Source organism: Salmo salar, chromosome 23 (genome assembly GCF_965601325.2).
Source record: "Salmo salar chromosome 23, fSalSal1, whole genome shotgun sequence".
Classification (NCBI taxonomy): domain Eukaryota; kingdom Metazoa; phylum Chordata; class Actinopteri; order Salmoniformes; family Salmonidae; genus Salmo; species Salmo salar.
Genome location: NC_138313.1, coordinates 27,397,546 through 27,469,135, shown reverse-complemented (window position 1 = coordinate 27,469,135; position 71,590 = coordinate 27,397,546). Strand labels below are relative to the sequence as shown.

General features: G+C 43.3%; 3 protein-coding genes across 4 annotated transcripts; all 3 read right to left on the bottom strand.

Moving 5' to 3' along the window:
* Positions 1-22,068: 22,068 nt before the first annotated feature.
* On the bottom strand, positions 22,069-38,978 carry LOC106584318 (voltage-dependent R-type calcium channel subunit alpha-1E). The gene is made up of 22 exons (XM_045706312.2): positions 38,887-38,978; positions 37,770-37,930; positions 37,472-37,609; positions 37,132-37,333; positions 36,353-36,517; positions 35,438-35,548; positions 34,996-35,076; positions 34,763-34,882; positions 34,553-34,618; positions 32,738-32,829; positions 32,490-32,652; positions 32,185-32,312; positions 31,785-31,881; positions 29,998-30,103; positions 29,744-29,851; positions 29,528-29,628; positions 29,334-29,440; positions 28,927-29,065; positions 24,923-25,051; positions 24,236-24,380; positions 23,838-24,019; positions 22,069-23,718 (listed from the first exon to the last, which is right to left on the bottom strand). The coding sequence occupies exons 2-22, from the start codon at positions 37,859-37,861 to the stop codon at positions 23,143-23,145; spliced, it is 3,048 nt and encodes a 1,015-aa protein (XP_045562268.2). The 5' UTR covers positions 37,862-37,930; positions 38,887-38,978; the 3' UTR covers positions 22,069-23,142.
* Positions 38,979-41,228: 2,250 nt separating this feature from the next.
* On the bottom strand, positions 41,229-46,847 carry LOC145862993 (putative voltage-dependent N-type calcium channel subunit alpha-1B). 2 transcript variants are annotated; one of them, XR_014382304.1, is made up of 5 exons: positions 45,800-46,847; positions 45,343-45,581; positions 45,056-45,167; positions 41,782-43,361; positions 41,229-41,489 (listed from the first exon to the last, which is right to left on the bottom strand). XR_014382304.1 is itself a non-coding variant. In XM_082968010.1 (4 exons), exons 1-4 carry the CDS (start codon positions 46,585-46,587, stop codon positions 43,169-43,171), a joined length of 1,332 nt encoding a protein of 443 aa, XP_082824136.1. In that variant the 5' UTR covers positions 46,588-46,847; the 3' UTR covers positions 41,229-43,168. The 2 variants fall into 2 exon arrangements, 1 of the variants encoding a protein (XP_082824136.1); XM_082968010.1 differs by having other exon boundaries at positions 41,229-43,361.
* A 21,223-nt stretch (positions 46,848-68,070) lies between these two features.
* LOC145863048 (voltage-dependent R-type calcium channel subunit alpha-1E-like) lies at positions 68,071-71,364 on the bottom strand. Its single transcript, XM_082968242.1, has 8 exons — positions 71,162-71,364; positions 70,848-70,960; positions 70,185-70,297; positions 69,515-69,646; positions 68,854-68,923; positions 68,572-68,689; positions 68,392-68,459; positions 68,071-68,281 (listed from the first exon to the last, which is right to left on the bottom strand). Exons 1-8 carry the CDS (start codon positions 71,361-71,363, stop codon positions 68,186-68,188), a joined length of 912 nt encoding a protein of 303 aa, XP_082824368.1. The 5' UTR covers position 71,364; the 3' UTR covers positions 68,071-68,185.
* Between the last annotated feature and the right edge of the window lie 226 nt (positions 71,365-71,590).

The following is a 71,590-nucleotide window of genomic DNA, read 5'->3' as shown; positions in this document are numbered from 1 at the left end:
CTCACAAACTCAATTTCACATGAAGGTCTTCAGACACTATTGGCTTGCAGTATTGGTTCAACATCCTATGAAGCCTGACTGTAGACTAGAGGACTGAAAATACATATCCCTTCATAACACCATAGTCTCATTGCTTGGATGATGCTTTTGAACAATATGCAATTAATGGTGTTTGTCCATTCAAGGATATGTGTGCATGTTAAATGTTTCTCTGCTCATTCAAACATATTTGGGGAGGAATACAGGAAAATATGCTGAAATGCGCTCCAAAGGAATGCTCAAATGTGTGCCAATACCCCTTAAAACAAGCTATAAAACGATCACAAATCTTTGCTTTAGTCAGCTAAAATATTCAAGGCGCTTTGCTTTAGTATGCTGTACATCTCTGTGAGTATGAGAAGCATTTTTTACCCGTTGCCCTCGAAGCCCTGGTCTATAGGCTGTCCCTCGCTCTCTGAGTGTGTGTCTTGGTTGGGGATTAGCTGAAATGACAGGAATGGACAGGATGTTTATCCTGGACGCATACAGCATCCTCTGAGCTTTCAGAGACGGACCCTGTGTCAGAGGTTGAGGCCACGCCCCTGCTGCCATTGCGATGACCCTTTGACCTCTCTGCTCAGTGATTTCTCTGAAAAAAAACTCGGGCCAGAGAGAGCCACATGTTGCACTCCCTCTGCATGCAGTGAGGGTACAGTGTCAAAGGGCACATGTTGTGTACTTTACCTGGCACACTGGCAGGAGGTAGAGGGGTAGGCGGCAGTTCCCGCTCTGATCCTCTGGGCTCCGGGGACATGAGCTCAGTTAGAACATCAGTTTTTACGGCCCCCCCCATTCTTTTTGAACTGCCTTGTATTGACTTGAGTGATGTAATGTGACAACTTTCTGTCGCCTACACCCGTATCCTCTGTCTCTGATTCCTTATCATTGTCCTCATCAACTTCTTTCATTTCTGTTTCTGTGTCCATCTCTTCTGACTCTGTTTCAGTGTCTGTGTCTAGATCCTCTGTGGGTGGCTCCAGTGGCAATGTCGCTACCTCAGGTAAAACGTTATCCCCCTTCTCCATGACCTGTCCAGCATCTGTCCAAGTCTTTGTCACATTCTTTCTGCCCTTTTGCTTCTTGTTTGAATCTTTGCCACCTGTTGATGTGGAAGTGATATCGGTGTGATTTTGAGGTGTTGCTCCCTGAGGTTTCTCCAAGGGCACCTCTGCTCCTGTAGCCACACTGTCAGGCAGAGGAGCCTCTAGGACAGTCTTTCTCCATGTGGTAGTTCTATTCTCTGGAGGCAGCGGAGTCACAACCTGCCTCAGTATATACGCCTCCTCTATTCTATTCAATTCTAAAAGGTTGGGGTGAATTGTGGGTTCTAAAGACCCTGTTGGTCTTGTAGGCCCAAAGGCCTGTTTGGGTTCAGGTGGAATCTGTAAATCATCTAACCTCACTGATGCTTTTGTCCCCAAGCCTTTTAATTCTCCATCACTGTCTGACTCCTGGGTCAGCAGGACTGGTGCAGTGGGGTTTTCTGACCATGCAGTGGGACTGAGAATGGCTGTCTCCACTGTCTGAGATGGTACTACTACACCTTTTGTCCCAGAGACATCTCTGGCTGTATTGGTTTGGTGTGTCTGATGAACAGGTCCAGAGGTTTGTGAAGATACAGTTTTGTTTGGGATGCTTCCTGGACCCTGTGGCTGCTTTATTTTCCCAGAGAAATAGGGTTCAGAGGAAGGAGCCAGTTCACTGGATCTGTCACTCTCAGATGGCCTATCAGGAGTGGAGAGTAGGGAATCTGTTACTATGCCACTATCAAACCCTACATCTTTTCCCATAGTACTATTTCTAGTGATCTTTGCTACTTTATCATTCTGCAGTGTGGAGGTTTCATTCAGCCCTCCTATCTTATGAAGGATCTTTAACTTGTCTGTTTCAGGTGTTATCCCTGTCTTTGTCTGTGTCTCCGGCTCTGAATGACTTCTTACTGGTGGCAATGACTGTAGCGATAGGTTAGTGCTGCTCTTGGCTGTGTCCTGCTCTGTAGTCTGATCTCTCAGCCTGGGTCCATGAGACTCCCACCCTGAGGAATCCCCTTCTCTGAATGATGCCCTGGTCTCAACTCGATCAATCACCTTCTCAGCGCTGCAACCACTTTCTCCTGGAAAAGAAATTGAAATAAAAACCAATGTAAGATGGCAATTCTCCTTTTATTTTTAAAACAGGGGTGTCAAACTCATTCCATGGAGGGCCTACTTTCTGCTGGGTTTAGTTTTTTCCTTTCAATTAAGACCTAGACAACCAGGTGAGGGGAGTTCCTTACTAATCAGCAACCTTAATTCATCAATCAAGTACAAGGGAGGAGCAAAAACCCGCAGACACTCGGCCCTCCGCGGAATGAGTTTGACACGTGTCTTAAAAAGAAGAATCTAATCAGGATTGTTATGTGCCTATAAAGAAAGGAGTGTGCTTGGACTACACGTCAATTTGAAGGGGACTTAAAAGAAGTCCGACCTTAAATAAAAAACGCCAGCGAGATCATACAAGCTGTGGAGGAACAGTTTGGGTCCAAAACAAATCAGGTTTTATTCTCTCATAAACCTTGCACTCTCATGCAGACTCTTTTCATGACCCGATGAAGCCACCGAACAGACAGACAGGGAATTGTGGTGCAGTTAAAATTCCAAGCATTAGTATCACCCAAAAAATAAATTCCTCTTATCAGGCACATATAGCTTTATTGGATGTTAATTTAAGTCCTACACCTGCTATAGACCTATGTGGACCATACCTGTTTGTCTGAGTGAGCGATGCAGCTGGATTTGTAGTCTTGACAGTGCTGTTTGGCTGCTGTAGGATCCCCCATTATGAAGGTCATCTGCTGTATGGTGCCCTGGACATGGATCAATCAAGCAAGAAAACATGCTCTGCCTCTTTCAAATCATCAGCATTAGAGCAATACTTTATATCTCAGATTTGCCTGTGTTACATTTTTTCCATATAATATGAAAGCTGCCATTCATGTTTTGGCAAAACAATTGTTGAATGCCCTTTTTTCAAACTGTATGTATTCATATTGTCAATTGATCCCAATGTAGAGATCTATTGGTGTCCCTTGTGACACAAACAATGATTAGGATGGGAAATGCTTGGCTATAAACAACTCAGATGGGAAATCATCTTTACAGAGGGAGTGCATGAGAAGTTTGGGACAACATCTATGGCCCATGAGGCTATTGCAGATGTTTTGCTACTCAATAAAAAGTACATTTCAAAATGTATCTGCTCAATAAGGGAAATCAACTGGTATGACTAATATCACTCAAAGTACTAAAATAACAGGCAAGAACGGCAATCCCAGCAGCTCCATTCCGGAACCAAGATAATTGGGAATTATAATATTTGCATCATTAAACATAATTACACTGAGCAAAATTATAAATGCAACATGCCAAAATGTTTTACTGAGTTACAGTTCATATAAGGAAATCAGACAATTTAAATAAATGAATGAGGCCCTAATCTAGGAATTTCACATAACTGGGAATACAGATATGCATCTGTTGGTCACAGATACCTTTAAAAAAAGAAAATAGGGATCAGAAAACCATTCAGTATCTGGTGTGACCACCATTTGCCTCATGCAGCGCGGCACATCTCCTTCACATAGAGTTGATCAGAGGCTGTTGATTGTGGCCTGTGGAATGTTGTCCCACTCCTCTTCAATGGCTGTGCGAAGTTGCTGGATATTGTCGGGAACTGAAACATGCTGTCATACACATCGATCCAGGGCATCCTAAACATGCTCAATGGGTGCCATGTCAGGTAAGTATGCAGGCCATGGAAGAACCGGGACATTTTCAGCTTCCAGGAATCGTGTGCAGATCCTTGTGAGATGGGGCCGTGCATTATCATTCTGAAATGTTAGGTGATGGCGGTGGATGAATGGCATGACAATGGGCCTCAGGATCTCGTCACGGTTGCTCTGTGCATTCAAATTGCCATCGATAAAATGCAAATGTGTTTGATGTCCGAAGCTTATGCCTGCCCATACTATAACTCCACCTCCACCATGGGGCACTCAGTTCACAATGTTAACATCAGCTCGCCCACACAGCGTCATAAACGCTGTCTGCCATCTGCCCGGTACAGTGGAAACCCCAATTCATCCTCCAGCATGCCAGTGGCCGTCAAAGGTGAGCATTTTCCCACTGAAGTTGGTTACAACGCCAAACTGCAGTCAGGTCAAGACCCTGGTGAGGACAAGGAGCATGCAGATGAGCTTCCCTGAGACAGAAATTCTTTGGTTGTGCAAACCCACAGTTTCACCAGCTGTCCAGGTGGCTAGTCTCAGACGATCCCGCAGGTGAAGAAGCTGGATGTGGAGGTCCTGTGCTTGCGTGGTTACACGTGGTCTGTGGTTGTGAGGCTGGTTGGACATATTGCCACATTCTCTAAAACGATGTTGGAGGCGGCTTATGGTAGAGAAATTAACATTAGGTTCTCTGGCAACAGCTCTGGTGGACATTCCTGCAGTCAGCATGCAAATTACACGCTCCCTCAAAACTTGAGACATCTGTGGCATTGTGTTGTGTGACAAAACTGCACATTTTCTAGTGGCCTTTTATTGTCCCAAGCACAAGGTGCACCTGTGTAATGATTAGCTTTTTGATATGCCACACCCGTCAGGTGGATGGATTATCTTGGCAAAGGAGAAATGCTCATGAACAGGGATGTAAACAAATGTGTGCACAACATTTGAGATAAATACGCTTTTTGTGCATATGGGACATTTCTGGGATCTTTTATTTTAGCTCATGAAACATGGGACTTTACATGTAATAACCACCTAAAACATTTGATATGATCAATACATTAATTCTACCTTATTCAATTATGTGTTCTTATGAATAAAGTACTGTTATCTGTCCCTTTTGATCAGAGCAGATAACAGACAACCTTACTCCCTCATCAATCACTGTGTACTCCACAACGTGGCATGTATTCAAATGAAGCTGTGAGAACTTTTTGGTCAACGACCTAACCAGGAACAGGACAGGTCTCAGACAGTGTTGACAGACTGGCGGTCTTTGTTTGATAATGTGATTCAATGACAGTGTTATTCTATGGGTCCACCTAGGGTCAAGTAGCATTGACCCCAATGACTGGGCCCTGTGATCCTGTGTAAGAGGCCGACTGTCAGACAGCTGTGAAGTGGAGCCTCGCCATGTGACTGTGGCATCTTTCACCAGTCACACGTTTGTCTTGCTCAGACAGGCTCCATCCCACACGCTAGGAAAAAAAGGAACAACATTTTACTTTATTAATGGGATCACTGTAGTGGTACCCTGAAAGGTACGTCCATTGAACCATTAGTTATTGGTACATAGCTGTACCCTTGCAGATTGTACCATAAATCTGTTCACAGGTACAAAAACTTACCTTCAGAAAAGGTACACATTTGCCTTTTTAGAGTACCACCACAGTAACAAAGCCGTTTGTTCCTTTTAAGAGGCGAATTTGAGGGGTAGCTTCAACCGGTACTCAAACCTTGTTCCAGCACCTTAACCATTACACCAAGAGATCCATACCTCCAAACAAAGCAGCCCAGTTTTGTGTTAAGGTCGCCACAATATTAATTAAAGCTATTTATTCCCTTTGAACAGTCCCGAGGACATTCAACGATATTCCCATTAGGTCACTTAAAGGTTTTTGTTATCCCACTGACGTGCTGAGAACGTTCTAAGAATGTCACCTGATGGTCCCAAGGGATCGTTTTCTGGGGGACCTTGGTATAGTTCTTAACTTACAGGGAACTAGACAAAGGTCCCCCAGAGAACGTTCCCTTGGGACAATCACACAACGTCCTAAGGATTAGTCGAATGAAAGTCCTGAGAAGGTCCAGACATGGTCCTTAGTGATGTCCTTGGAACGTACAGGGAACTAGACAAACGTTCTTGGGTTGTTGTGTCATGGTCCGTTGGAGGCTTTGTCTAGTTCTCGGTTGGTCTCGGGGACGTCCTCGAGGACCTTTTTTAGGATGCTCTTGGGACGTTGTGTCATCGCCCCCTGGAGGTTTTTGTCTAGATCCCGGTTTGAGGCCAACATTTAGTTTACCGGGGACGTCCTAACGACTCATTACTGTTTGCAGGGATGTAAAATCATGTGTACCTCTAAAGGTACCTTATGTGTATATTGTTATTTTTGTACCCCAGGGAACAATACCGCACCCTAACTGTACCCTTTTTTCTGAGAGTGCAGGCCTTTCTCATGTATGTCAGCCTCTGATGAAACATAGTCAAATTAAGGACCACGTCTTTAAAAAGGTGAGTTAACAGAACTGTCATCCCTCCCAAACCATAAACCATCTATAATTAGACCAGGGCCTTGATTTAGGTAAACAGGGTTTCCAATGGGAACGTCTGAAAACAAAACAAGTTCCATTGATTTGGAGGAGAGTCCTTGTCAGAGACACACTGATGAACCGCTCTCTGAGTCTTAACATAGCAGTGATTGGAACTCTAAATCATATAGCATTTAAGTAGTGGGGGGAATACATTAAAAAACCCTCCAGTGGGTTTCCACTGCAGAGGCCAGTTTTTACCTAACGATTTATGAGCGTTGTCTTGTTAAAGTCTTCTCTATCCATCCGCTCGCATGCACATGTAAAAAGGCATATTTCAGCCACTGGCTGTGCAGTGTGTACCCACCACATGAAGAAGCAGGGACAGGAAAGTGGTTACTGTACCAACAGTTACATTTATTTACATTTTAGTCATTTAGCAGACACTCTTATCCAGAGTGACTTACAGTAGTGAATGTATACATTTCATTTCATGCATTTTTTTTTTTGTACTGGCCCCCCGTGGGAATCGAACCCACAACCCTGGCGTTGCACAAACCATGCTGGCGTTGCAAACACCATGCTCTACCAACTGAGCCACAGGGCAACCTCATAGAAAACCATGAAAGAACCAAGCAATTCTGAACTGTGGAAGTGAGAAGGCTGATAAAAATGAAATACTGTAGCTCAGTCAAAAGGGTTTTAACGCTTCGATCACACCGACAGCGTCATTGCATTTTGGTAAAACGAGAATCACATTCATTTCCAATGAAATGCTACGTTTTCCTTGCAGCATTGTGTTGCAGAGGCAGTTGCAGTGTGTTCGGTGTGGTGCATGCATGGGATTTATTGAACGTATGTGTCAAACTGTATGCATAGACTGCTTGACAGAAATGGTAGCAGAAGGTGAATGTTGAACTTTTGTTGCATACATATCCAGATTATGCTGCGTACTATTTTGTGCGAGGATGCTGTCGGTGTGATCAAAGCATTAGGAAGTCATTAGTACTGGCAACAATCACAATCCTAATTGGCATCAATCACAATCTTGGGCCTTCATCCTATGTTACATGTGACCAGGAAAAATCTTCCTAACACAACAACACAACAAAACAAATCAAAACACAACAATCTTATCCAATCATCCTTCTAAAGTCTTGCATTGTAATTCTAAAGCACTCATCACTTATCGTACGCCATAGAGCTGATAGTACAGGAGATGGACTTACATAGCTGAGTAACAGCAGAGCTACGGCATGGCCCTGCATCGCTGCAGACCAGAGCTGACCCTGAAGCCTGATCCCTCTGACTGTCTCACACACACACACACTTCACCCAGCACCCAGGGCAGCGCTAGAACAGACCCTTCCCTAAAGAAGGGCCAGTGCTGGACAGGCTCCCATAGACACAGTTCATATCAGTGACTGGAATGCCCTAAACCACAACAGACAAATCACTAGCCCCCACACACAAATCCACAAAGGTGACAGTTCCACAGTTGCAGCCCCAGACGGTGAGGTCAATATCCACCAGGTAGCTTCTTACGAGTAAACATCAGTATATTCCACATGCATAGGTCCCTTCTTTTCAGACGGGAGTGCTAGTTGTTGGTGTGTGTGGTATGTGTTAGTCCTGCTTTGTTCATGTGCTGGGAAGGACAGAGTGAGGGGAGACGTGAGGTTTTATACAGGCAGGGCATCACTGAGGAAGCAGTGTCATCCATAGAAGCCTTGTCACTGACGTGGGCCAGGATGAAGGATGACCACTGAGATGGCTGGACTGTGTCCACACACCTTGGCTGGTTAAAATCCAATAACGCTTTGAATGCATCGTAAAACCGTTAAATTATCAAGAGCAATAACAGTTCAAATAAAACAAGTTAATTCATTTGAAAGATAATATAACTATTACTCCACCAGAAGATATGACCAAGCATACAGTACATCACCAAGTCATTTTCTCTGATTAGTCCAATCAAGCCAAACTTATTTTTGTGCCATTGAACTTCACATTGAGCCACCCTACAGTAAATACTGCACAATTTAAGCACTTTCCCCCTAATCCTCTCTTCCCCAAAACAAGTGTAAATATTGGACTATAAATTTTGTCTTCCTGTATTATACTTATGCTCAAATGTTTATTCTGTTCTACTAAGACAATTACTTTATTTTCTTATCTTTTCTTATTTCTTATTGTTGTTGCATTGTTGAGAAAGAACCTGCAAGTAAGTGTTTCATTGGACGGTGTAGTCACGACTAATACAAACATGAAACTTGACCTTCCTCCCTGGTGAATCCCTCTTTTCCCCGGGGTAGGAGGAAGACTGGGGCCGATGTGAGGAACGTAGCACAGGGGTCAGAAAAGCAGTGGGCTTACGGTAAAGGGTTTGTGGTAGGGCTGGATGACCCCACCCAGCAGAATGAGACCCTGGGTGGAGACCTCCAGGGTCTACAGTCTGGCAGGCAGCAGTCAGCATACACCTCCAGTCTGGACAGAGAGACAGACAGGGCCAGCCAGTGCCACTCTCCATCCCACTGCTTGAAACCTGCCCAGAGGAAGAGGACACACAGAGAGAGATGTGGTGGATCAGTAGGCAACTGGTATAGAGCCACTCCACTGTAGAGGACATCGTGCCTATGAACCACAGTGTCTACGTGTGGAAATAGTCATTGAGCTTTTTCTTAAGGGCAAAATAAATGATACGCTCTATGGATTTTCATAACATTGTAAGGAGACATATTTGTCACGTCAACCATTCTAATGACATGTCTTTCAACATCATCAGCCGTAGCTCCTGGCGGTGAGGATGAGGACGTGACTGTGTGTGTACATGTGCACGTGTATCTGTTGGTAGTGAGTAGCGTCGGCTCCAGGTACTGATGAAGGTGAGTAGTCCAGATCCCAGTCTCAGCTGTAGCAACTCCTCTGCTTCCTCTGACAGCACCGCCAGCACACTCCTTTCCTCCACCCAGATCCCCCCCCCCCCCCCCCCCCCCCCAGCCTCATCTGAAAACCTGACACACACATCTCACACGTCAGGCTCACACTGCATCTTCAACCACAAACAGTCTTGACAGTCTTGTCTATGCAATCGGGACTGATGCAAATTAGCAAGCCAAATAAGGCTATTTTGCATTCAAAGTGGAGTGAAATGTAATTGTCGTGTTTCAGACAGGGTAAGTGATATGCTGGTCATTTAAACACATTGAAGACCAGTTTCATAAGCCAATGCAAAGTTTACCACAACGCTGGCATATTCATTCAGCTTTAGTGCCCGACATGTCAACATTCAAGTTCAAGTTTCGCACCAAGGCATAATGTCAACCTTGAAAGAACCTCCCCAACTACCCAATAAAATAAGGCATTTCAACAATGCTTTCAAACTCAAAATGATTTGATTTTCTCTTTACATCAGCTTGCTGGTTATCATTTCCACAAGCTGTCTATCCATATGACTTACTGAAGGCCAAACGCTGTGTGTGTGGGGATGAACAAGGTGGCGTACTGTCCGGTCTCGTAGGCCAATCAGCCGCTGCTGTAGAGACATTGTAGTGGTCTGGGTAAAGCATGTCCAAGAGGTCCAACAGATACACTTCTAGAAAAGGGAACAAAACATGGATCAATAATCAGTTAGAGGATTGTGAGACTGAAGTGTGTTATACGATAGCTTTGGCATTGCTCAACTTTGATTGAAATGAATGTTAGGAATTCAGCAGCCAGTCGTGTATATTTCATCACCTCAATCAATGGAATTGAAACAAACGTTGACGTAGAATGGCAGGACTTTGATGTAGAATGAGCATTCATCAGTGAGTTTAAAAATGAACTGGATGTGATCATCTTCTCCCACATCTGTTTGGCCAGCCAACGTGAGAGCAAGGTGAGGTACCATCTGTTGATAATTGGAACAGGTTGCTGTGTCTACCTAGAGAAGAGAGAACTTGGCTGCCTCTCTGTGAGATCAAAGACTGGAGTCTCACCTGCTGCCAGTATGGAATGTCTGAGTGGAATCTCCCCAAGCATGAAAGAAACACCCATGTTTGACATGGACCAACTCTCCACCTATTTTAAAGGGTTCTATGACAACACTGTGTGGCGAAAGCCAGAGCCATTTAGATAGAGATATTGAGATGTATGGCTCTGGTGAAGTTGGCATGGCTAGAGTAACCAAGTAGGAACATATCACACAAAACAACACATTTCTGCGAAATACATTCATATTTGTTACAGATTATCACAATTCTGGGATTACAACAGTTAAAAAAAATGTCTCAATACCTTCAATATCAATTACTGTAAATACACCAAACATACAATATATTGCTGCCATGACCAGATCAATTTTATCCTGGGGTGCCATACTCACCTTTGGCCACGGCTGGTGTTAGGTCTCCCCTGACTCTCCCATACTCCTCTAGTCCTGTTTGGAGAGGGGACAGCCCATGTGTGGACCCATCCTGGGAGGCTCCTTCTCCCCAAGCCCCAAACAGACCTAGTCCTGTCCAGAGAAGCAACAGAGTCCCAGCCATGCCAACCCCTCCAGGTGCCCTTCTGGTGTTCATCATGTCCTAGGGGAGGGCTAGTGAGGAGGATCTGAGGACACGGTCACAATGACTCACTGTATCAGTGTTGTCATGGCAGCATTCTCCTCTCACACAATGTTGAGATATCCACCACCTGAGCTCTGTGGGTACACACACAAGCCCATATCAAACCACATGTGGTTTATCTTTAGCCTACTGAGACAAAGCCAAGTAGCTATGCCAGAGGAGACACAGCTCTCCCCATCATCATAACTATCTCTGCTACATCTAAAGCAGTGAGCTGTGATTTATACATGATATAAGTTTAATAAACATTAGAATCATCAAAGATGAAACCAAAACACCTGCTAAAAAAGACATCTCTGTCCTAATTTCGCCAGGGTCAAAACGTTTTATTAATCCTGCAAACGTTTTTGCTGTCATAAATCGATTTTCAAAAGATGATTTGTCACCACAGGTTAGTTGACGTTTCATTAAAGAGGATTAATATTTTTTAATGGTTCTTTACACAGATATGCAAACATATTTTTTTCAAAGTCATAGACAGGCATCTAGATTAAATACAGTATAAACAGTGCATTAAATTAGACATGTATTTGTTTATATATACACTACATACAGTCGCTAGTGAAAGTCTACACATTCCCTGCCTTAAAATTACACCTAAAAATGGATTACATTTGTTGTTTTCCTATCGATCTACACAACCTCCTCCACATTTCAAAGTGAAAGAAAAATGTAAGAGTTTCATTCCAAAACACTATATATAAATGTTCAGACATTTTGGTAAATTAGCTTGTTTTGTTTAAAGAACTTATAGAGGTTGGTGTATATTTTCACCACCTAATCAGGGCATGGGGTTGTTCAATGACAGGCATGTATTTGTTTGATATCTATAACTTAATGTTTTCATTTCAGAGAGACAAATAATCATGTTTTGTTGCAAAACGCTATATATCCGCCTCACTGTCAGAGAAATAAGTAGAACTGCTAGGTTTTACAGAGTCAAACATGTCAAATAACACTTTTTTTATATAAAGAAATAAATTATACATTTGTGACATCCCTATACAGTGCATTCGGAAAGTATTCAGACCCCTTTCCCTTTTCCCACATTTTGTTACGTTACAGCCTTATTCTAAAATGGATTAAGTAAAAGAAAATCCTCATCAATCTACACACAACACCCCATAATGACAAAGCGAAAACAAGTTTTTAGAAATGTTTGCAAATTTATTAGAAAGAAAAAATGGAAATACCTTATTTACATAAGTATTCAGACCCTTTGCTATGAGACTCGAAATTGAGCTCAGGTGCATCCTGTTTGCATTGGTCATCCTTGAGATATTTCTACAACTTGATTAGAGTCCACCTTTGGTAAATTCAATTGATTGGACATGATTTGGAAAGACACACACCTGTTTATATAAGGTCCCACAGTTGACAGTGCATGTCAGAGCAAAAACCAAGCTATGAGGTCGAAGGAATTGTCCATAGAGCTCCCAGACAGGATTGTGTCGAGGCACAGATCTGAGTAAGTGTACCAAAACATTTCTGCAGCACTGAAGGTCCCCAAGAACACAGTGGCCTCCATCATTCTTAAATGGAAGAAGTTTGGAACCACCACGACTCTTCCAAGAGCTGGCCGCCCAGCCAAATTGAGCAATCGGCAGAGAAGGTCCTTGGTCAGGGAGGTGACCAAGAACCCAATGGCCACTCTGACAGAGCTCCAGAGTTCCTCTGTGGAGATGGGAGAACCTTCCAGAAGGACAACCATCTCTGCATCACTCCACCAATCAGGCCTTTATGGTTGAGTGGCCAGGTGGAAGCCACTCATCAGTAAAAGCACATGACAGCCCGCTTGGAGATTGAACTCTTTGGCCTGAATGCCAAGCATCACATCTTGAGGAAACCTGGCACCACCCCTACGATGAAGCATGGTGGTGGCAGCATCATGCTGTGGGGATGTTTTTCAGCGACAGGGACTGGGAGACTATTCAGGGTCGAGGGTAAGATGAATGGAGCAAAGTACAGAGAGATCTTTGATTAAAACCTTCTCCAGAGCGCTCAGGACGTCAGACTGGGGCGAAGGTTCACCTTCCAACAGGACAACGACCCTAAGCACACAGCCAAGACAACGCAGAAGTGGCTTCGGAGCAAGTCTCTGAATGTCCTTGAGTGGCCCAGCCAGAGCCCAGACTTGAACCCGATCGAACATCTCTGGAGAAAATAGCTGTGCAGCAACACTCCCCATCCAACCTGACAGAGCTTGAGAGGATCTGCAGAGAAGAATGGGAGAAACTCCCCAAAAACAGGTGTGCCAAGCTTGTAGCGTCATACCCAAGAAGAATTGAGGCTGTAATAGATACCAAAGGTGCTGTAACAAAGTACTGAGTATAGGGTCTGAGCTCTTATGTAAATGTGATATTTCCGTTTTTTTTTTTTTTAATAAATTTGCAAAAGTGTCTAAAAACCTGTTTTTGCTTTGTCATTATAGGGCATTTTGTGAAGATTGATGAGTAAAAAAAACGATTTAATCAATTTTAGAATAAGGCTGTAACGTAACAAAATGTGGAAAAAGTCAAGGGGGTCTGAATACTTCCTGAATGCATATATATATATATATATATATATATATATATATATATATATATATATATATATATATATATATATATATATATAAAACATTTATCAATACAGTAATATGAGACCTGTATGTAACGTATTTACATTTGACATTTTAGTCATTTAGCAGATGCTCTTATCCATAACGACTTACTTAAGATCGCAAGGTGACACCTCATAACACAGTCAAATACAGGATCCAAACATTTCATTCCAGCTAAACAATGGATATATAGCGTTTTGCAGTAAACCCCATTTTAATACACATCCAAAATCCATTAACAAAAAAATCTGAGAAGAGTAATAGTTTACAGACATGAAGTTACCAACAAGTAATAACTTCTGATGAAAAAAAACGTGAAAAATGTGTGGATATAGCGTTTTGGAACTAAACTTTATAGAACATTTTCTAAATTACTAAGAAATACTAACTGAGGACGTATTCATTCAGTCTGTCTTCACACCCCAGAATGAATACTTGGTGGAAGCACGTTTGGCAGCCATTATAGATGTGAATCATTTTGAATAAGATTCTACCAACCTTGCACAACTCTTAGGGCAACATTATATCCATCTTTGACAGAATTGCCTAAGCTCAGTTAATCTGTCTGGGAGTCGTTGATGGACAGCAATATTCAAACCTTGTCTCAGATTTTTTTTAAGCAGATTTAAGTCAGGACGGAGACGGGACCATTCAGCAACACTCAACGCCTCTTGGAAATCTATTCGGGTGTGTCTTTGGCATTAAAATGTGTGTAATCGCCCGCAGAGAAATAAAACTATCCCAGAGTTAGGTTTTCAGAAGACTGAGGCAGGTTTTCCTCTAACTTTGTACCTGGGCTTTGCTCATTTCATATTTATTTTGATCTTAACAAACTCCCCAGTCCCGGCTTGTGACAAGCATACTCATACCATAATCTTGCCACCACAATACAAAGGGATCAACAACATTGCATTCACTCCACATTACTGGCCTGTATGACAAAGTGAATAGAATGAAGCCTGTGTAAAGAAATCCACTCCAAATCATCCATTCTGTTTGCAATAAGACCGCTAAGTAATACTGAAAAACAACACATCAAAGACATTAACTTTTGGCCTAAATAAAAAAAATACAGGTTTGGAATAAATCCAATACAACACAACACAGACTGAAACCCTATGTATTTTAAAGAATTGTGGTGGTAACAGCATCATGTTATGGGTATGCTTGTCATCGGCAGAGACTGGGTAGTTGTCAGTATCAAAATAAATATGAAAGGAGCAAAGCCCAGGTAAAAAGTTAAAAGAAAACCCGCCCTAGTCTTCTGAAAACCTAACCTTGGGAAAGAGTTTTATTTTTCTGTGAGACAATTACAAAAAAATGAATGCCAAAGACGCGCTAGAATGGCTTTACAAAAGGTGTTGAGTGTTCCTGAGTGGTCTAGTCTCAGTCCTTACTTTTGCCTGAAAATCAGACACAAGGTTTGAATATTGCTGTCCGTCAATCATTCCCAACCAAATTTAATGAGCTTGAGTAATTTTGACAAAAACAATGGACATAAGAGTTGTGCAAAGTTGGTAGAATATTTTTCAACATTTTTCACAGCTGTAATAGCTGCCAAAGGTTTTTTTGTATTTATTTTATTTAACCTTTATTTAACTTGGCAAGTCAGGTGCTTTCACCGAGTACATCTTCGTTCTATTACTATCTTCTACTTTGAAAATGTGAAGTAGGTTGTGTAGAGCTGTAGGAAAAATATCAAATTACATTAAAAGGCAGCAAAATGTGAAGACTGTGCAAGGGGTGTGTAGACTTTCCCTAGGCACTGTATATACCAGAAAGCTTTTTATTTTCTATACCAGAAATTCAATAGCAACATAAAACTCATCATGTTCCACAGAGCAGTGGGCCCATACAGGCCAGTAGAACATTGGACCAAATACTTCCTATTCACATTTCAGAAATATGTCCACAAAACAAGTTACAACACATGTGATATAATATAAGCGCTCTTTTGGGGAACAATCACAGTTCAAAAGCTGGAATGGTGGAAAGTGGAAATGTTCAAATGCTGGGCTTAAAAACCACGCGTAAACATAATTCTGTTGGGGTCTGATGAGAGAGAACGCCACTGAGTGGACATGGATCCGTCAACTGCACTGAGGCAGGAACATTTTATCACCTACACCATCATCATAATGTTGCTACAACACAGAGCTATATCAGGGTCAAATCTAGTTTTATACAGCACTGTAAACCTGTTAGAAAAAACGGACTCGGTCAGTGTTGAGTGACATGACAGTTAACTTAAAAATAAATCATAGTTAGGAATCATCCATAAAAATATCCATGTTGAAATAATTTGCATCAAATGACAGATATGATTCATTATTACACAAAAGGAAACAACCTCAAGACACTTGATTCTATTTACAGGGAAAATGGCTTTGTAGACTTTGTAGTCTCTGTAGAAATCCGAGTTGTCTCACATAATTTTCAAATGCTCCAGCTTAAAGAGATTGTCCAGTATTTGTGTTTACTTTTTAGCCAGTAGTTCTGAAAGTAGAGCTTTCGAGCCAAAAGTGGTCCCCGAAAATTGCGTACTGTCTCATATGTGCACCACGTCTTTGCTCTCTCTCTTGCTCTGCTGTGTGGGCTTGATGTGCATCTTGTTAGCGGTCACTCAAATGGCGAGGGACTGAAGCTCATTGGCTGAACTCAAATTACTAGGGGGATGGCCCTCGTGGGGGAAAATCTAGGAAAAATGGCGCAGCACAGCTTCCAGAAAAACAGTTACTTCCAAACTAGGGATTTCGTGGCTAATTGCTCATATATTATGCATGTATGAACTACACATTAACACATCCAGCCCAGAGTGGGAGGTTTAAAAAATACATAGTAGAGCCAATGTTTCCAGAGCATGTCTTTAACAGGGTCTGGTTTTCCAGACTATAGACATGACAACAGTATCCAACACATGAACATTACACTATGTCTGTAGTTTCCATATAGTTCTGTAGGAGAGGCCAGTCTTGCTGCTGTCCACTGAGGGTCTATAGTTCAGGCTGGCCCTCTCCCAAGTACTCAATGTGGTAATCATGCTTAATCCAATGAGGTGACAGTGACAGACAACAGCATGGCAGTGGGTCCTCTGTCCAGAGACACACTGAAGGTCACACAAGGACATACCCACCATGTTTAGGCTGAAAATGAGAACTAGAGCATTGACATGGAATGACACTGGTACACCTCACTTTAGATGGTTCAAAGCCCCAGAGCTCTGGAAATGTACAATATCTATCAGGGAAAGGTCATGTCCTTGTATAACGGGTGCCAAATAACATAACATTCTGAGAACCATATGTTTCTTAGAGCTTGGTGAGAGCGTGGTTGTCCTATGGTTATTTTGCATACTGTACAACCTTCCCACAAGGTTCTGGGAATGGTGCAGTATACCCAGCTAGCACATAAGTTCTGAGAGCCATATAGATTGAGTGTACAACTCAATATTAGGACGAAGTCCTTAATGTTTTGTACAATCACTGTATTTCTTCAGTGTGACATTTCCACATGGCTCTATTTAAAGTAATGTTGTCAGAACGTTCAGAAACAACATTCTTCTTTGGGAATTTCACTACTTTCAGCATACCATTTCCTGAAGGTTTCCTCATGGTTCTCTTTAAAGTAATGTTTTTATTTTTTAACCAGGTAAGTCAGTTAAGAACAAATTCTTATTTACAATGACGACTGAAGGAACAGTGGGTTAACTGCCTTGTCAGCTCGGGGACTTGATCTAGCAACCTTTCGGTTACTGGCCCAATGCTCTAACCACTAGGCTACCTGCCGCCCCAAATGTTCTCAGAACATTAAGAAAACTTTCCATAAAAACCACAAGAAAACATTAGCAATGCTCAAAGTAGTAATGTTACGTTCCGAGGCATGCGTCGAAATTGCTAAGCAGTTTACTTTGAAGCAGTGTGCCAATGCTTGTTTCACTTTATCAGAAGCACGGGATCAATGACGTCCGAAACTTAGTTTTTTCGAGCAACCACCTGATTGGTTTTGGTAGAAGACAAAAACGCTACCCTGCATACCCGCTATGGCGTGTGCGACTTCATCTACAATAATTTGGCGGTTCTAAATTATTTTGACCAGCAGGTGCCACTAATGTATAACGTGTTGATCAAAGCTTCGAGTAATTAACCTATTTTTGACACAATTGGCTGGAAATGTGCAATGCTTCAGGAAGCTTAGTTTCCCCATCACTAGTTCCAAGATCATTCTGAGAATGTTATTTAAAAACATATACAGTACCAGTCAAAAGTTTGGACACACCTACTCATTCAAGGGTTTTTCTTTAGTTTGACTATTTTCTACATTGTAGAATAATAGTGAAGACATCAAAAATATGAAATAACACACATGGAATCATGTAGTAACCAAAAAAGTGTTAAACTAATATATTTTATATTCTTCCAAATAGCCACCCTATGCCTTGATGACAGCTTTGCACACTCTTGGTATTCTCTCAACCAGCTTCATGAGGTAGTCACATGGAATGCATTTCAATTAACAGGTGTGCCTTGTTAAAAGTTAATTTCTGAAATTTCTTTCCTTCTTAATGCATTTGAGCCAATCAGTTGTGTTGTGACAAGGTAGAGGTGGTATACAGAAGATAGCCCTATTTGGTAAAAGACCAAGTCCATATTATGACAAGAACAGCTCAAATAAGCAAAGAGAAATGATAGTCCATCATTACTTTAAGACATCCCTTGTGTAGTCTTAACATTCTGTATACTCCCTTTGTCCTAAGGGTCAAAAATGACCCGCCTTCACTAAACCCTTAAATGAAGCAGCTTAATTGAATTTTAAACCCCAAATCTATTTTGCATGCAGAAACAACCTGTCATTCATCACAAACTTTGTAAATATCTGGGGTTTCCGTCTTCACAATGCAGAAAGACTGCATTTAATCAGTGGACCCCACTCGTTTTTATTACAACACACCTGTCATAATTGTTTTCTTTACTAAAGTAGAGGTTTATTATTATTATTATTATTATTACTGCTAAAGGTACTGCATTTTTTGGTTGTTGCAAGAGATAGCACTTGTATAGCCGAAGAAAGTAACAGAAATGTGCAGAAAGTAGTTTGAATGCATTTTATTGAAGGGAAACAACAGTCTTGACTTTTTTGGCAACATAGTGATATATTCTTGTATACTGTACAAGGAAGATTTCAACTATAAAATACTAATCTTCTTTTTTGAACCATTGCCCCCACCCACAAGGTGTATAAACAACAACAATAAATAATAATAAAATAAGATAATAGATACAAGACAAAAAAGTGAAGAACATAAATCAATCAACTCTAATTAGCACATGTAGGACAGTGTGCAAGTGTGTGTGCATGGACTTTTCAGATGTATTTCTCACATGTGCAGTACATAGTATTTGTTTTACATTCCTTCTTTGGGGGGCAGAATTGGCATCTCCTCCTCTTGCCTGCCCCAGCTGCAGCCTCAGGTGGATCAGAACAAGATTCAGCCCCCTGAACAGCTTTCACAAGTGCTGCAGAGGCTTCTGTGCGGGGGAGGCGCTCCCTTCTTTGAATGTGTGGGGTTACAAGTGCCTTTCCCAGCTGCTCCAGAAACACCCTCCTCTTGTTCCACTTACCAGGCATCCAGGTAGGGTTGATCTTGTTCCATATCACAAAGGCATTGTATGAGGACACATCAATGATGTTATGGAAGATGACCAGGGGTCAGCGGGCAGTCATCCTCCTGCAGCTGTAAGTTCCAATCACCTTGTCCAGGTTGTCCACGCCTCCTTTGTTGTGGTTGTAGTCCAGGATGATGGCTGGCTTCCTGTCCTCACAATCACTGATCTCAGCCATTTTGTGCAGTGTGCTCAGGAGGACCACATTCTTGTTCCTCTTTGGGAGGTAAGAAACTACAGTGGGGGTGGAGGCAAACTTTGATGAGAAGGCCTCTCTCCCCCATGTTGCGAGGAATGCAGAGGGGAGCTCAGGCTTGTTCTTTGTAACTGTGCCAACCATGGTGATCGTCCTCTTCAGGAGCTGCTGGCTGAGTTTATAAGAGGTGAAGAAATTGTCACACGTGACATTGTGCCCCCTCAGTCCATCTGTCACATCAAGCACAACCCGCATCTCCTGGTTCTTCTCCGGGCCTCCACTGGTCGGCTTCCCTGTGTAGACTTGCATCTTCCAGCGTAGCTGGATTGTGCGTCACAGGCCACCCATATCTTGATGCCATACTTAGCTGGCTTGTTGGGCATATACTGCCGGAAAAGAGATTACGATCAGTAATTAGTATCAGTGTCACAGAAAACAATCACATAAATCAACGATATTACAGCAATACTTAATAAAATGAACAGTGAAAATCACTTACATTACAGATATGAAAATAAAAATGTACCTCTGAATGGAACCAGTTGCTCATCCACTGTTACTTCAGGCCCAGGTTTGTAGAGATACTCTCCACCCACTTCTCCCAGACCTCTCAGTTTGTCTCTCACACGTCTTGCAGGTCTCACGGTTATCAAATCGTAGCATTCTTGAGAAAGCGTGAAAGACTTTCAGTGGCATCGTGGCACGGGAAATTGCCCTTCCACTCTCTGCATCCCAGAGACTACATGTAGCCTCGCCTCGGGACCTATACACACCCGCTAAGATTAGCAGCCCTATGTAGGCACGCAGGTCAATCTCATCCATCCTTTTCCAGTTGTCTCCATATTTACAGAAACCCTCCAAATTTGTCATCTCCAGGATGATTTGTTCGATGTCTGGTGTGATGAACATGTAGAATGTTGAGGCGATGTCCTGGGCATGGGCAACTGCATGTCTTGTGGGCCCTGGGGTCATCCTTATGACATTTTGTGCTGGTATCCTGGCCTGGTTGTCATATGGTGACAAGGACCATGTTATTTTGCTGTTCTTTGACAAAAATGTCTCTCTTTAAGCTTGGGGGATTTCTTCTTCATCTGAAGATGATGCATCATGCTCTGGGTTGTATTCTTCCTAATCTTCTTCTTCAGATACTTCCTCCTCTTCTAAATCATTGTTCTCTTGTTCCTCCTGGACATCTGAAAAAATCAGATCTACGACCTGTTGGGCACTGAAACGAGTAGTCAGGGCTTCAGCAAAGAGAGAACTGGGGGGACTGTCATCTGCAGCACCTTTATAGCCTCTGACTGCATTTCCCCATTAGTAAACAATGCTTTCAAGAAATGTTTATTTTGTCAGAAATTTTGTTTATTTTGTCTGAAATGTTGTTTATTTTGTCTGTGAACTTGGGTCGTGTGGGGTCGTGGAGAGGAGATGCTGCACATGCACAAGAACGTTTTAGTTTTGTCTGAGTTCAATCAGTAGCACACAATCCCAATTTCTAATTTTGTGTGTGTGTGTGTGTCTTGGTGTGTAAATGCTTTTATATCTGCCAAGTCAAAAATGACCCTAAGACAATCTTTGCACCCTGGTGATGTACAGCTTTCATGGAAATATGCAAAAAAGCGATGTTTCACTTTTTCTAATGTTGGGGTCACTCAATCAAATTTCAAATTGAAAAAATATAATTTATGGGGTTTTCTCTGCTGTTTAACATAATGGCGGGTCATTTTTGACCCTTAAGACAACACAAGGGTTAAGACATGAAGGTCAGTCAAGCGCTATGATGAAGTTAATTAGAGTTACCGGCCTCAGATTGCAGCCCAAATAAATCACATAGTTCAAGTAACAGACACATCTCAACATCAACTGTCAGAGGAGACTGTGGGAATCAGGCCTTCATGGTCAAATTGCTGCAAAGAAACCACTACTAAAGGACACCCATAATAAGAAGAGACTTGCTTAGGCCAAGAAACACGAGTAATGGACATTAGACCAGTGGAAATCTGTCCTTTGGTCTGAAGAGTCCAAATTTCAGATTTTTGCATCCAACCACCGTGTCTTTGTGAGACGCAGAGTACTGTAGGTGAACGGATGATCTCCGCATGTGTGGTTCCCAACGTGAAGCATGGAGGAGGATGTGTGGGGGTGCTTTGCTGGTGACACTGTTGGTGATTTATTTAGAATTCAAGGCACACTTAACCAGCATGGCTACCACAGCATTCTGCAGCGATACGCCATCCCATCTGGTTTGTGTTTAGTGGGACTATCATTTCTTTTTTCAACAGGACAATGACCCAGAACACACCTCCAGGCTGTGCAAGGGCTATTTGACCAAGAAGGAGAGTGATGGAGTACTGCATCAGATGTCCTGGCCTCCACAATCACCTGACCTCAATCAATTGAGAAGGTTTGGGATGAGTTGGACCGCAGATGAAGGAAAAGGAGCCAACAAGTGCTCAGCATATGTGGGAACACCTTCAAGACTGTTGGAAAAGCATTCCTCATGAAGCTGGTTGAGTGTGCAAAGCTGTTATCAAGGCAAAGGGTGGCTACTTTGAATAATCTAAAATATATTTTGATTTTTTTAACACTTTTTTGGTTACTACATGATTCCATATGTGTTATTTCATAGTTTTGATGTCTTCACTATTATTCTACAATGTAGAAAATAGTCAGAATAAAGAAATGAGTAGGTGTGTCCAAACTTTTTACTGTACATTCTGTTCACAGCGTCAACAAAACTCTCTCTATACTCTTAAGTGTGTTCAGGTGTGTTGGCCACGCCCACTAATGGGCCACACCTGATCTTAATAAGTGCTTGTTTCCATTGAAATAGGGTCTTTTGAATAGACAAAAATTAACAGCTTTGTATGAGTTAAAAAAAAACATGGCATGCTAACTGCATCCTGGTGGCACAGTTGACTAATTCCATGAATAGAAAACAGAAGATTATAGGTTTGAATCTCACTGGCGCTGTGCCACAATAAAAACTAAATGTGTTTGCATGATTAATGCCTCATGAATTTCCATGTGTCCTATCTGTGCTTGGAGTTCAAAACAGTTAAACTACCTATAATTTACGTTCTCAGAACGTTAATAAAACTTTCAGGTAACCATAGTAAAATGTTCTCAGATCCTCTCTGCAACCTAAAAATGTACTTTCCCAGAAGAGACAAAATGTTCACTTCCAGGACCAAAACGTACATTGCCACAACTTCCAAGCAACCAAATGTGCTAGCTGGGTTGTTTTAAAGCATTGTCTGATGTGACAGCCAATGTCTGCTTCGGATCCTTACACACCAATCACTGTTTCATCATGATCCACAAAGATCTAACAATTGAGAACTTTCTTCTTATCTTACATGAGGAAAAGAGAACAATTTTAATACATTCCTGCTACTTCAGTCTCACATGCTATTTTCAGCTACATACTGTACTTAAAACATACTTATTTTTCATAGGTCTAAGCAGTGAGGATACATTCTCCCCAGTTATTCAACTTTGTTCAAACATCAATCAAAATGCAACTGGTGAACTTTTGCACTGTACGCCAGCAGTGCACTCCCCATATCTTCCCTGTCTTATTGATTTGGCAAACATATTGCACTCCTACAAACACACACATAGACATATGCACACTCAGTAACGCCCTGACAGTGTACTTCAGACTGAGAACCCCTGTCTCTCTGGTACCCAGTTTTGCTGTCCATCTTCCTCCTCTTCCTCTCCCAGTCCCGGCCCTAACAGCGGTCATCCTCGTCGGTGTCACACAGGAGCTCGCAGGTGGCCACAGAGCTGGCCTGACCCAGGCGTTTATGGAAGTGTCCGTTGGGGACCTGCCAGTTGTGTCTGAGCTGGGGGGCAGAGCTGATGGTGTTAGCCCGACCCAGACTGGTTGCAATGGCCACCTCGAAGGTCAGAGTCTCCTCCAGGCCTGAGGAGTCTGGGCTGTGGAACTCCTCGTGCAGGGGCAGGTATGGCTCCGAGATGTACCGGTGAGGGGAGGGGTGTGGGTGACTGACCCCTAACCCTGGGTCACTCACCCCTACTACCACCCCCACCCCCAATCCTGCTCCTGCCACCTGGGCTGGCCTCTCCCCTTCCTCCCTCCACAAGGGCTCCTCCGTCTCTCCAGGGGCCTCCTGGGTCCGGGCTCTGCCCTCGCTGACAGCAGGGGGGGAAGGGTGGGCTCGGCATATCAGGGGGGAGTAGGAGATGTGAGGGCGTGGCCGCAATGGCGTCTGGGGGAGCTGTCGACGGCCACAGGGGGTGCTGGACTCAGAGTTAGACGGGCCTGGGCTGCCTGAAGTGTTGCCCTGCAGAGAGAAGAGATCTCACACATAAACCAGGCTTTAATGGTAGTAGAGGCGGTTATTGACAGTTAAAGCCAGGAATGAAATAATAACAGTGTCAGGGCCGTTAAAAGAACACCCACCTGTCTATGGTGGACATGTGCGCGTCCCTCGCTGGGGGAACGGGACTGCTTGCGTTCCTGTGACGGGTCCTGGCCCCGCTCCTCAGAGTTGCAGCGGGACACGTCGGGAGACAGCAGGTGGCGCCGCTCTTTGGAGCGCCCCCGCTCATGATCCACTGGTTCCCTGAGGTTGGACCTGATGCCTGAGAGGCAGGGAGAGAGAGGGGAGCTATGAAGAGGGTCACATACATTATAGTAAACACACAGCTTTCATCAGGGGGCTTCTAAAACTGAGAACCACCAGTGTTCAAATGGAACAGGACCAGTGAATAGACCCTAAGCAATGGCATAGTGAACACATTCCTGCTTTAAACGGAAAAGGAAAGGAGCCATGTAAACTGCAACTGTGTATAAGGTACCTCTGATGTTCCTCTGTCGTGGTCTATACAGACGGTCAGAACTGACCCTCTCCAGAGAGTACTCCTCCTGCCACAGCCCATTCACGCACTGATCACCAATAGTGGAGAAGGAGCGTTTCATCAATGTGCTGCTGTCTGTCCCAACCTACACACACAGATAAACACACATACAGTACACACACACATGCATGTGCAATTGGTTGAGAGAATGTGGGAGGGGAGGAAGTGTGTGGAGTTCTAATCTGAGTTCTGCGCAGAAGACTTTCTCTCATTCACCACACACATTCCATGTTTAATATATGGTATTTACATAGAGCTTTTCAAGGACCCAAAGTCACTTCCAAGCCATATTACCTTGAACTAAAAAGACACCGTTTTGGGAAACCTGGCACACTGACATTTTTGCCACGCAAAGATTAGAAACCATCAAAATATGCCACCCACACTGTCAACAACCATTGAAGGTAACAGTTGAGATCATATGTATCTACTATAGCAACCTAGTAATACCCAATCCTCCACTTCATGGCTGATTGGCTGACTGACTGCTGTATCTATGTCCCTGCACTGCCCCAGTGTTCATCAATCCCTCTGAAGCCGCCACAGAGGCTGTCTGCCTGGGTCCTGTTCTCTCTGAGGCCCCATGGGTAGAGGAGGGGAGGTGAGGGGCTGAACTTTAACAGGTACCTGTGTGTCTACAGCCAGCTGAGGCATAGACGAGGCTCGGATAGAGACTGCCCACCCGGGCACCTTGAGTGTGGCATCCTGCCTGTTAGTAGGGCAAAGGATGCGGTTAAACTCTTTGCGCTCCGGAACCTATATAGTCAGAGAAAGAGGAAGGGGAGAGAAACACAGCAGAGTTCTAATGTGTGAAAACAGACAGAGTTTGCAGCAATGATGTCAGGGGACCAGCAGAGGACTACTGTACCAACACGCCACAAGCAGATGTAGTATGCTGACTGACATACTGTAGAGTGGAGCTATCAATAACGAATAGCCGTACACCCTCTTAACTCAGAGTAAAAGCACTGGCTGAGCACAACGACAGCCAAAGCACTGTCTGTTGGCAGTGTAATGTATTCCTTTTTCACTATTCATTGTGAACCTGTGTGAGTGGTGCCTGTCTGGATTCCTCATAAGTACTGTGGGTTAGAGTACCATTGTCAATGAGGGGCTGACAACCAGGCGGGGCAGAGAGGAGGGGCTGAGGGGAGGAAGGGGGCGGTGTCTACATGCGCAAAAAGGGGTTAAAGCTGGCGCTTGAATAACTGAAAGTCATGAAGCGGAGGAAAGAACCAGTCACATGCATGCAGGCTTAGGAAACCAAAATGCCTCACTCTTCACCAAAGAGTTGAGAAGAGCTGAGAAACCATAACCAAAACATATGTGCAGTATCCTCCAACAGAACTCTGTACAGCTGCTCAAAGAACAGAAGATGTGTGTGGGAGAGCCATATGTCATATAGCTCTGTATGATGACAAAGGTGCCAAATACCGGCACAGTACAGTTAAACCACAAAACCATGAGAGGAGTGCTGAGTCTGACACTAAACCACTAGAGACAAGCCGCCGTCTCCATCTTTGTTCCATTGACACACTTACAGAAAGGCACACACTTTCATGTAGTCAGAGTCACACTTCCCATTGTGCCAAAGCTCAGCAGAATCACGACAATTTTGCAAAGTAAGCATAATATGCATGGTGAAGAAATGATGATGCCATTTCATAGAAATGGGTGCGCAGTGATAATGCCTAAAACAAGGGACAACACCGTGTGGAGTGGACAGCATGGTAAGACATTGCCATGGTGAGGTTGGGAATGACACAGAAGAGGGCAAGGCAGCTTTATCAGCTACTACAATCCAGTACTGCTAGATAGAACTGGCTTTGATTGTGTAGAGTTCATTAGAGTGTGTATTGATAAAAATGTAGGTGTGTGTTTGAATGGCTTTGAGTGTAACGTGAGAGTGTGTATGACGGGGCCTCCCGAGTTGGGCAGCGGTCTTAGGCACTGCATCGCAGTACTTGAGGTTTCGCTACAGACCTGAGCTTGATCCCAGGCTGTGTCACAGCCGGCCGTGACCGGGAGACCCATGAGGCGGCACACAATTGGCCCAGCGTCATCCGGGTGAGGGGAGGGTTTGGCTGGCTGGGATGTCCTTGTCCCATCGCGCTCTAGCGACTCCTTGTGACAGGCCGGGCGCATGAACGCTGACTTCAGTCGCCAGTTGTACATTGTTTCCTCCGACACATTGGTGCGGCTGGCTTCCGGGTTAAGTGAGCAGTGTGTCAAGAAGCAGTGCGGCTTGGCAGGGTCGTGTTTCAGAGGACGCATGGCTCTCGACCTTCGCCTCTCCCGTGCCTGTACGGGAGTTGCAGCGATGGGACAAGACAGTAACTACCAATTGGGGCGAAAAAGGGCTAAAAGTGTGTATGACTCACAGATGAGAAGCTAATCTGTGCTGGGTCTAATAGTTATGATGACAGTCTGATCGTACTGTACACTCTTAGAAAAATTGTTATTCGGCTGTCCCCATAGGAGAACCCTTTAAAGAACCCTTTTTGGTTCCAGGTCAAACCCTTTCCACTGAGGGTTCTACATGGAACCCAAAGGAGTTCTAACTGGAACCAAAAACGGTTTTCCTACGGTGACAGCTAAAGAACCCTTTTGGAACCCTTTTTTTCTACGAATAAGAGTGTAGGGATCAGCAGCAGTGCTTTTTACAATGTTGTTTCAGACAAGAGTTTGATGATGAAGCAGAATACACTGGCACCATTCATCAAACCTCTCGACACAAATCACACCCCACTAGCGTCCGAATACTGCGTACTGATTGGGCTGGGACAGCGACAACTAATTGACTGGACAGTGACACAGTGATGGATAGGGGATTGGATGAGTCAGAGCGAGTCCAGTCAGAAGCTGCCTCTCCTGGGACAAACAGTCTCAATTTCACCCCCCCCCCCCCTCTCTGGATCACAACCACATCCTACCAGACTATAACCCAACCCCATAATATCTCACTGGAGGTTTACCCATCAAAAGTCTAACTACTAATGCATGTGTGTAATACTAAAAACGCAATAATTTCCCCATTAAGTGAGTAACATACTAATACATGCTTTAAAACTGTGTACATGTGGAATTATCTTTAAAGGCATAGTTCACCCAAATTACAAAATAAAATATTGGTTTACTTACCTTGTAAGCAGTCTACGCACATCATGTCCACATCATCTGAAAGTATCTCAAATTGATTCCGAAAAATGCAAAAATCAGTCCCATGACTTGAATGTGATTTGTGCACCAAATGCAAAAATGTTGGAAATAGTGTGAGCCACTGCCAGGGAAACTATACCAAAGCATAGATTGCTGTCATACCTTGTACACTGAACAAAAATATTACTGCAACATGCAACAATTTCAAAGATTTTACTGACTAACAGTTCATATAAGGAAATCAGTCAATAAAAATAAATGAATTATGCCCTGATCTATGGATTTCACATGACTGGGAATACACATATGCATCTGTTGGTCACAGATACCTTAAAAAAAGGTAGGGGCGTGGATCAGAAAACCAGTCAGTATCTGGTGTGACCACCATTTGCTTCATGCAGCATGACACATCTCCTTCGCATAGAGTTGATCAGGCTGTTGATTGTGGCCTGTGGAATGTTGTCCCACTCCTCTTCAATGGCTGTGCGAAGTTGCTTGATATTCGCGGGAACTGGAACACGCTGTCGTACATGTCGATCCAGAGCATCCCAAACATGCTCAACGGGTGACATGTCTGGTGAGTATGCAGGCCATGGAAGAACTGGGACATTTTCAGCTTCCAGGAATTGTGTACAGATCCTTGTGATATGGGGCTGTGCATTATCATGGTGAAACATGAGATGATGACTGCTGATTAATGGCATGACAATAGGCTTCAGGATCTTGTCACGGTATCTTTGTGCATTCAAATTGCCATAGATAAAATGCAATTGTGCTTGTAGCTTATACCTGCCCATACCATAACCCCACCGCCACCATGGGGCACTCAGATCACGTTGACATCAGCAAACCGCTCGCACACAACGCCATGCAAGTGGTCTGCGGTTATGAGGCTGGTTGGACGTACTGCCAAATTCTCTAAAACGACATTGGAGACGGCTGATGGTAGAGAAATGAACATTCAATTCTCTGGCAACAGCTCTGGTGGACATTCCTGCAGTTAGCATGCCAATTGCATGCTCCCTCAAAACTTGCAATTGTATTATGTGACAAAACTGCACATTTTAGGGTGGCCATTTATTGTCCCCAGCACAAGGTGCACCTGTGTAATGATCATGCTGTTTAATCCGCTCCTTGATATGCCACATCTATCAGGTGGATGGATTATCTTGGCAAAGGAGAAATGCTCAGTAACAGGGATGTAAACACATTTGTGCACAACAATTCAGAGAAATAAGCTTTTTGTGAGTATGGAAAATTTCTCTGATCTTTTATTTCAGCTCATGAAACATGAGACCAACACTTGACATGTTGCGTTTTATATTTTTGTTCAATATACATACATTGATTTCCTTAGCAATGTGTAATTTTGGAATTTTGGTGAACTATCCCTTTGATTTGATTTGCTTTGATTAGGGCGTTGAGTGAGTGTGTTTCTGGGGGTGTTACAGTACCTGAGACCTATTCCTTACCAGAGTGTGGAGCCGGTGGTGGTGATAGTGGTGATAGTGGTGGTAGTCCTCCTCTTTATCCTCAAGGTCCTGGGACATGGGCTGCATGAACATCTCCTGGGGGGAGATAGGCCTCAAGGCTACAAACCCTCCTCTGGTCCTGATGGAATGGATAAGAAGACAGACATTCAGAGAGGGATAGGGGATACCTAGTCAGTTGCACAACTGAATGCATTCAACCCAAATGTGTCTTCCGCATTTAACCCAACCCCTCTGAATCAGAGAGGTGCGGGGGCTGCCTTAATCGACGGCGTACGTCATCGGTGCCCGGCATGCCTATCTAGGATGAACACACACATCTATTAATATACCTGTACCCACACGCACACACAGGCTCTGGGACTTTAGGAGTCAAAAAGCATATTTACAGGGCAGATCCAGCGCTGTGGGTCAGAAAGGGTAGGGCTTTGGCACTGCAGAGGATGTCCTGAGGCAGAGTGGACGCGTCCATACGCTGGAACATGGGAGCGTGTTTCTATAGGGGATGAGGATGAAATAGGTCCAGTATGAGAGTATGCAAACAGAGGCCATAGTTTCATACTGTACATAGAGGTAAGTATACCTGCTCCTCCAGCTGTTGCCTGAGCTTCTTGGCTTTGTTCTGCTTGTAGTAGTCCATGATCATCATAGCTGCATAGATCTTCCCAATGGTCATATGATTGGCTGGAAGAATGGCATAATGTCACTCATTTGGAATTCTTTGGAAAGCAAAACTACTATAGCAAATAGTCCAACTACATTGACTAATGCCAGAGGTACTATACATGCTGACTGTCACCTTTGTGGATGGGGACGAGCAGGTCTAGCGTCTTCTGAGAAAGGTGTGGCCAGATGATACTGATCTCCTTCTGTAGGTCTGAATCCATCTGCCCCCTGTCCTCCCCTCCTGGAACCACCACAACAACAACAGCAGATAAAGCATGCAGCAGGTGCACATGGGGGCAGTTGGTTAACAGTGTGTAGAGAAAGTTGAGAAGAACAACAAGTTCAGAGAGTTGTTCATGCTCAGCTATTTTAACATGCTAGCCTGACCTCTGGCTATCTTGACCTCCAGGGCAGTTCGGATCAGGGCCATGAGGGTGGAGGTGAAGTGAACAGACATCTCCTCATCCACGGGCATGTTCATCAGCACCAGCCTCTGAGGGTGTTCATGGAAGGGGGAGCAAAGCAGGAAATATTACTCACTAACCAGGAGACAACATATTGCCAACAAGAGAAGCTCAGTTAACCGTCTATGCCTTACAGTAACATATAAGTCTCATCTACTTGATGGTCTTTTTTCACTGTTCAAGCTAAACTTACAATCGAAGGATTATAAATGCATGTTTTAATAACACAATTCTCTAATAAGAATGACATTGTAACAACAGCCAAGAGACTCACAACACAGCGTGCACAAAGAGGGTAGGTTCATTTCCATTGTACAGTCCATGCACACATATGACAAGACAATGGTAATGGGAAAAAAAGGCAAAGAGGGCAAGGGCAGGAAAGCACATGCGTATAGATAGAGGAAGTAATCAAGCAGCAGTGATTGAGAAAGATTGTTTGACATTCTGACACTGTACAATGTGACTCTATGAAATACATGTTAGCTTTTTGCACCCGTTTCAAAACCGAAGCATTCTTACTGACACTGAAAACCAGTTATTCCACAAACAGCTCTTAAACACACAAAACCTTACTCAGTTAGTTCTCTGCCAAGATGCAAATCAATACAAAACAGACAATGCCAAAGCATAATGCTAATTTATTTTTACTCTATGTATTGTTATCTGCCGATCAAAAAACACCATCGTGGATTCTCTTCCAATTCGACAAGCGACACGTTACGGTACGATAGACAACAGTCATTTTCCACACTTCATTTGGAATTGGCTATATAACACAGAGGGAAAGGTTTTACTTTGCCATCTCCATTGACCAAATGTAGAAACGTTGCCTAGTTGTCTTTGGTCTACCTTATAAGCCACTTTGGAGGGACATTTCTTTCCGAGGCCAAGAGGTGGCGACATATCAGTCAGCATCTCGTACATGTCAGTGTAATGAATACGCCCGCTGGGGAGGAGGCAGGGAGCAGGGCAGATGACAAGGAGGACGAGGAGGAGGAGGAAGGGCAGGGAAGGTATTACCAAGGAATGGAGGAAGAAAAGAATATGAAAAAAGGAAGAGATATCAGAAAGAGGGTTATTCAATGGCATTACACAGAAAGGATTAAATCAGGTTGTGGTATTTCTATGGAGACTTGGCATAGAAAAGAGAGAGAAGAAGAAATCTAAAATCAAAGACCAAAGGAATGACAGCAGGGTCCTCTGTGGATCTGGCAGATACTTACCTGGCATCCTAAACCTGCAACGTTACTGCTGACTATTGTCAGGAAGGGACTTACAGTAGGCCCCACTATAACCCTTCTCATGATTCTACTATAACCAGTCAACTAAATCAGAGGTACCAGATCCAACCAGCCACAGAGTGACAGAGTGTCACATGACTCAGCACACTGGTTTTGTGTAGTTGTTTGTTACACTAAATGTTCCAATAGTTCATTGCTCTGCATCTACAGCATGAAGTGCATAATGATATTGTCTGTATGCTAGAGGAGGAGCCGTCTCTTTGTATCCTGAAGCCATAACCCAGTCATTCTTTGGCCTGGGGCGGAACCAGGGCAGTGCAAGCAGGCCTTAGAGCAGTGCAAGCAGGCCTTAGAGGGGTAGTGAAAATTGTTGGAGAGGAATGGAAGGGAGCAGAGGAAGGGTCCCAACAGGTAGGAGGGGGTTAAGGGATCGAGGGATAGTGGGGAAGTGGTGGGGGAGCCAAACCTTGCAGGCCACGGTGTAGGGGCAGTTCTTTCCAAAGCCCAGGGGAGGGGAAATAGTGCGTACTACTGTGTACATCTCCTTATAGTGAATCCTTCCACTGGAAAGAACATATATTTCTGTAGTTAACAATAAACACAGAGATTCAGCTTTGCTGGAGTTTACTAGAGCTGGATTGCCACCATTGTCCTAACAACAACCTGGAGAGCAGAGCATCAGGACACATCGGACAACAATTAGGCAAATATGCAATACTATTCATATTGTGAAATGTTTTGGACTTGAAGCCCATATGGTGGTATTTGTAAGTAATTGGGTGAAACATTAGAATAACATTAAAATAGTAAATACTTCCTACATATAATGACATGTGTTAGTATGTGTTGTTGGGCCTCTGACTTACCAAGCAGCTCGGTCGTATTCACCCCAGATACGAACAAACTCATCCAGATGATGAGGCCCCAAGATGGAAGAATCCCGGGTGAGGTACTCAAAGTTGTCCATGATCACAGCCACAAACAGATTCAGCATCTGAACAGTGATTAGAGGAGGTCATAGACAAGGTACTACAATAGGTGTGTATGAAAGGGAATATGTATGCATGTAGGTGTCTCCTTCAACTTCTTCCTCTCATTTCTGGTAAGAGACGGTCTCCTAGAGTAGGACTCATAGAGTAGGACAGTAGGACTCTTAGAGTAGGACTCTTACCAGAAATGAGCTGAAGAAGATGAAGGAAACAAAGTAGAAGTAGGCAAACTCAGTTCCACAGTGCTCCTCATGGTCTGACGTTAGAGCTAAGGGGTCTGGCTCACACTTCTGCCCCCCTAAACATGACAGCATGATCTCCTGCCACGACTCCCCCGTGGCACTCCTGCAGGCAGACAGCAGTGTGTTGTTCAGAGACTGAGCCGCCTTAGTTAGCCACTGTGTGACACATGCAGGATATCCTACTGTACCTGAATAGCAACATCAGAGCACCAAAGAAGGTCTTGAAGTTGTTGTGTTGGTTGATGTGAGTCTCCTCATCCAGTCTGATGTTTCCAAAAACCTTGAGGAATATTCAAATCAAATCAAATTGTATGGGTCGTGTACACATACTCCATGCCTATGTTTATAGCGCCAACAGTGCAGTAATACCTAACAATACAAAATAATACACAAATTCCAAATACCGTAATTTCCGGACTATTAAGCGCACCTCAATATAAGCCGCACCCACTGAATTTTTTACAAATTATTATTTTGAACATAAATAAGCCGCACATGTCTATAAGCCGCAGGTGCCTACCGGTACATTGAAACAAATGAACTTTACACAGGCTTTAACGAAACACGGCTTGTAACAAAAATAAATAGGCTTTAACGAAACACGGCTTGTAACAAAAAATTTAAAATTAGCAGTAAGCTTTAGTTGTCTTTTTGCACTGAGTCAATTCCTCACGCTGCTGTTTCCAACGTCTTATCAACGACTCATTAAGACCAAGCTCCCGTGCAGCAGCTCTATTTCCTTTTCCAACAGCCAGATCAATCGCCTTCAACTTGAAAGCTGCATCATATGCATTTCTCTGTGTCTTTGCCATGATGAGGGTGACAAAATGACTACCGTAATCAGAATGATGGGAAGTTTGAGAGCGCTCGATTTAATCTAAACAGTAAACAAAACAGTTGTTTGACCTTAACCCGTTCGGCAATTTCATTGGTCTAATGAAAGCTTCATGTCGCCAAAAAACTGAGCACGTCACAGAATGTGTTTTTTTGGAAAAAAATATTGAAAGCGGGAAAAATCCATATATTAGCCGCGTCATTGTTTAAGCCGCGAGGTTCAAAGCTGGGAAAAAAGTTGCGGCTTATAGTCCGGAATTTACGGTATATATCAGATATATCGGAAAGAGCCATGTCAGAGTCCATAACAAAAATGTAAACGCAACATGTAAAGTGTTGGTCCCATGTTTCATGAGCTGAAATAAATGATTCCAGAATTTTTCCATATGCACAAATTTGTTAACATCCCTGTTACTGAGCATTTCTCCTTTGCCAAGATAATCCATCCACCTGACAGGTGTGGGATATCAAGAATCTGATCAGCATGATCATTACACAGGTGCACCTTGCTCTGGGGCCAATAAAAGGCCACTCTAAAATGTACAGTTTTGTCACAAAACACAATGCCACAGATGTCTAATGTTTTGAGGAAGTGTACAATTGGCATGCTGACTGCAGGAATGTCCACCAGAGCTTTTGCCAGAGAATTGAATGTTAATTTCTTTACCATAAGTTGTTTTAGAGAATTTGTTAGTACGTCTAACCGGCTTCACAACCGCAGACCACTTGTAACCACGCCAGCCCAGGAACTCCACATCCGGCTTCTTCACTTGCGGGATTGTCTGAGACCAGCCACCCGGACAACTGATGAAACTGAGGATTTCTGTGTTTAATAAAGCCCTTTTGTGGGGGAAAATTAAGTTTGATTGGCTGGGTTTGGCTCCCCAGTTGGTGGGCCTGGCTCTCAAGTGGGTGGGCCTATGCAAAATCCATAGATTAGGACCTAATGAATTTATTTCAATTGACCGATTTCGTTATATGAACTGTAACTCAGTAAAATCGTTGAAATTGTTGCATGTTGCGTTTATATTTTTGTTCAGTATATAATGGTGTGTATAGACAGTATGGACAGTATGTCTTGTGCTATATGCAGAACCGACACATTCACACCATGCAATGACGAACCAAGAAAGTGGCAGAATAGATCAAGAGTGTGAGCAACACCTTACCTGCATTCCGATGATTGCATATATGAAGAAGAGCATGGCAATGAGCAGACAGACGTAGGGGAGAGCCTGAAAGAGAAACCCTATGTCATGATAAAGTAACAGTACCAGACGATACACACACACACACACACACACACACACACACACACACCTGGCTTCAGTCTTAAGTGTCTCTTTCCAGTGCTGTACTGTAATGTGAGTGGAGCTGACCTTAAAGGACTGGACAAAGGTCCAGAGCAGGATGCGGATGGTGTAGCCCTGCCTCAACAGCTTGATCAGTCGAGCAGCTCGGAACAGCTTCAGGAAACCCATGTTGAAGGTCTCAATTGACTAAAGGGAGATGAGAGAGACACTAGCACTATGCATACCGTTTATTTACAGTACACTGTATAGAAATGGCAACGCAATCAGCCATTGACTGATATTCAGTCATGTTTTTTTACCTGCAGGTCTACCACTATTTCTGTGATGCTGCCCAAAACCGTGATGAAGTCAAATATATTCCAAGTGTCTCGAAAGTAGTTCTGGAAAAGAGCAGAAAACATCCATACTTCAGTCAGTAGATGTTAGTAGCATTGCACAGAGTATCAGATCATGATGTTATGGGCAGTACAGATGTAGGATCTTGATTTGAGCCAGTTTGCTACAAGAGGAAAATAGCAACAGGAAATGTGAATTATTATGTGGATTATAATTAATGGGCATTTCTGTAGGGGTTGATACATTTTTCGTTAGGGAAAATCAAGTCTGAAATGACAAACTTTAGAAGGCTTTTTAAAATTCAAATACACTACAAGTTTGCATTTCCTGCCATGCAGGAAAAGTCTCAGCAAGAGACTTTTCAAATTAAGATCCTACATCTGTACATTTAAACTGTTTCCTCACCAGAAAGCCAAAGGCCATGATCTTGAGGACACACTCCACAGAGAAGAGCACAGTGAAGGCTGTGTTCAGATGTTTCAGCACAGCCTCGTACACTGGTGGGGCTGAGTAATACTACCACCACATAGGAGAGCGAAGAGAGAGACACCATTAAACACAATTGGAATCACTCCAAATTACTGGGATGCACAGATAACCCCAAATGACACAATGAACCCAAACACACACCATCTTGCTCAACCACCATACAACTATAGAACTATAGCCACAGGTTCATGGCAGATTCCCTCTGATATGTAAATAGCAAAACATTGAGCAGAGCTGAGGCTAAAAGGAGTAATTCATCTGAGTTGTACAGGCAGAGTTAATGAGGGCATGTTAAATACTAGCAGGTGGATATAGATCAATATTTAATAAAGGCTGAGTCATCCTCTGCTCTGTCTGATGGCTCTCTCCCTCTGTCTGACCGAAGGCTTTTTCTCTGAATAAATGAAATGCTCACGGGATGGAAAAAACCCAGACCGTTAGCTAGAGCCCAGCACACAGTAGAGGGACATGCATCTTACAACCCAATCAGCTACAGCAGAGGTGTCAAATTAATTTTGCCACGAGGGCCAAATTCGGTCTTCAACAAGGCCCGGAGGGGCGCACTGAAAATTGGTTATATTTCCTCAGCGTCAAAATCTCGCAAAAGCTAGTCCTCTAGATAATTTGCTAAATATAGTCCCCTCCCCCCGCAGGCCAGATGTTTGACACCCCTGAGCTACAGCAACAGGCTCCATAATACCTTCTGCACCACAGGGACTGCTATTAGGCTTTATAAATGAGATTAGTTCAGCATATGGGTCAGGTTGTACATTAGAGATAATGAACAAGGTGTAAATTAATGTACTGTTTGTACGCAATCATTATCCACACCTTCATCATCAGGACAATGGTGTTGAGCGCAATCATGGCCAGCACGGTGTACTCGAAGGAGGGGGAGACCACAAAGTGCCAGAGGCGGTACTGGAACGTCTGTCTGTTCTGAGGCATGTAGCGGGTCAGGGGTTTGGCACTTATGGCAAAGTCAATGCAAGCCCTCTGTAAGGGAAAACACACAAGAAAGAAAGTTGAAGAACAGTTTGTTGTGCAGGAAATAGCCTGGGATTAAGTACAGTATGTAGCAGCTAGCTCTGGGAAAGTCCTTATATTTTATCCTTGAAGTAGACACAGTGCTATATGGACTGCTGGGAACGTTCTGGTCAGTGTCGGCTGAGGGATACCTGGTGGGAGAGACTTTGTGTCTGGAGGGGAACTCTCACTATTTCTGTATATTTACCAGGTGTTTTCCATGAGCCAGTGTGCTCCTCTACGTAATCACCTGTCAAGTTAAGTCTAAAAGCACAGACGGCGTCATTTTGATGTGTTTGCTACATTCCACCAGCAAACCATATCACTAACACTTACACTGAGCTGGTGTGTTATATGGTATCACTGGAAATTCTACATTTCAAATGGAATGTCTGTTACATTTCGTTTGGTTGAGGATTCTGTGTGTGTGTGTGTGTGTGTGTGTGTGTGTGTGTGTGTGTGTGTGTGTGTGTGTGTGTGTGTGTGTGTGTGTGTGTGTGTGTGTGTGTGTGTGTGTGTGTGTGTATGTGTGTGTGTGTGTGTGTGTTTGTGTGTGTGTGTGTGTGTGTTTGTGACTCCATCACCTCATTCTTCTCCAAGCTGCACTCCTCCATCATCTTGTCTCCCTGCTCCTGGAAGGTGATGATGATGAGAGCCACAAATATGTTGACGAAGAAGAAGGGGAAGACCACAAAGTAGATGACATAGAAGATGGACATCTCCATCCTGTTGCCCTGGCTGGGTCCTCTGTCCTCCTCTGTCACGTCCACAGAGTGCTGCAGGACCCTGGACAGACACACAGACACACAGATCACACTGTGCTCAGCACTGGCCACCCACACTGACATTCTGAAGTATATTTCAGTCTAGCCTATGTACAGTTGTGACATAGCGAATAGTGTGTATGGAGAGAGTGAGACTTACTGTGGCCAGCCCTCCCCAGTGGAGACGGTGAACAAAGTGAGTAGGGCCCAGACTATATTGTCATAGTGAAAGTCATGTCTCCTCCACTCCCTCCTCTTCACCTCCTGCTTGTCTTTCTCATAGTTGATGTAGAAGCCCCTGATAGGACGAGACAGACACACAGTGTACAATGGACATTCAGTGGACAAAGAAACACCAGAAAACATGACAAAACTGTAGGTCTCCAATAGGTCTCCATCCACTTCAACTATGTTAGTGTTCTGTAAGGCCCTATGCTGGCAGCTCAGCAGACACCTACTGGCAGTCCTTCTCTGTGTCTTTGGATCCGTCAGTGCAGTAGAAGAACTTCCCCTTGAACAGCTGCACAGCGATGACAGCGAAAATGAACATGAAGAGCTTGTAGACGATGAGGATGTTGAAGACGTTCTTCAGAGAGGTCACCACACAGTCAAACACTGCCTACACACAGACAGAGGACGACGGATGAGGGAGGGCAATTTAAAAGTCAGACAGTGACTGATATGCTAAAACTGTAGGGGTTTAGTTTTCATCCAGTTACAGATGTAGGATCTTAATTTGATCACCCTGTTGCAGGAGGACATTTAAAACTCGTAGTTTATTTGAGATTTGAAAAGGCTTCTGAAGTTTGTAATTTCCACTTTGAAATTTCAGACCTGATTTTCTCTAACAAAGAATTTATCAACCACTACAAAAAATGTAATTCATTGTAATCCACATAATAATTAACATTTCCTGTTGCTGCAGGATTATTTTCCTGCTGTAGCAAACTGGCTCAAATTAAGATCTTACATCTATAGTGTCTGATTTGTTGAGGTTGACTTCTAACTCAAGTGGTATAAATAGCATACAATTGTCCAAAATGATCCCAAACTGTTGTTGCGACATGACTGACTGGAAGAGGATTGTATTATTCTGTAGATCTTTATTTCACTTTACAGTCCCAGGATAATCAGGTCTATTGATTGCAGTTTTTCTGGTAGCACCTGACTGACTGACGTCCTGGTTCACTCACAGTTTTCAGTCTGACTCATTTCCTCCAGGTTTGACAGAGACACTCTTCCCCACAGCAGAAATTGGATGTGTGAGGTTTGGGAAATCAATTTGTCACTAAATGTTTTCATGATCAAACGCTCAGGTTTATCACCTAATCTTCTCTCACCTGATTCTCTGCTTCATGGAAACCCTCTTGTGGAAACAGGTGTGACTAAATGGATGTAAAGTCATCTCCACCTGTTTAACAGTGGCTTCTGCACTCACCTGATACCATCTTACCACACATACACATTACCTCACCTTTGAACACCTTGATATATCTCGTATGTAGTCTATCCCTCAGACTGTTGACTGGAGCAGGCACGGTTAACATGGGAAGTCATCTCTGAGAAAAGGGTTACCTTGAGTTTCGGTAGTCTCTTGATGGTCTTCAGGGGCCTCAGGACGCGCAGCACCCGAAGAGACTTGATGGTTTTGATGTCCCGTCCTTTATTATTTCTACAAGTAGACACACGTAGAATGAAGAATCTGTTGAACTCACTTTAACACTGAGCTAACCATGTTACTTATTACAGGAGAGGTATTACTGTGCTCTACATTTCTGATTAGAAAGATACATGTCCAGTGCCTTCATAAAGTATTCATACCCCTTGACTTATTACACATGTTGTTTTGTTACAGCCTGAATTCAAAATGTATTTTTCTCACCCATCTACACAAAATACCTCATAATGACCAAGTGAAAACATGTTTTTAGAAATGTTTACTAATTTATTGAAAATGAAACACAGAAATATCTAATTTTACATAACCTCTACAGGATCGGTGTCCCCCGCGCGGGACGGTTGAGCTAACGTGCACTAATGTGATTTAGTAGCTATTAAAGTAAAGTATTCAGACCCCTGAGTCAATACTTTGTAGAAGCATCTTTGGCGGCGATTATAGCATTGAATCGTCTTGGGTATGTCTATCAGCTTTGCACATCTGGATTTTTTCCCATTCTTCCTTGCAGATTTTCTCAAGCTCTGTTAAATTAGATGGGATTCAAGTCTGGGCCATTCAATGACTTTCACATTATTGTTCTGGAGCCATTCCAGCGTTGCTTTGGCTGTATGCTTTGGGTCAATGTCCTGTTGGAATGTAAATCTTTGCCCCAGTTTAAGGTCATTTGCACTCTGAAGCAGGTTCTCATCAAGGATTTGCCTGTATTTGGCTCCATTCATTGTTCCCTCTATCCTGACCAGTCTCCCAGTTCCTGCTGCTGAAAAGCATGATGCTGACACCACCATGCTTCACGGTAGGGATGGTGTTAGACAGGTGATGAGCTGTGCCTGGTTTTCTCCAACTATTTGGCCTGAATGCGGTTTGCATTCAGGCCAAATAGTTACATTTTTGCCCGGTTGCTCAATTTGGTCTGACGGCCAGCTCTTGGCAGAGTCTGGGTTGTTCCATATTTGTTTCTTTTCCCAATGATGGAGACCACGGTGCTCATGGAAACTTTCAACACTTTAGATTTTTTTTAAACCCTTCCCCAGATATATGCCTCATCACAATTCTATCTCGGTGATCTACGGACAGTTCCTTGGACTTCATGGTATAGTTTCTGCTCTGACATACACTGTCAACTGTGGGACCTTACACTGAGTGTACAAAACATTAGGAACACATTACTAATATTAAGTTGCCCACTCTTTTGCCCTCAGAACAGCCTTAATTCATCAGGGCATGGACTATCAAAAGTGTTCCACAGGGATGCTAGCCCATGTTGACTCCAATGCTTCCCACAGCTGTGTCAAGTTGGCTGGATGTCATTTGGGTTGTGGACCATTCTTGATGCACACAGGAAACTGTTGAGCGTGAAAAACCAGCAGCATTGCAGTTCTTGACACCCTCAAACCAGTGTGCCTATCACCAACTACCAAACCCCATTCAAAGGCACTTAAATATTTTGTCTTGCCCATTCACCCTCTGAATGGTACACATACACAATCCATGTCTCAATTATCTCAAGGCTTAAAAATCATTCTTTAACCTGTCTCATCCCCTTCAGCTAAACTGATTGTGGATTTCACAAGCATTGCTTTGGCTGTATGGATTTAGTGGATTTAACAAGTGATATGAATAGCTTTGACCTGGTCAGTCTATGTCATGGAAAGAGCAGGTGTGTTTCTTTCTAAATCATGTCCAAACAATTGATTTGGCCACAGGTGGATTCCACTAAAGTTGTAGTGGCATCTAAAGGATGATCAAAGGAAATTGGATGCATCTGAGCTCAGTTTGTAGTATCCTAGCAAAGGGGTGTGAATACTTATGTAAATTAGATATTTTTGTATTTAATTTTCAATCAATTTGCTAAATATCTTATGGGTTATTGTGGGTGAGAAAAATGTTGTCAATGGGTATTTAAAAAATATATATATATTTAACCTTTATTTAACTAGGCAAGTCAGTTAAGAACAAATTCTTATTTACAATGACAGCCGAGGAACAGTGGGTTAACTGCCTTGTTCAGGGGCAGAAAGACAGATTTTTACCTTGTCAGCTCGGGAATTCGATCTAGCAACCTTTCAGTTACTGGCCCAGCGCTCTAACCACTAGGCTACCTGCCGCCTCGTGAATACTTTGTAAAGGCACTCTATGTAATGAACTATAGAGGACACATAGGATCCTGTTGAAGAGAGCAGAAAGAAAGGAAGTGAAGAAAGTGTTTACCCCAGCACATTCCTGGCAGTCCCACAGCAACACAATCCACAGGAGCAGAGGACGACAGAGAGAAAAAAACATGTACTGTATATCACAAAACAGAGTGAAACACAGTGCTATACTACACTGGCAGTATACACTGGTAATGTACACTACACAGGAAGTTATAACCCATGCAAGGTCACATGACTCACGTGAGGGCGAAGGCCATCAGAGCGCCGACCACCACGATAAAGTCTAGAATGTTCCACAGGTCCCGGAAATAGGAGCCATCATGAAGAATCAAGCCCTGGTCTATCATCTATCAAAAATACATCTTGTTAAATGATTTGAAAACAGAACTGTGCTAAACATTTGCATTTGCCTCACTGTTAATTAGCTAAATACAATACATTCTGTCTATCTGACATAAAAATGTTTTGGTACTACCAGTTTATGCCAAACATGTTCATGTACCTTCTGTCCAATCCAACGGACTCTGCTACAGTATGGTATGACCTATGTCACGTTAATATGACATCGTTTGGTAATGTTTTAATACAGGATCCTTGCTGATTGACTAAAGAATACTGTATTCTTGTTCTATAACTCACCTTTATTATCATTTCAAAGGTAAAGACACCTGTGAACACGTAGTCAAAGTAACGCAAAACCTGTGGGGTAAAAAGTAGACAAATATATTAACACATCCATTACAAAACTGGACTCCAGGGGATGAGGAAGTACATTTTATTCCTTGCCATCAGCTCATACATTAGAGGAGATCAGAGAGAGACAGATCAGAGAGAGACAGATCAGAGAGAGACAGATCAGAGAGAGACAGATCAGAGAGAGACAGATCAGAGAGAGACTGATCAGAGAGAGACTGATCAGAGAGAGACTGATCAGAGAGAGACAGATCAGAGAGAGACAGATCAGAGAGAGACTGATCAGAGAGAGACAGATCAGAGAGAGACAGATCAGAGAGAGACTGATCAGAGAGAGACAGATCAGAGAGAGACTGATCAGAGAGAGACTGATCAGAGAGAGACTGATCAGAGAGAGACAGATCAGAGAGAGACTGATCAGAGAGAGACTGATCAGAGAGAGACTGATCAGAGAGAGACTGATCAGAGAGAGACTGAGAGCTTCTGTTTAATGTGTTGCATCTGTTCTTCACCGCTGAACTGGGGACATATTTCCCTTTTAGGAAACCAACTTCTCTCTTTAATGGTCACACTGATTAAGTTGAACCGGAGGGAATTCTATTTCTATTTCAGACTTTGTAAGATGATGCTTTCAAGTGGAGCCCTTCTCCGCTGATGGATATGTGCTTTGATTAGCTTCTTAGCGTGTCACCAGGCCCATTTCATTCCCAACTCGATTTGCATCAATCAGCAACATCCAGAGAAGCCTCCCCCCCATCAAGTCACCATGGGAGACCTTCACAAAGCAATTAACGTAATGCTTTCTTTCAGTCTTCCAGCTGCTCAGCTAGGACGGGGCCTGATATGAGACCCCAGGCACATATTCCCAATGATTTGTTTTTTACCTCAAGGAAGTTCTGTAACAAAGTACAAAACAATGTCATCGACAATAGGAATGCTGCAGAATTCCAGATTGTACTCGATTGACACTGTATGTGCTATCTGTCTGATTTGTAGTCGTATGAAGAGCCTAAACCAGAGGTGGGAGTAGGGAGTGTGATGTGATTATTCTATACCCCCCAACACTCCTCCTCTATCTGGCTCCTCAGTGTGAGCAGAGAGTGACAACTCTAATATTGCTGTCCCCCTGTGAGATCAGCGATACTCGTCAGAGACAACGTCAAGCACAGACGCAGACACAATCCTCGTCACGAGTGTGCGCTTGCACTCACGGTATGCTGTGAGAAGATAGTACAGCACAGGAAAACAAAGCCAAACAAAAGCAATCACACGTCAAAGACAATAGCCTAGCCACCATTGTGGAGAAAGACTGTTAGAACAATGAGGCTCAAGGTCAGAGAGGAAAACAGCCATCTGTTGAGTCCAGGTAAAGCCCAGTGACCAGACTGGCTCTTACTTTGTTCCAGTCGGAGGTGGCTGAAACGGGGTCCTCTGCAGCGAGGGCGATACTGCTGGCAGCGATCACCAGCAGGATACACATCTCAAAGTAACGCAGGTTCACCACATAGTGACAGGCCCGGCGGATCCTAGAGATGGAACAGAGGACACAGAGAAACAGCTGTCAGAGCAGGACTGAAACGGGTGTTTTGTTTCTGTACCTCTATCATGCCTGTGTTTGATGGTGAGGATGAGGGTTTTAAGATGATGGTGAGGATGAGGGTTTTAAGATGATGGTGAGGATGAGGGTTTTAAGAGGATGATGGTTGTAAGATGCTGGTAGGGATGATGGTGTTAGGATGATGGTAGGGATGATGGTGTTAGGCTGATGGTAGGGATGAGGGTGTTCGGATGCCGGTAGGGATGAGGGTGTTAGGATGCCGGTAGGGATGAGGGTGTTAGGATGCCGGTAGGGATGATGGTGTTACATGCTGACCACACCGCTCGCATCGCGTGCGCGAGCATTGCAAAATAAATGTACACATACGGTACGTTATTCAATCATTGCACCCACACTGCTCGCGCGCGCCAACGAGCATCTGCGTTGCCAAGCGCTAAAATAGAAGTCCTGCCTCTCCCATCTCCTCATTGGTTTATAGAAGCAGATACCCATGTGCCTTCTCCTCATTGGTTGATTGAAAGATGAACTTTGGTCGGTCGGTCGGTCGGTCGTGGTAATACTAAGTTTAGATGCCAATCGCCATATAAAGTCCAAAGATGAAAAACCCTGGAAGGAGGAGAGATGACTAGAAACGATTCGGTTGACCGTTTTATGTGTGGATAAATTGTCGGAGTAGAGGACCTTGTGCATTTCAGGTAAAATAACAACTCAATGTTTATATCCTAGGGCAAATTAACTAGCAACAGCAAGCTAGCTAAATAGGAGAAATTAGCTAGCAACTGCAAGCTAGCTAGCTAAATTGCCATAAATGTTTAATGCTTTTCGACCTGTCCCCAAATTAATATAATGGTTCAGAGTTTGTTTTGATATTTCAACCTGCGTGTCGTGATCGCGTTTGGTGTGGCGGGACAAAGTCAATTTGCGCACGCGGACGCACGCACGCCTGGTTTAGGTGTGGTGTTAGGATGACGGTAGGGATGAGGGTGTTAGGATGACAGTAGGGATGATGGTGTTAGGATGACGGTAGGAATGATGGTGTTAGGATGACGGTAGGGATGATGGTGTTAGGATGACGTTAGGGATGAGGGTGTTAGGATGATGGTGTTAGGATGATGGTGTTAGGATGCCGGTAGGGATGAGGGTGTTAGGATGACGGTAGGGATGAGGGTGTTAGGATGACGGTAGGGATGAGGGTGTTAGGATGACGGTAGGGATGAGGGTGTTAGGATGCCGGTAGGGATGAGGGTGTTAGGATAAGCGTAGGGATGAGGGTGTTAGGATGACGGTAGGGATGATGGTGTTAGGATGACGGTAGGGATGAGGGTGTTAGGATGACGGTAGGGATGAGGGTGTTAGGATGACATTAGGGATGAGGGTGTTAGGATGATGGTGTTAGGATGATGGTGTTAGGATGCCGGTAGGGATGAGGGTGTTAGGATGACGGTAGGGATGAGGGTGTTAGGATGACGGTAGGGATGAGGGTGTTAGGATGACGGTAGGGATGAGGGTGTTAGGATGCCGGTAGGGATGAGGGTGTTAGGATAAGCGTAGGGATGATGCTGTTAGGATGACGGTAGGGATGAGGGTGTTAGAATGATGGTAGGGAGGATGGCGTTAGGATGATGAAATAGGAGGAGCAGAGAAGAGCAGAGGGAGACTTACGGGTTGTCAGGTTTGAAGATGAACATACTGTCAGGTGTGACAGTATTGACTGGGCTGGCCACCTCTTCCTCGTCCTTCTCAGGCTTGGATGCCTCCACGTCTTTACTGTTGCCTGGAAGAGGTGGATAATGTGGGTGTGCTACTCTGATTGTGGTACCATGCTGTGATATCAGGGCTATCTCCAACCCCGCATGAGATAAAGGCTTTCATACACCTCTCAGCAGAACTATTTTGAATGTGAGTAGAGTACACTGAATGTAAAATAAGGACACCCTTGATGGTGTTACCTGTGATGGGGGTGAGCTCTAGTGACGACTGGACATCGGTCACCTCGATGACGATACTGGAGCTCAGAGGGGACTGGTTCAGAGTGGTGGCGTTGCTATCGGTCTCACTGTCTCCTGTGGGGCCCTCTGGTAGCGCCAGTACTGCAGCCTGAGATGGCTGCAGTGTGGGTGGACCTGACTGTAGACCCTCCTCCCTGTTCTGCAGCTCAGGACCCCCACTCTGATCATGGTCCCTCTGTCTGTGGAGGAGCAGAGGGACAAGGAACAACATCCAGACTGAGTCTGGATTTACTGGGGATTTGTTGTATTTAGGGCACCATGAAGTCTGATACATTGAAAGTAGGAGAATACTGACTATTAACACTTTACAAACAAAGTCTACAGAATACTATACAAACAGTCTACTATGTATTGAATTAATAGAACTAGCTGTACATCAGTGTGAGCTCTTCCTCACCTGTGTTCAGCCTCCCTGGTCTTGGAAGGCTGGCTTGTTTCTCCCTCGTTACCGTCTTTCCTCACCTCCTCCACTGGGTCCTCTGGGGTCTTCCTCTCCATGCTGACAGAGCGACTACTGCCCTCCGAGGCCTGAGGTGAGTCCAGGCCTCTGGCCCCAGCCTGAGCCTCACAGTGCCCTGTGCCCTGTGGCCTCCTGAGCCACAAGCCTTCCATGTCAATGGACAGGGTGTCACTAGCAGGAGGGCGGAACTTACGCACCGCTCTCTGCCTTCTCTCCCCATTCAACCAGGGGCTCCTGCGGCCATTGAGGCCTTGGTGGCAGTGGTTGGGGATGCCACGCTTGCCCTCTGGGCATGGCTCAGATTCTGTAGGCTCCGGTATGAACACAGCTGTGGACGTGGGGGGGTCAGGCAGGGGCGTGTCAGTGGGATCGGGTGGCTCTGCTAAAGGGCTGGATAAGTGGAGCTCAGGGACACTCATGGACAGGGCTGGTTCCTCTAGGGGCATCTCCATGGGCTTTGGGGGCTTAGCTGTGAAGGCCTTAGGGTCAGCTGTGGGAACAGGCAGCTTCAGGCTGCCTGTTGCTTTGAGGTGGTGGGGACAGCCAGGGGGCGCTTCCTGCTCCTCATTGGGGTTGCTGAAGAGTATCTCTCGGCTGGACATATGCCGGTGCCTGCGCAGTTGGCTGGTTCTCTGCTCCCACACAGACATGGTCAACCGTCTACTCCTCTCCCTCCTGGACATGAAAGAGTTAGAGGAATTCAGTGGCGGGCATGGGGGCCCCATGGCGAGGCTCTCAACCTCCTTCAGAGAGTAGGCAGGCCGGCTCCTGTGTATCGCTCTTTTCCTATACAGGTAGGGTCTCTTCCTCCTGCTGGGAGAGAAGACAACAACACTGTCAGGATGAGCAGTAAGGGAGATAGCAACACAGAACTTGTCTATAGTAGTGATATACACTGAATGCTGTAAGTGCTATTCTTCATTTGAAACCAATTCCAAAATGTTTAAGAATTGCATTTGAATTTCTTATACTTGCTTGTATACAAATGTTTGTGAAACATACACTTATAAATAAAATATTAGTACAAAACCAGTGAGCAGTTGGAACACATTCGAGAAAGGCAATCTAGTCTGATTTTCAAAGCTTGGTAAATTAGATCCAGAATTGTTATTAAGCATTTATAAGCGAAAACAATTTACTGGATCAATGAAGATGTTATGTGGTAAATTAAGCAAAATGTAACTAGGAAGTTATAATAACTACAGTATAATGAAAGTGGGAGATGTGGAACTGATATGAAATGCAGAGCCAAATACTGCAAGATTCTGGAAGTAAAACAAGGAATGGAATAAAATGAGAATAGAGCATTTACCCAGTCAAGAAAATCAGGCAGTTTGTTTTGAAATTGAAATGAACAGACAGTGTTAACACTTACTTGTACTTGTACTCTTGTGTGGTCCGTGTTATCAATAAGCGATTGGTTGAAAACAAGACATTAGTGCTTTTGTGAGCAGAGACAAAACAGAGCCTGAGACACAGTCCAAAACGCAAGACTCTACAGAGGCCATTGTCAATTTGAGTGGACCAGTATCAGTTTATACGTCTACTGTATTTCTGTATAGACAAAATCATTATTCTCTGTATTACCAGGTAGTAAAATCCTTATGAATTATTCAACCAAATGAATGATGCCTAAATGTTTTGTCGTGTGCCTCGAGGAAAGCAAAGCGCAACATGACAAACAGGATGGTAGCAGTATTAGAACAATGAGAACAACATTAACAACAACAGGTGCACCATATAACATATTCAGGAAGTATGACAAGTTAAAGACATTCAGAGATACAGTATGGCACAGGAATAAAACACAGAAATGGCCTTCATTGGCACAAACATAGCAAAGACAGATTGTTTAGGCAAAGCAAACATGTCAGTTTGCATTATGTGTGCAGCTCTCGTCCCCAAAGTTGTGCCAGGGTCACATCGTTATTGGTCATGCTGGTCAGAGAGAGCCATGCACCCTCCGCTCCCCAAAGGCCAGAAGTCACAGACAAGCTACAGCCCTTTTCACTTTGTCAACATCATCATGCTCTGAAAGTCAGTTGTGCAAGAGCCCCAGAAAGATAGACGGTCACAACATTTCACCCCAAACAACACAGACATGATGCAATGCAACCAAAGTTCAGACTTTTCTCCAAACACAGACGCCGGGATACTCTATGGTATTTAAATCTCATCAATGTGATTCGACAAGTGCCTGACCCTGTATATGTCAGATGGTTTATATTAAGGGACCCTGCAAAAATCACAGATCCATCCCTACACTTCAAACTGGATGAATCTAGACAAAAATTGACTTTGTTAATTCTGCATAAAGCAATGAATAGAACTGGTTATATTTGTAGCATCCACCAAAGCTCCGCTAACATCTACTCCTGCTGTACTAACGTAATGCCAAGGAGAACAAATGCTGCACAGCATGAGACCAACATTTTTAACCATGAAACATTTAAAAATGCATATTTCCGCTCATGTGGTTTGAATGCCCATGCAATATGCTGTTCATTTTCAACATGCACACTATATCTCTATGGAACTAGAAGCAGAGCTGCCATGTCTGTTCGCGCCATCTTGCCAGCATAGTGTGTCCCCATCTTGTAGTATAGTGTGTCCTCATTTTGTAACATAGTGTGTCCCCATTTTGTAACATAGTGTGTCCCCATCTTATAGCATAGTGTCCCCATCTTGTAACATAGTGTGTCCCCATCTTGTAACAGTGTGTCACCATCTTGTAGTATAGTGTGTCACCATCTTGTAACATAGTGTGTCCCCATCTTGCCAGCATAGTGTGTCCCCATCTTGTAGTATAGTGTGTCCCCATCTTGTAACATAGTGTGTCCCCATCTTGTAACATAGTGTGTCCCCATCTTGTAACATAGTGTGTCCCCATCTTTTAACATAGTGTGTCCCCATCTTGTAGTATAGTGTGTCCCCATCTTGTAACATAGTGTGTCCCCATCTTGTAACATAGTGTGTCCCCATCTTGTAACATAGTGTGTCCCCATCTTGTAACATAGTGTGTCCCCATCTTGTAGTATGGTGTGTCCCCATCTTGTAGTATGGTGTGTCCCCATCTTGTAGTATAGTGTGTCCCCATCTTGAAACATAGTGTGTCCTGATCTTGCAACATAGTGTGTCCCCATCTTGTAGTATAGTGTGCCCCCATCTTGTAACATAGTGTGTCTCCATCTTGTAACATAGTGTGTCCCCATCTTGTAACATAGTGTGTCCTGATCTTGTAGTATAGTGTGTCCCCATCTTGTAGTATAGTGTGTCCCCATCTTGTAACATAGTGTGTCCCCATCTTGTAACATAGTGTGTCCCCATCTTGTAGTATAGTGTGTCCCCATCTTGTAACATACCGTGTCCCCATCTTGTAACATAGTGTGTCCCCATCTGGTAGTATAGTGTGCCCCCATCTTGTAGTATTGTGTGTCCCCATCTTGTAACATAGTGTGTCCCAATCTTGTAGTATTGTGTGTCACCATCTCGTAGTATTGTGTGTCCCCATCCTGTAACATAGTGTGTCCTGATCTTGTAACATAGTGTGTCCTGATCTTGTAACATAGTGTGTCCCCATCTTGAAGTATATTGTCCCCATCTTGTAACATGGTGTGTCCCCATCTTGTAGTATAGTGTGCCCCCATCTTGTAACATAGTGTGTCCCCATTTTGTAACATAGTGTGTCCCCCTCTTGTAGTATATTGTCCCCATTTTGTAACATGGTGTGTCCCCATCTTGTAGTATATTGTCCCCATCTTGTAACATAGTGTGCCCCCATCTTGTAACATAGTGTGCCCCAATCTTGTAACATAGTGTGCCCCCATCTTGTAACATAGTGTGTCCCCATCTTGTAACATAGTGTCCCCATCTTGTAACATAGTGTGTCCCCATCTTGTAACATAGTGTGTCCCCATCTTGGAACATAGTGTGTCCCCAGCTTGTAACATAGTGTGTCCCCATCTTGTAACATAGTGTATCCCCATCTTATAACATAGTGTGTCCCCATCTTATAACATAGTGTGCCTCCATCTTGTAACATAGTGTGTCTCCATCTGGTGGTATAGTGTGTCCCCATCTTGTAGTATAGTGTGTCCCCATCTTGTAACATAGTGTGTCCCTATCTTGTAATATATTGTGTCCCCATCTTGTAGTATAGTGTGTCCCCATCTTGTAACATAGTGTGTCCCCATCTTGTAGTATAGTGTGTCCCCATCTTGTAACATAGTGTGTCCCCATCTTGTAACATAGTGTGTCCCCATCTTGTAACATAGTGTGTCCCCATCTTGTAACATAGTGTGTCCCCATCTTGTAGTATAGTGTGTCCCCATCTTGTAACATAGTGTGTCCCCCTCTTGTAACATAGTGTGTCCCCATCTTGTAGTATAGTGTGTCCCCATCTTGTAACATAGTGTGTCCCCCTCTTGTAACACAGTGTGTCCCCATCTTGTAACATAGTGTGTCCCCATCTTGTAACATAGTGTGTCCCCATCTTGTAGTATAGTGTGTCCCTATCTTGTAATATATTGTGTCCCCATCTTGTAGTATAGTGTGTCCCCATCTTGTAGTATAGTGTGTCCCTATCTTGTAATATATTGTGTCCCCATCTTGTAGTATAGTGTGTCCCTATCGTGTAATATATTGTGTCCCCATCTTGTAGTATAGTGTGTCCCTATCTTGTAATATATTGTTTCCCCATCTTGTAGTATAGTGTGTCCCTATCTTGTAATATATTGTGTCCCCATCTTGTAGTATAGTGTGTCCCCATCTTGTAACATAGTGTGTGTCCCTCTTGTAACATAGTGTGTCCCCATCTTGTAACATAGTGTGTCCCCATCTTGTAGTATAGTGTGTCCCCATCTTGTAACATAGTGTGTCCCCCTCTTGTAACATAGTGTGTCCCCATCTTGTAGTATAGTGTGTCCCCATCTTGTAACATAGTGTGTCCCCCTCTTGTAACACAGTGTGTCCCCATCTTGTAACATAGTGTGTCCCCATCTTGTAACATAGTGTGTCCCCATCTTGTAGTATAGTGTGTCCCTATCTTGTAATATATTGTGTCCCCATCTTGTAGTATAGTGTGTCCCCATCTTGTAGTATAGTGTGTCCCTATCTTGTAATATATTGTGTCCCCATCTTGTAGTATAGTGTGTCCCTATCGTGTAATATATTGTGTCCCCATCTTGTAGTATAGTGTGTCCCTATCTTGTAATATATTGTTTCCCCATCTTGTAGTATAGTGTGTCCCTATCTTGTAATATATTGTCTCCCCATCTTGTAGTATAGTGTGTCCCCATCTTGTAACATAGTGTGTGTCCCTCTTGTAACATAGTGTGTCCCCATCTTGTAACATAGTGTGTCCCCATCTTGTAGTATAGTGTGTCCCCATCTTGTAACATAGTGTGTCCCCCTCTTGTAACATAGTGTGTCCCCATCTTGTAACATAGTGTGTCCCCATCTTGTAACATAGTGTGTCCCCATCTTGTAGTCTAGTGTGTCCCTATCTTGTAATATATTGTGGCCCCATCTTGTAGTATAGTGTGTCCCCATCTTGTAGTATAGTGTGTCCCTATCTTGTAATATATTGTGTCCCCATCTTGTAGTATAGTGTGTCCCTATCTTGCAATATATTGTGTCCCCATCTTGTATTATAGTGTGTCCCTATCTTGTAATATATTGTGTCCCCATCTTGTAACATAGTGTGTCCCCATCTTGTAACATAGTGTGTCCCACTCTTGTAACATAGTGTGTCCCCATCTTGTAACATAGTGTGTCCCCATCTTGTAACATAGTGTGTCCCCATCTTGTAGTATAGTGTGTCTCTATCTTGTAATATATTGTGTCCCCATCTTGTAGTATAGTGTGTCCCCATCTTGTAGTATAGTGTGTCCCTATCTTGTAATATATTGTGTCCCCATCTTGTAGTATAGTGTGTCTCTATCTTGTAATATATTGTGTCCCCATCTTGTAGTATAGTGTGTCCCTATCTTGTAATATATTGTTTCCCCATCTTGTAGTATAATGTGTCCCTATCTTGTAATATATTGTGTCCCCATCTTGTAGTATAGTGTGTCCCCATCTTGTAACATAGTGTGTCCCCATCTTGTAGTATAGTGTGTCCCCATCTTGGAACATAGTGTGTCCCCAGCTTGTAACATAGTGTGTCCCCATCTTGTAACATAGTGTATCCCCATCTTGTAACATAGTGTGTCCCCATCTTGTAGTATAGTGTGTCCCCATCTTGTAACATAGTGTGTCCCCATCTTGTAACATAGTGTGTCCCCATCTTGTAGTATAGTGTGTCCCCATCTTGTAACATAGTGTGTCCCCCTCTTGTAACATAGTGTGTCACCATCTTGTAACATAGTGTGTCCCCATCTTGTAACATAGTGTGTCCCCATCTTGTAGTATAGTGTGTCCCTATCTTGTAATATATTGTGTCCCCATCTTGTAGTATAGTGTGTCCCCATCTTGTAGTATAGTGTGTCCCTATCTTGTAATATATTGTGTCCCCATCTTGTAGTATAGTGTGTCCCTATCGTGTAATATATTGTGTCCCCATCTTGTAGTATAGTGTGTCCCTATCTTGTAATACATTGTTTCCCCATCTTGTAGTATAGTGTGTCCCTATCTTGTAATATATTGTGTCCCCATCTTGTAGTATAGTGTGTCCCCATCTTGTAACATAGTGTGTCCCCCTCTTGTAACATAGTGTGTCCCCATCTTGTAACATAGTGTGTCCCCATCTTGTAGTATAGTGTGTCCCCATCTTGTAACATAGTGTGTCCCCCTCTTGTAACATAGTGTGTCCCCATCTTGTAACATAGTGTGTCCCCATCTTGTAACATAGTGTGTCCCCATCTTGTAGTATAGTGTGTCCCTATCTTGTAATATATTGTGGCCCCATCTTGTAGTATAGTGTGTCCCCATCTTGTAGTATAGTGTGTCCCTATCTTGTAATATATTGTGTCCCCATCTTGTAGTATAGTGTGTCCCTATCTTGCAATATATTGTGTCCCCATCTTGTAGTATAGTGTGTCCCTATCTTGTAATATATTGTGTCCCCATCTTGTAACATAGTGTGTCCCCATCTTGTAACATAGTGTGTCCCACTCTTGTAACATAGTGTGTCCCCATCTTGTAACATAGTGTGTCCCCATCTTGTAACATAGTGTGTCCCCATCTTGTAGTATAGTGTGTCTCTATCTTGTAATATATTGTGTCCCCATCTTGTAGTATAGTGTGTCCCCATCTTGTAGTATAGTGTGTCCCTATCTTGTAATATATTGTGTCCCCATCTTGTAGTATAGTGTGTCCCTATCTTGTAATATATTGTGTCCCCATCTTGTAGTATAGTGTGTCCCTATCTTGTAATATATTGTTTCCCCATCTTGTAGTATAATGTGTCCCTATCTTGTAATATATTGTGTCCCCATCTTGTAGTATAGTGTGTCCCCATCTTGTAACATAGTGTGCCCCCATCTTGTAACATAGTGTGTCTCCATCTTGTAACATAGTGTGTCCCCATCTTGTAACATAGTGTGTCCTGATCTTGTAGTATAGTGTGTCCCCATCTTGTAGTATAGTGTGTCCCCATCTGGTAGTATAGTGTGTCCCCATCTTGTAACATACCGTGTCCCCATCTTGCAACATAGTGTGTCCCCATCTTGTAACATAGTGTGTCCCCATCTTGTAACATAGTGTGTCCTGATCTTGCAACATAGTGTGTCCTGATCTTGCAACATAGTGTGCCCCTTCATCCTGTAACATAGTGTGTCCCCATCTTGTAACATAGTGTGTCCCCATCTTGTAACATAGTGTGTCCCCATCTTGTAACATAGTGTGTCCCCATCTTGTAACATAGTGTGTCCCCATCTTGTAACATACCGTGTCCCCATCTTGTAACATAGTGTGTCCCCATCTTGTAACATAGTGTGTCCCCATCTTGTAACATAGTGTTTCCCCATCTTGTAACATAGTGTGTCCCCATCTTGTAACATAGTGTGTCCCCATCTTGTAACATAGTGTGTCCCCATCTTGTAACATAGTGTGTCCCCATCTTGTAACATAGTGTGTCCCCATCTTGTAACATAGTGTGTCCCCATCTTGTAGTATAGTGTGTCCCCATCTTGTAACATACCGTGTCCCCATCTTGTAACATAGTGTGTCCCCATCTGGTAGTATAGTGTGCCCCCATCTTGTAGTATTGTGTGTCCCCATCTTGTAACATAGTGTGTCCCAATCTTGTAGTATTGTGTGTCACCATCTCGTAGTATTGTGTGTCCCCATCCTGTAACATAGTGTGTCCTGATCTTGTAACATAGTGTGTCCTGATCTTGTAACATAGTGTGTCCCCATCTTGAAGTATATTGTCCCCATCTTGTAACATGGTGTGTCCCCATCTTGTAGTATAGTGTGCCCCCATCTTGTAACATAGTGTGTCCCCATTTTGTAACATAGTGTGTCCCCCTCTTGTAGTATAGTGTGTCTCCATCTTGTAGTATAGTGTGCCCCCATCTTGTAACATAGTGTGTCCCCATCTTGTAACATAGTGTGTCCCCCTCTTGTAGTATAGTGCGTCTCCATCTTGTAGTATAGTGTGCCCCCATCTTGTAACATAGTGTGTCCCCATCTTGTAACATAGTGTGTCCCCATCTTGTAGTATATTGTCCCCATCTTGTAACATGGTGTGTCCCCATCTTGTAGTATATTGTCCCCATCTTGTAACATAGTGTGCCCCCATCTTGTAACATAGTGTGCCCCCATCTTGTAACATAGTGTGTCCCCATCTTGTAACATAGTGTCCCCATCTTGTAACATAGTGTGTCCCCATCTTGTAACATAGTGTGTCCCCATCTTATAACATAGTGTGTCCACATCTTATAACATAGTGTGCCTCCATCTTGTAACATAGTGTGTCCCCATCTGGTGGTATAGTGTGTCCCCATCTTGTAGTATAGTGTGTCCCCATCTTGTAACATAGTGTGTCCCCATCTTGTAACATAGTGTGTCCCCATCTTGTAGTATAGTGTGTCCCCATCTTGTAACATAGTGTGTCCCCCTCTTGTAACATAGTGTGTCCCCATCTTGTAACATAGTGTGTCCCCATCTTGTAACATAGTGTGTCCCCATCTTGTAGTATAGTGTGTCCCTATCTTGTAATATATTGTGGCCCCATCTTGTAGTATAGTGTGTCCCCATCTTGTAGTATAGTGTGTCCCTATCTTGTAATATATTGTGTCCCCATCTTGTAGTATAGTGTGTCCCTATCTTGCAATATATTGTGTCCCCATCTTGTAGTATAGTGTGTCCCTATCTTGTAATATATTGTGTCCCCATCTTGTAACATAGTGTGTCCCCATCTTGTAACATAGTGTGTCCCACTCTTGTAACATAGTGTGTCCCCATCTTGTAACATAGTGTGTCCCCATCTTGTAACATAGTGTGTCCCCATCTTGTAGTATAGTGTGTCTCTATCTTGTAATATATTGTGTCCCCATCTTGTAGTATAGTGTGTCCCCATCTTGTAGTATAGTGTGTCCCTATCTTGTAATATATTGTGTCCCCATCTTGTAGTATAGTGTGTCCCTATCTTGTAATATATTGTGTCCCCATCTTGTAGTATAGTGTGTCCCTATCTTGTAATATATTGTTTCCCCATCTTGTAGTATAATGTGTCCCTATCTTGTAATATATTGTGTCCCCATCTTGTAGTATAGTGTGTCCCCATCTTGTAACATAGTGTGCCCCCATCTTGTAACATAGTGTGTCTCCATCTTGTAACATAGTGTGTCCCCATCTTGTAACATAGTGTGTCCTGATCTTGTAGTATAGTGTGTCCCCATCTTGTAGTATAGTGTGTCCCCATCTGGTAGTATAGTGTGTCCCCATCTTGTAACATACCGTGTCCCCATCTTGCAACATAGTGTGTCCCCATCTTGTAACATAGTGTGTCCCCATCTTGTAACATAGTGTGTCCTGATCTTGCAACATAGTGTGTCCTGATCTTGCAACATAGTGTGCCCCTTCATCCTGTAACATAGTGTGTCCCCATCTTGTAACATAGTGTGTCCCCATCTTGTAACATAGTGTGTCCCCATCTTGTAACATAGTGTGTCCCCATCTTGTAACATAGTGTGTCCCCATCTTGTAACATACCGTGTCCCCATCTTGTAACATAGTGTGTCCCCATCTTGTAACATAGTGTGTCCCCATCTTGTAACATAGTGTTTCCCCATCTTGTAACATAGTGTGTCCCCATCTTGTAACATAGTGTGTCCCCATCTTGTAACATAGTGTGTCCCCATCTTGTAACATAGTGTGTCCCCATCTTGTAACATAGTGTGTCCCCATCTTGTAACATAGTGTGTCCCCATCTTGTAGTATAGTGTGTCCCCATCTTGTAACATACCGTGTCCCCATCTTGTAACATAGTGTGTCCCCATCTGGTAGTATAGTGTGCCCCCATCTTGTAGTATTGTGTGTCCCCATCTTGTAACATAGTGTGTCCCAATCTTGTAGTATTGTGTGTCACCATCTCGTAGTATTGTGTGTCCCCATCCTGTAACATAGTGTGTCCTGATCTTGTAACATAGTGTGTCCTGATCTTGTAACATAGTGTGTCCCCATCTTGAAGTATATTGTCCCCATCTTGTAACATGGTGTGTCCCCATCTTGTAGTATAGTGTGCCCCCATCTTGTAACATAGTGTGTCCCCATTTTGTAACATAGTGTGTCCCCCTCTTGTAGTATAGTGTGTCTCCATCTTGTAGTATAGTGTGCCCCCATCTTGTAACATAGTGTGTCCCCATCTTGTAACATAGTGTGTCCCCCTCTTGTAGTATAGTGCGTCTCCATCTTGTAGTATAGTGTGCCCCCATCTTGTAACATAGTGTGTCCCCATCTTGTAACATAGTGTGTCCCCATCTTGTAGTATATTGTCCCCATCTTGTAACATGGTGTGTCCCCATCTTGTAGTATATTGTCCCCATCTTGTAACATAGTGTGCCCCCATCTTGTAACATAGTGTGCCCCCATCTTGTAACATAGTGTGTCCCCATCTTGTAACATAGTGTCCCCATCTTGTAACATAGTGTGTCCCCATCTTGTAACATAGTGTGTCCCCATCTTATAACATAGTGTGTCCACATCTTATAACATAGTGTGCCTCCATCTTGTAACATAGTGTGTCCCCATCTGGTGGTATAGTGTGTCCCCATCTTGTAGTATAGTGTGTCCCCATCTTGTAACATAGTGTGTCCCCCTCTTGTAACATAGTGTGTCCCCATCTTGTAGTATAGTGTGTCCCCATCTTGTAACATAGTGTGTCCCCCTCTTGTAACATAGTGTGTCCCCATCTTGTAACCCCATCTTGTAACATAGTGTGTCCCCATCTTGTAACATAGTGTGTCCCCATCTTGTAGTATAGTGTGTTCCAATCTTGTAATATATTGTGTCCCCATCTTGTAGTATAGTGTGTCCCTATCTTGTAATATATTGTGTCCCCATCTTGTAGTATAGTGTGTCCCTATCTTGTAATATATTGTGTCCCCATCTTGTAGTATAGTGTGTCCCCATCTTGTAACATAGTGTGTCCCCCTCTTGTAATATAGTGTGTCCCCATCTTGTAACATAGTGTGTCCCCATCTTGTAGTATAGTGTGTCCCCATCTTGTAACATTGTGTGTCCCCCTCTTGTAACATAGTGTGTCCCCATCTTGTAACATAGTGTGTCCTCATCTTGTAACATAGTGTGTCCCCATCTTGTAGTATAGTGTGTCCCTATCTTGTAATATATTTTGTCCCCATCTTGTAGTATAGTGTGTCCCCATCTTGTAGAATAGTGTGTCCCTATCTTGTAATATATTGTGTCCCCATCTTGTAGTATAGTGTGTCCCTATCTTGTAATATATTGTGTCCCCATCTTGTAGTATAGTGTGTCCCTATCTTGTAATATATTGTGTCCCCATCTTGTAACATAGTGTGTCCCCATCTTGTAACATAGTGTTTCCCCATCTTGTAACATAGTGTGTCCCCATCTTGTAACATAGTGTGTCCACATCTTGTAACATAGTGTGTCCCCATCTTGTAACATAGTGTGTCCCCATCTTGTAACATAGTGTGTCCCCATCTTGTAACATAGTGTGTCCCCATCTTGTAGTATAGTGTGTCCCCATCTTGTAACATACCGTGTCCCCATCTTGTAACATAGTGTGTCCCCATCTTGTAACATAGTGTGTCCCCATCTTGTAACATAGTGTGTCCCCATCTTGTAGTATAGTGTGTCCCCATCTTGTAACATACCGTGTCCCCATCTTGTAACATAGTGTGTCCCCATCTGGTAGTATAGTGTGCCCCCATCTTGTAGTATTGTGTGTCCCCATCTTGTAACATAGTGTGTCCCAATCTTGTAGTATTGTGTGTCACCATCTCGTAGTATTGTGTGTCCCCATCCTGTAACATAGTGTGTCCTGATCTTGTAACATAGTGTGTCCTGATCTTGTAACATAGTGTGTCCCCATCTTGAAGTATGTTGTCCCCATCTTGTAACATGGTGTGTCCCCATCTTGTAGTATAGTGTGCCCCCATCTTGTAACATAGTGTGTCCCCATTTTGCAACATAGTGTGTGTCCCTCTTGTAGTATAGTGTGTCTCCATCTTGTAGTATAGTGTGCCCCCATCTTGTAACATAGTGTGTCCCCATCTTGTAACATAGTGTGTCCCCCTCTTGTAGTATAGTGTGTCTCCATCTTGTAGTATAGTGTGCCCCCATCTTGTAACATAGTGTGTCCCCATCTTGTAACATAGTGTGTCCCCATCTTGTAGTATATTGTCCCCATCTTGTAACATGGTGTGTCCCCATCTTGTAGTATATTGTCCCCATCTTGTAACATAGTGTGCCCCCATCTTGTAACATAGTGTGCCCCCATCTTGTAACATAGTGTGCCCCCATCTTGTAACATAGTGTGCCCCCATCTTGTAACATAGTGTCCCCATCTTGTAACATAGTGTGTCCCCATCTTGTAACATAGTGTGTCCCCATCTTATAACATAGTGTGTCCCCATCTTATAACATAGTGTGCCTCCATCTTGTAACATAGTGTGTCCCCATCTGGTGGTATAGTGTGTCCCCATCTTGTAGTATAGTGTGTCCCCATCTTGTAACATAGTGTGTCCCTATCTTGTAATATATTGTGTCCCCATCTTGTAGTATAGTGTGTCCCCATCTTGTAACATAGTGTGTCCCCATCTTGTAGTCTAGTGTGTCCCCATCTTGTAACATAGTGTGTCCCCATCTTGTAACATAGTGTGTCCCCATCTTGTAACATAGTGTGTCCCCATCTTGTAACATAGTGTGTCCCCATCTTGTAGTATAGTGTGTCCCCATCTTGTAACATAGTGTGTCCCCCTCTTGTAACATAGTGTGTCCCCATCTTGTAACATAGTGTGTCCCCATCTTGTAACATAGTGTGTCCCCATCTTGTAGTATAGTGTGTCCCTATCTTGTAAAATATTGTGTCCCCATCTTGTAGTATAGTGTGTCCCCATCTTGTAGTATAGTGTGTCCCTATCTTGTAATATATTGTGTCCCCATCTTGTAGTATATTGTGTCCCTATCGTGTAATATATTGTGTCCCCATCTTGTAGTATAGTGTGTCCCTATCTTGTAATATATTGTGTCCCCATCTTGTAGTATAGTGTGTCCCTATCTTGTAATATATTGTGTCCCCATCTTGTAGTATAGTGTGTCCCCATCTTGTAACATAGTGTGTCCCCCTCTTGTAACATAGTGTGTCCCCATCTTGTAACATAGTGTGTCCCCATCTTGTAGTATAGTGTGTCCCCATCTTGTAACATAGTGTGTCCCCCTCTGGTAACCAGGTGTGTCCCCATCTTGTAACATAGTGTGTCCCCATCTTGTAACATAGTGTGTCCCAATCTTGTAACATATTGTGTGTCCCCCTCTTGTAACATAGTGTGTCCCCATCTTGTAACATAGTGTGTCCCCATCTTGTAACATAGTGTGTCCCCATCTTGTAACATAGTGTGTCCCCATCTTGTAGTATAGTGTGTCCCTATCTTGTAATATATTGTGTCCCCATCTTGTAGTATAGTGTGTCCCCATCTTGTAGTATAGTGTGTCCCTATCTTGTAATATATTGTGTCCCCATCTTGTAGTATAGTGTGTCCTAATCTTGTAATATATTGTGTCCCCATCTTGTAGTATAGTGTGTCCCTATCTTGTAATATATTGTTTCCCCATCTTGTAGTATAATGTGTCCCTATCTTGTAATATATTGTGTCCCCATCTTGTAGTATAGTGTGTCCCCATCTTGTAACATAGTGTGCCCCCATCTTGTAACATAGTGTGTCCCCATCTTGTAACATAGTGTCCCCATCTTGTAACATAGTGTGTCCCCATCTTGTAACATAGTGTCCCCATCTTATAACATAGTGTGTCCCCATCTTATAACATAGTGTGCCTCCATCTTGTAACATAGTGTGTCCCCATCTGGTGGTATAGTGTGTCCCCATCTTGTAGTATAGTGTGTCCCCATCTTGTAACATAGTGTGTCCCCATCTTGTAACATAGTGTGTCCCTATCTTGTAATATATTGTGTCCCCATCTTGTAGTATAGTGTGTCCCCATCTTGTAACATAGTGTGTCCCCATCTTGTAGTATAGTGTGTCCCCATCTTGTAACATAGTGTGTCCCCATCTTGTAACATAGTGTGTCCCCATCTTGTAACATAGTGTGTCCCCATCTTGTAACATAGTGTGTCCCCATCTTGTAACATAGTGTGTCCCCATCTTGTAACATAGTGTGTCCCCATCTTGTAACATAGTGTGTCCCCATCTTGTAGTATAGTGTTTCCCCATCTTGTAACATACCGTGTCCCCATCTTGTAACATAGTGTGTCCCCATCTTGTAACATAGTGTGTCCCCATCTTGTAACATAGTGTGTCCCCATCTTGTAACATAGTGTGTCCCCATCTTGTAGTATAGTGTGTCCCCATCTTGTAACATACCGTGTCCCCATCTTGTAACATAGTGTGTCCCCATCTGGTAGTATAGTGTGCCCCCATCTTGTAGTATTGTGTGTCCCCATCTTGTAACATAGTGTGTCCCAATCTTGTAGTATTGTGTGTCACCATCTCGTAGTATTGTGTGTCCCCATCCTGTAACATAGTGTGTCCTGATCTTGTAACATAGTGTGTCCTGATCTTGTAACATAGTGTGTCCCCATCTTGAAGTATATTGTCCCCATCTTGTAACATGGTGTGTCCCCATCTTGTAGTATAGTGTGCCCCCATCTTGTAACATAGTGTGTCCCCATTTTGTAACATAGTGTGTCCCCCTCTTGTAGTATAGTGTGTCTCCATCTTGTAGTATAGTGTGCCCCCATCTTGTAACATAGTGTGTCCCCATCTTGTAACATAGTGTGTCCCCCTCTTGTAGTATAGTGTGTCTCCATCTTGTAGTATAGTGTGCCCCCATCTTGTAACATAGTGTGTCCCCATCTTGTAACATAGTGTGTCCCCATCTTGTAGTATATTGTCCCCATCTTGTAACATGGTGTGTCCCCATCTTGTAGTATATTGTCCCCATCTTGTAACATAGTGTGCCCCCATCTTGTAACATAGTGTGCCCCCATCTTGTAACATAGTGTGCCCCCATCTTGTAACATAGTGTGTCCCCATCATGTAACATAGTGTCCCCATCTTGTAACATAGTGTGTCCCCATCTTGTAACATAGTGTGTCCCCATCTTATAACATAGTGTGTCCCCATCTTATAACATAGTGTGCCTCCATCTTGTAACATAGTGTGTCCCCATCTGGTGGTATAGTGTGTCCCCATCTTGTAGTATAGTGTGTCCCCATCTTGTAACATAGTGTGTCCCCCTCTTGTAACATAGTGTGTCCCCATCTTGTAGTATAGTGTGTCCCCATCTTGTAACATAGTGTGTCCCCCTCTTGTAACATAGTGTGTCCCCATCTTGTAACCCCATCTTGTAACATAGTGTGTCCCCATCTTGTAACATAGTGTGTCCCCATCTTGTAGTATAGTGTGTCCCTATCTTGTAATATATTGTGTCCCCATCTTCTAGTATAGTGTGTCCCCATCTTGTAGTATAGTGTGTCCCTATCTTGTAATATATTGTGTCCCCATCTTGTAGTATAGTGTGTCCCTATCTTGTAATATATTGTGTCCCCATCTTGTAGTATAGTGTGTCCCCATCTTGTAACATAGTGTGTCCCCCTCTTGTAATATAGTGTGTCCCCATCTTGTAACATAGTGTGTCCCCATCTTGTAGTATAGTGTGTCCCCATCTTGTAACATTGTGTGTCCCCCTCTTGTAACATAGTGTGTCCCCATCTTGTAACATAGTGTGTCCTCATCTTGTAACATAGTGTGTCCCCATCTTGTAGTATAGTGTGTCCCTATCTTGTAATATATTTTGTCCCCATCTTGTAGTATAGTGTGTCCCCATCTTGTAGAATAGTGTGTCCCTATCTTGTAATATATTGTGTCCCCATCTTGTAGTATAGTGTGTCCCTATCTTGTAATATATTGTGTCCCCATCTTGTAGTATAGTGTGTCCCTATCTTGTAATATATTGTGTCCCCATCTTGTAACATAGTGTGTCCCCATCTTGTAACATAGTGTTTCCCCATCTTGTAACATAGTGTGTCCCCATCTTGTAACATAGTGTGTCCCCATCTTGTAACATAGTGTGTCCCCATCTTGTAACATAGTGTGTCCCCATCTTGTAACATAGTGTGTCCCCATCTTGTAACATAGTGTATCCCCATCTTGTAGTATAGTGTGTCCCCATCTTGTAACATACCGTGTCCCCATCTTGTAACATAGTGTGTCCCCATCTTGTAACATAGTGTGTCCCCATCTTGTAACATAGTGTGTCCCCATCTTGTAGTATAGTGTGTCCCCATCTTGTAACATACCGTGTCCCCATCTTGTAACATAGTGTGTCCCCATCTGGTAGTATAGTGTGCCCCCATCTTGTAGTATTGTGTGTCCCCATCTTGTAACATACTGTGTCCCAATCTTGTAGTATTGTGTGTCACCATCTCGTAGTATTGTGTGTCCCCATCTTGTAACATAGTGTGTCCTGATCTTGTAACATAGTGTGTCCTGATCTTGTAACATAGTGTGTCCCCATCTTGAAGTATGTTGTCCCCATCTTGTAACATGGTGTGCCCCCATCTTGTAACATAGTGTGTCCCCATTTTGCAACATAGTGTGTCCCCCTCTTGTAGTATAGTGTGTCTCCATCTTGTAGTATAGTGTGCCCCCATCTTGTAACATAGTGTGTCCCCATCTTGTAACATAGTGTGTCCCCCTCTTGTAGTATAGTGTGTCTCCATCTTGTAGTATAGTGTGCCCCCATTTTGTAACATAGTGTGTCCCCATCTTGTAACATAGTGTGTCCCCATCTTGTAGTATATTGTCCCCATCTTGTAACATGGTGTGTCCCCATCTTGTAGTATATTGTCCCCATCTTGTAACATAGTGTGCCCCCATCTTGTAACATAGTGTGCCCCCATCTTGTAACATAGTGTGCCCCCATCTTGTAACATAGTGTGTCCCATCTTGTAACATAGTGTCCCCATCTTGTAACATAGTGTGTCCCCATCTTGTAACATAGTGTGTCCCCATCTTATAACATAGTGTGCCTCCATCTTGTAACATAGTGTGTCCCCATCTGGTGGTATAGTTTGTCCCCATCTTGTAGTATAGTGTGTCCCCATCTTGTAACATAGTGTGTCCCTATCTTGTAATATATTGTGTCCCCATCTTGTAGTATAGTGTGTCCCCATCTTGTAACATAGTGTGTCCCCATCTTGTAGTCTAGTGTGTCCCCATCTTGTAACATAGTGTGTCCCCATCTTGTAACATAGTGTGTCCCCATCTTGTAACATAGTGTGTCCCCATCTTGTAACATAGTGTGTCCCCATCTTGTAGTATAGTGTGTCCCCATCTTGTACCATAGTGTGTCCCCCTCTTGTAACATAGTGTGTCCCCATCTTATAACATAGTGTGTCCCCATCTTATAACATAGTGTGCCTCCATCTTGTAACATAGTGTGTCCCCATCTGGTGGTATAGTTTGTCCCCATCTTGTAGTATAGTGTGTCCCCATCTTGTAATATAGTGTGTCCCTATCTTGTAATATATTGTGTCCCCATCTTGTAGTATAGTGTGTCCCCATCTTGTAACATAGTGTGTCCCCATCTTGTAGTCTAGTGTGTCCCCATCTTGTAACATAGTGTGTCCCCATCTTGTAACATAGTGTGTCCCCATCTTGTAACATAGTGTGTCCCCATCTTGTAACATAGTGTGTCCCCATCTTGTAGTATAGTGTGTCCCCATCTTGTAACATAGTGTGTCCCCCTCTTGTAACATAGTGTGTCCCCATCTTGTAGTATAGTGTGTCCCCATCTTGTAACATAGTGTGTCCCCCTCTTGTAACATAGTGTGTCCCCATCTTGTAACATAGTGTGTCCCCATCTTGTAACATAGTGTGTCCCCATCTTGTAGTATAGTGTGTCCCTATCTTGTAATATATTGTTTCCCCATCTTGTAGTATAGTGTGTCCCCATCTTGTAGTATAGTGTGTCCCTATCTTGTAATATATTGTGTCCCCATCTTGTAGTATATTGTGTCCCTATCGTGTAATATATTGTGTCCCCATCTTGTAGTATAGTGTGTCCCTATCTTGTAATATATTGTGTCCCCATCTTGTAGTATAGTGTGTCCCCATCTTGTAACATAGTGTGTCCCCCTCTTGTAACATAGTGTGTCCCCATCTTGTAACATAGTTTGTCCCCATCTTGTAGTATAGTGTGTCCCCATCTTGTAACATAGTGTGTCCCCCTCTTGTAACATAGTGTGTCCCCATCTTGTAACATAGTGTGTCCCCATCTTGTAGTATAGTGTGTCCCTATCTTGTAATATATTGTGTCCCCATCTTGTAGTATAGTGTGTCCCCATCTTGTAGTATAGTGTGTCCCTATCTTGTAATATATTGTGTCCCCATCTTGTAGTATAGTGTGTCCCCATCTTGTAGTATAGTGTGTCCCTATCTTGTAATATATTGTGTCCCCATCTTGTAGTATATTGTGTCCCTATCGTGTAATATATTGTGTCCCCATCTTGTAGTATAGTGTGTCCCTATCTTGTAATATATTGTGTCCCCATCTTGTAGTATAGTGTGTCCCCATCTTGTAACATAGTGTGTCCCCCTCTTGTAACATAGTGTGTCCCCATCTTGTAACATAGTGTGTCCCCATCTTGTAACATAGTGTGTCCCCATCTTGTAACATAGTGTGTCCCCATCTTGTAGTATAGTGTGTCCCCATCTTGTAACATAGTGTGTCCCCCTCTTGTAACATAGTGTGTCCCCATCTTGTAGTATAGTGTGTCCCCATCTTGTAACATAGTGTGTCCCCCTCTTGTAACATAGTGTGTCCCCATCTTGTAACATAGTGTGTCCCCATCTTGTAACATAGTGTGTCCCCATCTTGTAGTATAGTGTGTCCCTATCTTGTAATATATTGTGTCCCCATCTTGTAGTATAGTGTGTCCCCATCTTGTAGTATAGTGTGTCCCTATCTTGTAATATATTGTGTCCCCATCTTGTAGTATATTGTGTCCCTATCGTGTAATATATTGTGTCCCCATCTTGTAGTATAGTGTGTCCCTATCTTGTAATATATTGTGTCCCCATCTTGTAGTATAGTGTGTCCCCATCTTGTAACATAGTGTGTCCCCCTCTTGTAACATAGTGTGTCCCCATCTTGTAACATAGTTTGTCCCCATCTTGTAGTATAGTGTGTCCCCATCTTGTAACATAGTGTGTCCCCCTCTTGTAACATAGTGTGTCCCCATCTTGTAACATAGTGTGTCCCCATCTTGTAGTATAGTGTGTCCCTATCTTGTAATATATTGTGTCCCCATCTTGTAGTATAGTGTGTCCCCATCTTGTAGTATAGTGTGTCCCTATCTTGTAATATATTGTGTCCCCATCTTGTAGTATAGTGTGTCCCTATCTTGTAATATATTGTGTCCCCATCTTGTAACATAGTGTGTCCCAATCTTGTAACATATTGTGTCCCCATCTTGTAACATAGTGTGTCCCCATCTTGTATCATAGTGTGTCCCCATCTTGTAGTATAGTGTGTCCCTATCTTGTAATATATTGTGTCCCCATCTTGTAGTATAGTGTGTCCCCATCTTGTAGTATAGTGTGTCCCTATCTTGTAATATATTGTGTCCCCATCTTGTAGTATAGTGTGTCCTAATCTTGTAATATATTGTGTCCCCATCTTGTAGTATAGTGTGTCCCTATCTTGTAATATATTGTTTCCCCATCTTGTAGTATAATGTGTCCCTATCTTGTAATATATTGTGTCCCCATCTTGTAGTATAGTGTGTCCCCATCTTGTAACATAGTGTGCCCCCATCTTGTAACATAGTGTGTCCCCATCTTGTAACATAGTGTCCCCATCTTGTAACATAGTGTGTCCCTATCTTGTAACATAGTGTGTCCCCATCTTATAACATAGTGTGTCCCCCATCTTATAACATAGTGTGCCTCCATCTTGTAACATAGTGTGTCCCCATCTGGTGGTATAGTGTGTCCCCATCTTGTAGTATAGTGTGTCCCCATCTTGTAACATAGTGTGTCCCCATCTTGTAACATAGTGTGTCCCCATCTTGTAGTATAGTGTGTCCCCATCTTGTAACATAGTGTGTCCCCCTCTTGTAACATAGTGTGTCCCCATCTTGTAGTATAGTGTGTCCCCATCTTGTGACATAGTGTGTGTCCCTCGTGTAACATAGTGTGTCCCCATCTTGTAACATAGTGTGTCCCCATCTTGTGACATAGTGTGTCCCCATCTTGTAATATAGTGTGTCCCTATCTTGTAATATATTGTGTCCCCATCTTGTAATATATTGTGTCCCCATCTTGTAGTATAGTGTGCCCCTATCTTGTAATATATTGTGTCCCCATCTTGTAGTATAGTGTGTCCCTATCTTGTAATATATTGTGTCCCCATCTTGTAGTATAGTGTGTCCCTATCTTGTAATATATTGTGTCCCCATCTTGTAGTATAGTGTGTCCCCATCTTGTAACATAGTGTGTCCCCCTCTTGTAACATAGTGTGTCCCCATCTTGTAACATAGTGTGTCCTGATCTTGTAACATAGTGTGTCCCCCTCTTGTAACATAGTGTGTCTCCATCTTGAAACATAGTGTGTCCCCATCTTGTAACATAGTGTGTCCCCATCTTGTAGTATGGTGTGTCTCCATCTTGAAGTATAGTGTGTCCCCATCTTGTAACATAGTGTGTCTCCATCTTGTAACATAGTGTGTCCCCATCTTGTAACATAGTGTGTCTCCATCTTGTAGTATAGTGTGTCCCCATCTTGTAGTATAGTGTGTCCCCATCTTGAAGTATAGTGTGTCCCCATCTTGTAGTATAGTGTGTTCCCATCTTGTAGTGTAGTGTGTCCCCTTCTTGTAGTATAGTGTGTCTCCATGCTATGCTACACCATGTGCATGTACATGCATTTCCACCAGACAGACCGGGAATCCTGTAAGCTCTGTGGGGCAGACCATCCATATAGGAAATCAATATTGTGAGCTTTGATTAAATAACATTACTTAATGACTCATCTCTTGTAACCCAAATGGCTTGTCCAGATGTATGTATGTAACCCATCCCCTTGCTAATACTTGGTAATTCTTCTAAAAACATAATGGTTACAAACAAATCAGTCTTGTGAAATTGAGGGAGCCTAAGTACTGCAGGAAATTTCTCTCATGGGAATGATATAATAATTTGGATGCCAGTAATGCTGTCTCTATAACGATGGTATAGGCTCATCCCTGCAGATACTAGGAAGCCTGCTGGTAGCCATGGTGATATGAACGTCATTATGAAGGTCTCTACGACTGTCTGGGGCTCCATAATACAGCTCCACTTACAGTAGCCTGTACCTAGATCAAACTAACTAAATCAACTATCATGTACCAGTAACCCAAACTAGAATTGAATCTAGTTCAAACCTGGGGCTCTTGTGCATTACAAGAGAAATTTCCCTGTCCTTCTGCAAAACCCTAATTCCAAGGCATAGCACTACGTAAGAAAATTGCCCATAGTGAAACTTTCTCAGCCTCAATCCCTCCCGTCCTTTAATGTTGGCTGTGCTGCAGAAGCAGCCCCTGGTGAGACTACACAGTGTTAGTAATGTTAGTTTGCAGTCTGTTCGAGTCCTGAGGGGTACACACAGAACTTACTCTGATGACATCAGGGAAGAAATGGCCCCTACTTCCTTTGCTTTCTGGAGAGCATGTTTCTGATTGAAAGCAGCCTCTTCATCCTCTTCATCCTAAATATAAGATTGCAATGAACATCATTTAAAAAATCACGGATGTTGTTGAGAGCACCTATCATCTTCAATTGTGAGAAGACGAGTACATTCTTGAAAGGAGGTTTTACCTTGGTAAGTTCCTGGGCATTGGCCAGATTGTCCACAGCGATGGCCAAGAAAACATTCAACAGCGTGTCTGGTCACAGTCATGTCAAGGACCTAAAATGATCAAATAATCTACAGAATCCACACATCAGACATCTCACATATGCAGTAGGGAAAGTGATTTTCTGGCTGAGAAAGGATACAGTTACCAAAGAGTGTGAGTACAATGAAGTATATGGAGGACCACATTCCTGACTTCACTCCTCCCTGGGAGCGGATCCCATTGTACATCACCTCATTCCAGTCTTCTCCTGTCAGGATCTAGATAAGGCCCACCCCAACATTCAGACAGGATATACATGTAGATCATCTGTAGGTTCATGACAATGTAAGATTTCCACATGCAAAGCTCTGATTCCTGTCAATCGTACGGATCGCTTCCTAAATCAAAACACAAAAATCAAAACAATTGAGTTGGGCCAGACCTGAAATACAGTCATGATGGCTGCAGGAAAAGTATCAAAGTTTGTAGGAGTGTAGTCTTCAAAGATGAACCTGCATTGAAAGAGGAAGACCGAGAGGACGTTGAGTTGAGCCAAGATTTTAAATGATTATTTCTTCCCAGACAGAGAAACCAATTATTGAATTGTCCTTTTCTGGGTAATAGAAGGGGAACTTCTTCCAAGGTCTGTTTTCTTTTCTGTATTCCAGTGGCCAGGCAATGTCCGTCTCTATGCACTGCATTCATTGAAGTGACAGTTTCCCAGAAACGGCCCTTTACCCGTGGGAACATAGTGGGGCACAACAACTAAGACTAGATGTGTGACAGAATCTGCTAGGCCAAGACTGAGTCCTGTCAGGGTGTTTCTAAATGTGCAACAGGGGATGAAAATGTACACTGTAATATTACATTTATCACAAGAAGCATGACGGCATGATGACACAAACCAAACAATCAATTGTACTACATTCACTTTGATTACATTGACTGCCAGTATCCATCATAGTTTGTGATTAGACTAGACCTGATAGACATGGAATGGTAGTTTGTCCTTGCCTCTACGGTACAGTACCTCAAATCACATTTTATAGGTCACATGCACATATTTAGCAGATGTTATTGCGGGTGTAGCAAAATGCTTGTACCTCCCACCAAAGAGCTGCATGCCCAGCAGAGCAAAGACCAGGATGAAGAGGAAGAGGAGGAAAATGAGGCTGATGATTGATTTCATAGAATTCATCAGGGATACCACCAGGTTCCTCAGCGACGCCCAGTACCTGTCAATCACAACCAACCAGAGGCGGGATTAGTTCTATTTGAATTCAGCCAAAATAAGAGACAATCAGTTCATTAAAAATGTATCAATTTTGTTATTGTGAGGGTTTCAATTGATTTGTCACCAGCCTTGCAATGGACATATCTGCATATCTTATCCCTATCAACATCACACCTATGAAACACCCAGGAACCTAAATCTAGAACACTGAAACCTAAGTGCCAGTGCTTGCTAGCAGGTTGACGTTTATTGTCATGAATCTTGCACTGGAGGCAGAACTGAGTGATTTCCGCCAGCTGCAATGTTAAAATTGGCTATTATCGTAAAGAATAATTAAAACAAAAATTACCCTTAATTTAATGTTAGGGTTAGGCATCCGGTCATGTGCCAGCAAGTGACCTTTTTGCAGAGCTGCCTCCAAGGCAAGATTCAAGACAATAAATGCCAACCTGCTGCTTGCTATGCGTTGCCTCATTGCATGCTGCAGGAATAATGTTATAAAGCAATAGGCAGGAGTAGTGAGGAGTCCTTGGACTAACTTGGTGATCTTGAATATCCTCAGCAGACGGAGCGCACGCAGCACACTGATGCCAAAGGACATGCCAGGCCTGAAAAATCCCCACATCACCTCAAAGATGCTTCCCACTATCACCTGTTAACAGACCCAGTAACAACATCACTGACAGCGGAAACACACCAACAGCAGCCTTCAACATACAGTAAACAGAGAGACAAAGATGAAGGATATCTGTTTGCGCATGAGTGCAGAGGTGACGGTTTTATATAGTTGGTCTACAGTGTCAGAAGTGACTTTTTTCATAACATGTTAGGATAATTTACCCTGTAGGTCAGAAGAATTAGGTTAAGGTTAGGAAAAGGGTTAGGGTTAGTTAAAATAAAAAATGATCCAGATGGGAATCAAACATGCAACTTTTGACGTCACTTTGAGATACGCTGTATCCCGTCTAGCCATGACCAGAGGTGACAGAAACAGAGACATTAACTGCACTTCATTAACTAAATTATGCCCATCAGTGTTCATTTAATTAAGAAGTCTTTAAGTCACCGTCCAATGTTTTAAGTAAATCATTTCCTCTCACTCCCTCATAATGGGTGCAATGTTACAATCTATGTCCCAGTCTTTCCCTCTGGCATGGTCTCTCCATGTTGGTTAGTGATGAAGGGGAAAAATAAAAACTCACCCAGCAGTCGAAGCGATTGAAGGCGGAGTGGAAGTAGAGTCTGGGTCCCAGGCTGTACATCTTTAAACACATTTCAGCGAGAAACAGACCCAGAAAGAGGAACTCTGCATAGTCTGAAATACGAACAACAACAACCCTCATGAACATCGTAAGAAACAAACATCTCAAAGATGAACGTCACCAGACATGATTTATTTTGGATGGAGATGATGGTACGTACCTGTGTGTGTGTGTGTGTGTGTGTGTGTGTGTGTGTGTGTGTGTGTGGTGTGTGTGTGTGTGTGTGTGTGTGTGTGTGTGTGTGTGTGACTTACAGAGGAACACAGACAGCCAGTGGGGTTGGTTGTGATGGACGATGGCAACACAGAATGTGTTGAGGGCCACCAGGCCCAGTACAGTCCAGTAGAAGATGTGTGTCTTCACCATGCGGCGGATAGAGATCCGCAGCAGACGCTCCTTACGCTTCAAATAAGCCTTGGGTCCTCTCTTAGCACTCCTGATGCTGACTCTGGTCATCGGGATGCCTAGAGGGGAGAGTCCAGTCAGGATCATAACTAAAATCACCCTAGTAGTAGAATGACAAAGGCACATTTTCTTCTAGATCTTTTCTCTTTGAAACTTTTCACCTGCACAACAGAAACACTTTGTCCAGGCCTTCTCATCTATTTAGCTTAGCCACTGACTGTAACACGTAATGACGCCTGGAAATGATGAGCTGCCATTTCCAGTTTATTCCCAATACG

Excerpts from the sequence above, each read along its gene's own strand:
- LOC106584318 (XM_045706312.2), bottom strand. The coding sequence starts at position 37,861 with ATGTTCATTTTCGCTGTCATCGCTGTGCAGCTGTTCAAGGGGAAGTTC. Across the intron at positions 35,077-35,437 it reads TCATGGCCTTTGGCTTTCTG|AACTACTTTCGAGACACTTG; the intron begins GTGAGGAAACAG and ends GCTCTTTTCCAG. Across the intron at positions 34,619-34,762 it reads CCTTTGTCCAGTCCTTTAAG|GCTCTCCCCTACGTCTGTCT; the intron begins GTCAGCTCCACT and ends TTTCTCTTTCAG.
- LOC145863048 (XM_082968242.1), bottom strand. The coding sequence starts at position 71,363 with ATGACCAGAGTCAGCATCAGGAGTGCTAAGAGAGGACCCAAGGCTTAT. Across the intron at positions 70,298-70,847 it reads TCAATCGCTTCGACTGCTGG|GTGATAGTGGGAAGCATCTT; the intron begins GTGAGTTTTTAT and ends GTCTGTTAACAG. Across the intron at positions 69,647-70,184 it reads AGGATATTCAAGATCACCAA|GTACTGGGCGTCGCTGAGGA; the intron begins GTTAGTCCAAGG and ends TGTGATTGACAG.
- LOC145862993 (XM_082968010.1), bottom strand. The coding sequence starts at position 46,587 with ATGGGGCCCCCATGCCCGCCACTGAATTCCTCTAACTCTTTCATGTCC. Across the intron at positions 45,168-45,342 it reads AGAGCTCACCCCCATCACAG|GCAACAGTAAAGACGTGGAG; the intron begins GTAACACCATCA and ends CACCTCTTCCAG. Across the intron at positions 43,362-45,055 it reads ATCTTCAAACCTGACAACCC|GATCCGCCGGGCCTGTCACT; the intron begins GTAAGTCTCCCT and ends TTCCATCTCTAG.